The sequence below is a fragment of the Eurytemora carolleeae genome, unplaced genomic scaffold (genome assembly GCF_000591075.1).
Source record: "Eurytemora carolleeae unplaced genomic scaffold, Eaff_2.0 scaffold621, whole genome shotgun sequence".
NCBI classification, from domain to species: domain Eukaryota; kingdom Metazoa; phylum Arthropoda; class Copepoda; order Calanoida; family Temoridae; genus Eurytemora; species Eurytemora carolleeae.
Genome location: NW_019396520.1, coordinates 1 through 72089, shown reverse-complemented (window position 1 = coordinate 72089; position 72089 = coordinate 1). Strand labels below are relative to the sequence as shown.

At 32.8% G+C, this 72089-nt stretch overlaps 4 protein-coding genes and 1 long non-coding RNA gene across 6 annotated transcripts in view; 2 read left to right on the top strand and 3 right to left on the bottom strand.

The window, feature by feature from the left end:
• The window catches only part of LOC111704789 (uncharacterized), a 23148-nt gene extending 9713 nt beyond the window's left edge, over positions 1-13435 (bottom strand). Inside the window, exons 1-9 of the mRNA XM_023477134.1 lie at positions 13393-13435; positions 12708-12820; positions 12394-12445; positions 11376-11595; positions 9748-10834; positions 9609-9654; positions 9228-9336; positions 4758-4834; positions 653-765 (exon numbers count right to left, since the gene is read on the bottom strand). Of these exons, the coding sequence (XP_023332902.1) occupies positions 653-765; positions 4758-4834; positions 9228-9336; positions 9609-9654; positions 9748-10834; positions 11376-11595; positions 12394-12445; positions 12708-12820; positions 13393-13431 (1856 nt within the window). The 5' untranslated portion in view covers positions 13432-13435. The remainder of the gene's footprint in view (positions 1-652; positions 766-4757; positions 4835-9227; positions 9337-9608; positions 9655-9747; positions 10835-11375; positions 11596-12393; positions 12446-12707; positions 12821-13392) is intronic.
• Positions 13436-14724: 1289 nt separating this feature from the next.
• Positions 14725-19679, bottom strand: LOC111704785 (sporozoite surface protein 2). The gene is made up of 5 exons (XM_023477129.1): positions 18999-19679; positions 17583-18120; positions 15576-15862; positions 15202-15238; positions 14725-14783 (listed from the first exon to the last, which is right to left on the bottom strand). The coding sequence occupies exons 2-5, from the start codon at positions 18118-18120 to the stop codon at positions 14725-14727; spliced, it is 921 nt and encodes a 306-aa protein (XP_023332897.1). The 5' UTR covers positions 18999-19679.
• A 9511-nt stretch (positions 19680-29190) lies between these two features.
• LOC111704784 (uncharacterized) lies at positions 29191-31425 on the top strand. The gene is made up of 2 exons (XM_023477128.1): positions 29191-29196; positions 30886-31425. The coding sequence occupies exons 1-2, from the start codon at positions 29191-29193 to the stop codon at positions 31423-31425; spliced, it is 546 nt and encodes a 181-aa protein (XP_023332896.1).
• A 21866-nt stretch (positions 31426-53291) lies between these two features.
• LOC111704797 (calmodulin-1) lies at positions 53292-62945 on the top strand. Of its 2 annotated transcripts, XM_023477141.1 has the most exons (8): positions 53292-53345; positions 54172-54239; positions 56196-56232; positions 56797-56883; positions 57833-57913; positions 58981-59049; positions 62347-62459; positions 62628-62945. In XM_023477141.1, the coding sequence occupies exons 1-7, from the start codon at positions 53298-53300 to the stop codon at positions 62434-62436; spliced, it is 480 nt and encodes a 159-aa protein (XP_023332909.1). In that variant the 5' UTR covers positions 53292-53297; the 3' UTR covers positions 62437-62459; positions 62628-62945. The 2 variants fall into 2 exon arrangements, with proteins under 2 accessions (XP_023332909.1, XP_023332908.1); XM_023477140.1 differs by having other exon boundaries at positions 62347-62945.
• Positions 62946-63651: 706 nt separating this feature from the next.
• Positions 63652-70364, bottom strand: LOC111704796 (uncharacterized). The gene is made up of 7 exons (XR_002765883.1): positions 69922-70364; positions 67927-68014; positions 67102-67186; positions 65434-65570; positions 64843-64909; positions 63814-64129; positions 63652-63666 (listed from the first exon to the last, which is right to left on the bottom strand). It is a non-coding gene; the product is annotated as an uncharacterized LOC111704796 (long non-coding RNA).
• Positions 70365-72089: the final 1725 nt, after the last annotated feature.

Genomic DNA, 72089 nt, shown 5'->3' with positions numbered 1-72089 from the left:
TGATGCAAAACTTAGCTTGTTTAGTTTAAAGGCTGTAAAAATCCATTATTTTTTCTACATAATTTTCTAATTTAAAGTTTAAAAGAAATTTGTTTTACTCAAATTATAATGTTATGATAATAGAAAAAAGATCGTCTTCGTTTTTTTATTTTTATTGCTCAATGCCGTGTTGAATGTTATGTATGTTGTATGAAGGTTTATTTCAAATGATTTCAAATTTGTTTAATCATTAAAACTGAGAAAGTCAAAAAAACCATTTTTAAAGGGACTGTACGCATAATTTCAGGGGATTCTCCGTGCAAAGATGGCAATGCCTGATTAACAATGGTACCCTTTATCTGGTCAAACGTTTGGAAGATGTTGTTGTCTTTCTATACAGGGTTAAAAGTGTTTAAAGTGTTTAATATAGGCTTTTTTGTGGTGAAAATGCGCAAGTCACAATTATGCCGGGAAACCATAACTCTAAATTTAAACCATAATTGAAAATAATCAGTTTTTTCAAATTATAAACATTGATATCTAATTCATAAACACTTTTAAGGATACCATTGTAAATCGGGCATTGTCATCTCTACTTGAAAGTTCACATGAAATTACGCTTACAGTCTCTAATACAATTGCGCCTTTGATGTGAAGAAGATTAGATTCTTACCTATTATCAGGAATATATCTAGCTAATGTAGATATCAATATCTCTTCGTACATTTCCTCTGTAGTTGCTGCGTTAAATGCGTCACTTTCAATAGTAGACGCCATCGTCTTCACCTGAAGACAAGGTTATTTGTAGTTCGTATTTATTTGCGGCATTCGAGCTTTCAAAAAGTAAATATTTTCTGTTTGTAGCTAGTATAAAAAACCGGGTCGTTTTTACGTTGTCGTCCGGATAATTTAGACTTTCCAGGAACAGGGGCGGATACAGGAGATAAAATTACCCTTACAGTCTCTAAAAAAGCCTATTCCCCCCCCCCCCTAGCAATGCAACCATCGTCAATTTTCTGTGTAAAAGCTTTTTTGGAATGAGAGCTTTTTGATGATAAGTATCAATTATTGAATTATATTCTATTTACTCCATTAACAAGATCATTTGGACTAAATTTACTTCATCCAGGAATTTCTAGTGTTTAACCTGTCTGAGCTGGGAACTTTTGTTTTGAATACTTTTAATACTGAACGCTTGATCTCAATATCCACTGTGGGCATTTTTGAATTGAGTATAACTTCTACAAAAAGCTTTACCTTTCCAAATCTTCCTTTCTGCAGTTATTCTGCCCCTTATCAAAGCCCCCTTTAACCCCTGACTGGGTACGATTACCGCGCGGGATATCAAATTAAGATTAAATCAACCTTCAGAGATTAATAAAGTCCACAGATAAGTGTTCCCAACTCTCACCATGCTCAAAGATCAGAATGTTCTTTCGTTAAAAATGTAAAATGCTTTGCCTGAAAACCCCAGTCAACTTTTAAATCATGCAATTGTTTAAACACAATTAAATATTTTATATTTTCTCAAATAAGCAAAAAATTTTCGTCTTTTACGATAAAAAAGAAACAGCAAAATAATATTGGAAAATTTACCAGAAAAAAACGTACTAGATACCAAGCTTATTAAGCATAGTATTGAGATTTTGTAAAGTCTTTATGCTTGATATAGAAAACAATTATTTAGTTTTTATTACAAAATTCAACACCTTTTTGATGAATTCACAAAGCAGTGTTCTGTTTAGTTGTATTATAATTAATTTACAGAACAATGTTCCATTTTTTTCTAAAAACAGAATTTAAAAAGTATTATTTTGAATCGCTAGTTAAAAATTAAGAGTTCCTTGACAACGCCTTTTTCAAAATTACAGTTCCTTTACGCTCAGTTTGACCAAAGAGAATAGAATATATATTAGAGTGGAATTTAGACAATCCCGCGGTATGAACTTTGCCAGTCCCTTTCAGCCTGAAAGGGAGTTCAAAGTGTACAAATCATGTAAATGTTCACAAATTATATGCAGTAGAGTACATTAATACAGTATGTTTCCTAGACTATCCATTTCAATTTCGAATTTTTTAAAGCTGTTAAAAAAACTTTATAAAATGAATTAGGTGAATAAAAAACATCATTTGATTCATAGTTATAACGTAAAATCATCTTTTGTAAAGTGAAAGGCATAGAGTCTATGTGAAATTATCATTGGTCAATTATGAAACCAGCCTATTTCATAATTTGGTTTTCTTTTAACATTAATTTTAGATTTTCTATAAAATGATGCTCCAGGGCCCAAAAGGTTATATTGCACAAATATGTGAAGTACACCTGCAGTATGGAAACAGTACAACAAAATGGCCGTTTTACACTTTTTTTCTAGTAAATTCCACTCTAATATATATTCTACTCTCTTTGGTGTTGACTCTTTCTAATTGCACGCTCTGGCTCAAAATTTATAGATTTTCATAAGTATACATAAATCTTTCCATACTTTTCCATTGCCTTTAGTCGTCAAGGGTAAATCATTTTTTAGAATAATTTTGTTCACCACAGCTGTTTATTGTGTTAAAATGCTAAAGGAATTGAGACACGAACACAAATTTTCTAATCCCTAAATCTTTGCAGCCTGATTAGACCTAATATATTTCAGAATTCATAGTCTAACATATTTTAGGATTACTACATTGGGGTTTAAAGATTTAGTGATTAGAAAATCAGAGTTTGTGGAAAAAGACTGTATTCCTTTTCGAAGGAAACTATTTAGGAATCGATATAATTTGACGTCAAGGATAGGAATTAAGTTTTGTAGATACCCAACTTAATTAAACCTTTTCACCTAGTTCTCAAATTAAGTTTTGTTGATACCCAACTTAATTAAACCTTTTCATTGAGTTCTTAAATTAAGTTTTGTTGATACCCAACTTAATTAAACCTTTTCATTGAGTTCTTAAATTAAGTTTTGTTGATACTTAATTAAACCTTTTCAACGAGTTCTCAAATTAATAGATTCATAAAAATTTGACGTCAACACTTTCCATAGGCCTAAAGCCCGCCAGACATAAGTGGAAGTGAACATAGAATTTTTAAGATGTCATTCAGAAAATTGATCAAGCATTTATTCTATCACAAAACAACAAATATATCCTCCCCCCCTCACTTAAATCCTGTATCCGCCCCTGCCAGGAAATCTTTTGTATTCCTGGAAATGAAGATTTCCAAGTGTTTTGGTAAATACAGTCTAGAAAGAGTGATAATAAAGTTCTCTGCAAAGAAATAAAAAATGTTGAGATTCAAGTCACCGGCTTCCCCTCTAATAACCAATTTTCATCGATCTGATTTTTTCCATATTATAAAATTTTGTTTTAACCATAACTGTTAAGTTCAAGTAGATAATTTTAATTTTATAGCTAAAAATAATCTTCTTAAGATTACTTGAAATTCTTATTAAAATTAAATATTTTAATATAAAAATCAAGAACAAATTCTGAACTTAAAAATATTTGAATATAATTTAGAAGCTGAAATATCTTACTTAATATGGTTTTAATATAAGTTTAGACTTTGATAAGCAGGAAACTTTAGAAAAGGAAGACGACATCACGGCCATAATTAATTGTATTTGATGTTGTTACAAAGCAGAAAGATATACTAGTAACTTAGTTAATCACTTATTAAGTAAAATGAGTCAATGGGTGTGTATCATGATCATTAAAATATCTATAGTCATAACTTGAGTCTAAAGTCGTCTTCCGTATATAGAACAACGAACAATGATGATTTACAACGAAAGTCTGAGCTAAATTTTAGTATTTTTTTATGGACAGAGATGGAATTTAAAGAATTTGAGCCGCGGTTTAAATCCGCCAAAATCCGCCAAAACCCGGTTTAAATTTTGCGCCGGCTTAAATCTTGAAACATTTGATACAATTTTAAGTGGAAACAACCATATATAAACCACGGCTTAAATTTAAACCGCCGCTCAAATTCTTTAAATTCGGCCACTGGTTTAAAAGTAGGCAGGGAACCTTATAGAAGATAAAAATGAATAAGTTAGTTTTGTAAAATTTTGTAACAAGTTCTGAGCCTATGTCGGCCATTATTTTGTACAAAATTTCTTAGGGATAAAGTTCCAAATATTTTCTTCAAACATAAAAAATTCGATCTTTTTTTAACCTTTCATTTATCTCTTTCTTACTCACTGCACTTAACAGATTTGACCCAGGCTTATTCAATTAATCATTTCACATTTTTTTTCAGGATTTTTTAAAGTTTTTTTGCCACGACAGTAAAATTTTTTTTAATTTTGCCAAAAAAGGCCTTAATTTCCGGGCAATTTTTTTCTTTATTTAAAGTCCTTCGCATCATTTCCTGAAGCCAAAAAATCATCAAAACATTAAACTTTAAATGCATTTTCATGGGTTCCACTTTGGTTTCCAATTTTTGCAAAATTGTATTATGATTATGTTTCGCACCACACAGTCAACTAAACAGAAGGAGAACATACCAGTACCCCTTATGACCTCGTAGCTCCCCTAGTTTAGATTTTACTCAAAAGTATGAAGAAAAAAACAATCTGGTTGAATATTAGAAATTCAAAACGTTTTCGTTCATCTCAATAGCTCTTCAATGAAAGGACTTATGATTAAATATTTCAATATAATTTATTATTTATTATATTATTTATTATATTATTTATTTTATTTATTTTAGTTTGACATGACAAACCAGATATGGTGTGCATTTACTTAAGTTTGACATGAAAAAACATGAAAAAATATTCTACCTCTGATTGCTGACCTACGCCAGCTAGCTCAAGGCTCTTCTCCAGCCTATCCAGGTAGGTCAACCTTTTCTCAGTCACTAAACAAACAGATTTTAAAGGAGAATTTTATCACAAAGGAATTGAGTCTTTGCCACAAACTCTGGTTTTCTAATCCTTATATCTTAGTAACCCAATGTCATAAGCCTTATATTTTATTAAATCTGTTAAATCAAATAGTGTTAGTTAGAATACCAAAGGTTAACACCATCATGTTGAAAAGAAAAAGAAATTAGAAAAATTGAGTTTGTGACAAAAACTCAGTTCCTTTAAATAGAAACACGAAAGCGTTCTTCTAAGATTAATTTTTTCAATTTTCTGCACGCTTTTTAATAACAAATTTGACACTGAAAAAAATGGTATTGTGAAGTTAATTATAGTTGTATGTATATCAGAAAAGTATAATATTCATGATAAGAGATTTTTCCGCCAACTAAAATTTTATTTAACTCGAGATGTGCAAATTAATCAAAACAAAAAACTAAAAATTAAACTATTCAAATAAAAAAGTAAAACTGAAGTAAAAATAAAACAAAAGATTTAAATAAGATAATCATGTATTTGCTTGACAAAATAAACAGATAGGATTTCTAAATTGATTTGATAATTGTTTAATAACTGGAGAATAGCATCAATATTCAAAAAGATTTTGTTCTTAATTGGTCCAAACAAATATTTGAATTTTCTAGTTAAAAATGGAATAGTTCAGGGCGTCTCAATTAACTTGAAAATTTAGAAGAAAATTGAGTATCATTTTTCATCGTTCTAATAACAAATAAGTATGCAAAAAGTCTAAATCATTTTCTATTTTTCGGAAAATCGATTATTTTCAAATGCGGGTACTTGCTTGTAGCTTATGAATTTATGTTATAAAAACGATGAAGGATTTAGTCAGAATTCAATACTTTTAAAGCTAGATAATGTTTACTCAGAGTACCATTATGAAAGGGACTCATTAATTGAATTAGATTTTAAATACTTTAAAAACGCTTTCTTTTTTAACATTTCTTTATTTTCAAAGGAATACACCAGCTTAATGTCTTTTTGTTCCTACTGTAATAATTCTTTTTTATCATCATGCAATCATAGATTAATTAACAATAACAGATAGGACACTAGATGTCGTCTTTTAAAGATTAAGGGGGTTTTCGTTACGCGTCTTGTCATTCAACGCGTAACTCTTTTGGGCTTCTGCCGCAGAGTTATTGTGAACAAAAACCCCTAAATCTTGAAAAGACGACATCTACAGTTCTATCTGTATATTTGTTAATTAATCTACAGGGTGTCCCATATCATATTAGATCGTCTAAACTCTAAATTACAATTTCCGGGAATATTCAGAAAATTTAAGAAGAATAAATCATTGTGAAAAATTTAAAAAGGCTAAAATAAAAATGTTCTTGCAGGAAATGCTATGTTTTTCGAATATTATATGTTTATTTTGGCTTTTAAACTTGGAGATAATGTAATATGATATGGGACCGTGGGACGCTCTGTATGTAAACAAGAATCTCAGGCAGGAGATGAATTTATACTGTACAACTTGCCCCAGCTGCCTAGAAGTCGGTACGGCACGGTACGGTACGGTACGGTACGGTACGGTACGGTATTTCAAGTACACCTCAGTTTTCAGTGTGTAATGTTTCTTTGTGTAAATAAAGACCGACCGACCCTCACTAGTCAGGGAGAGGAACAGTTCTATTTTTAGAGTTTAACAATAAATGTATTTTCCGAGAAATAGTAAACTAAGTTTAACTTAAAATATCTTCAAAATGAAGACCTGAGAAAGAGCTTTCTAAGGGTTTTGTCAATCTTATGTCAAACCAAAAATAAGAGACATTTTTTTAATACCAAATCCTCTTTTTCAATCGTTGGTAAAAAACTTTATTATCCAATTTATCAAGAGGGGATAAAAACAGTCGTATTTATGTTCTAAAAATAATAAAAAACTGGTAACCAAGGAGTTTTATAATAATATCAAAATTGTATATTAGGTTTTTCTTATAATACACTTTATATAATGATTTGAATTAAAATCTCATAAAATTTAGATATTTTTGTCTGAATAGAGAAGATGTAAAAGCTTCCTTGGAACTAAGACTGAGCAAAGTTCCGAACGGAGGTTTTTGAAAATTAACGAAAGAATTCTTTAACCAACGGCAAAAACCGTTAATTTTAAAATCTTTAACAAACGGAAATAGCCGTTTGTTAAAACAGACATGGTTTAAAAAAACCAAAAAGAATGTCTTTTAAAATTGCACAAAGGTCGCTAAAAGTAAAAGATAATTCTTTAATGTATTTTAATGTTTTAAATATAGTATAAAACTCATTGAAAAATTGTCAAGACGACATTTGATAAATTCTTCCGATGTATTCGTTATTAAGGGTTTCACTGTACCAGGGATAAAAATATTATTATTCCTGAAACATTTTCGTTCGTCTGCTATATTTTAATTTTACAATTTTACTGAGAAATTTTTACAAAAGATTTAAAAATTTTAATTAAAAAATTTATTACATTTTTATGATCAGATGTAATGCAAAATTCAATACTTGTTTATAATTCACTGCAAAATTTCAGAAAATCATGGAAAGTTTAATGCTTTATAATCTTTTATGATTTTAGACAATGTCAGCAATTAGATTGGACAGTTGCAGAAATAGAAATAATCCTGCAGGGTTTCAACTTTATGTTTAAACGTTAACTTATTTAACAAAATTAGGTTGTTAACGGTTTTAATCCCAATTAGGATATTTTTGTCTAATACAGATGGGGGGGGGGGAGTCTCCCCATGATTTTAATGTCCTTAGAGTTGAGATAGAGGAGTGTGGTACATGTCAATAGTCTAACTTTTCAAGGCCTGCTCATTAAAATAATTAGACCTCTAACTTTCAAAAAGTTCAAAAAGTACGTTGGAAAAATGTTCAAAATAAATATTTTTACGTTTGATAAATCTGACATCTATTTTTCAAGGGCCTTATTAGCACTTTTTTGGATAAAAGTTTTTTTTTTGCAAAATTTGTTCACAACTATGATTTTGAAAAAGCGAAGAAGTTTTAGCGTTCTAATGTATGCCATTTTTAAGTTATTCAGAATAAACCCCCCAACCTTGAAAGGGTTAAGAATTGAACATTTTTCTATATCTGAACTTTGATAGTTCTTATTTTTCATTCATAATCACAATCTATTAATTGTATTTTGAAGGGTGCCTTAGAGATCGTTGCTAAATTTGAGATCTTTTATTTCTTTAATTTTTATTAAGAACTAAAAGAACGAAAAAGGCTTGAAGGTGGTAAAAATACCATTTTCGTTTTTCTAATTCCATTTTTTTAATTCCAGCATTGCACAGCGGTTTAATGTTTTTCATTGTATTCCTATGATTATAAATGCACCACAAAATGACAAATTAATGTTTAAAATTTAATAGTCTTTTCAAACATTTGAAAACGAGATAATAAAATGGAATTTGCAAGAACATTTTGATCATGGGGCAAGTTTTCAAACAACCTCGATATTTTACAGAACGTGCGCATAAGAATCGTTTTAACATTTTAGCAAAATCAATTGGAAATCTAAAAAATATTGTGAGTTCTCAGCTCCTTCATTTTTTGGTTCTTTTCCTTATGTAGATTTGTTAGAACATGTTCCCAGAAATTGCAAAAATTAAGAACTATTTCTTAATAAAGATTAATCATGAAGTTATAAAATGTTCAATTATTCCATTCATAAAATCGTTATGGAAATTAAAAAATAGAATATGTTTTTATTGACAAATTATTTCTCCAAAAAAAATTAGCTTAGGCTGTATTTGTTTTGATTTGTTTTATCTAAAAGCTGCAGTAAACTTTTTATTTCTTAATCTATTTTTTGTTTTCCTTTTGTATCTGTGGTTTTCTGTTGTGCATGTTGTTTCCTATTGTAAATGTTGTTTCCTGTTGTACCTGTGGTTTCCTGTGGTACATGTGGTTTCCTGTTGTACCTGTGGTTTCCTGTTTTACCCGGGGTTTCCTTTGGTACATGTGGTTTGATTGTGTACCTGTGGTTTCCTGTTGTACCTATAGTTTCCTGTTGTAACTGTGGTTTCCTGTTGCACCTGTAGTTTCCTGTTGTACCTGTGGTGTCCTGTTGTACCTTTGGTTTCCTGTTTCATGTGGTAATCTATTGTACCTGTGGTCTACTGTTCTACCAGTGGTTTCATGTTGTACATGTGATTTCCTGTTGTACTTGTAGTTTCCTCTTGTACATGTGTTATTCTGTTGTACCTGTGATTTCCTGTTGTGCATGTGTTATTCTGTTGTACATGTGGCTTCCTGTTGTACCTGTGGTATTCTGTTGTACATGTGGCTTCCTGTTGTACCTGTGGTATTCTGTTGTACATGTGGTTTCCTGCTGTACCTGTGGTATTTTGTTGTACATGTGGTTTGATTATGTACCTGTGGTCTTCCAAGAATCTTCTACAGGTCCAGCACAAAAGAGTTCGTTGTTAAAGTCCTCAGATCCGAAATCTTCAGGTGTTTCACTGAAGGGAAACTTTTCGAGCTCCTGAAATTATTTTTAGATATGTTACAAAACAGCACTTTTTTGGATCATATGAACCCTTAGGTGAACCCTTAAATATCCGAAAATGGTTAATATCTTGTCTATTCTCTAACTCAGGAATAAAAATTTACTGATTTTTCTCTGTGTAAAAATGACCATGTTTTCCACCGGGCCGAAATTAAAAATTCAATGCATATTCTTGAAGGTAATGTAACTTGAAATCAGGTTTAGAGTTCCGTTAGAATTAGATCATAGAAATCATAAAAATGTATTACCTGAAATAAGTTGTCGGCCTGGGTATCATTTGGATCACTTTGAGTCCTAAACACCAATAATTCAAGCAATCAATCAAATATTCGATGAAAAATTTATGATTTAGTTAAAATCTAAAAAAAAAGAAATTTAATTGCTAACCTGGAAAATGTCTCGATAAATGGCGGTTTGATTTGAAATGGTTGACCAGAAGGAAAACTTGTTCTTTGTTCTGATTCTGTTCTCTCAACAGGAATACTAGATCTGTCCAGACCCAGGCTTGGCCGGTCAAAGCTGTTCCTGTCTTGACCTCCATGCGGTATGTCCGAGGGGAATCCAGGAAAACTGGTTCTTGGCGCCCCCGTATAGCTAGGCCTGTTCTGCATGTAGTCAGGCAACGTTCGTCCGCTCAGTCGAGCACGCAGTTGAGGGGATTCATTGACTGGGGTGCTGGTTGGGATCTCTTTCTCCAGATTTGGATTGTAATATGGTTGTCCTCCTCCTCCTCCTCTAAACCCACGACTGTTTACAGGTACTCCAGTCCCGCAGTGGCTCATGCTCACGGGGCTTCCTAACCCTGGTCCCATCATTGCACCAGGAACTCCTGGTCCCATCCCTGTGCCCCCTGGTCCATTAAGTCCCATCCTAGATCCTGGATGTCCCATTCCTGGACCCGATGGGCTTCCTGGTCCAATGCCAGGTCCAAAATGTCCTTGATTCATGTAACCAGGTCCTGATGGGATAAAACCATGCTGAATACCTGGTCCAATCGGACCACCTGGATGGTCCATGTACATACCAGTCTGTCTGTGTACATACATGCTTCTGGGATGATCATGAACAGGCAGTCCCCGCATATCCTGATATTTATCTATATGATAGGGTGCCCGGGGTGAATTCATTCCATACCCCATCCCCATATGAAGCCCATGGGGACCAACCCTTCCCCGACTTGAATCCAATCTAGCCTGTATTGGGTCCAACATTTCAGGCCCCTGGACCACCATAGTGTCCGCCATAAACGGCCCACGCCCGGCCCAGGGAGTTTGTGAGACGGGTAAATGATATGTAGGGGTATAGCGATTGTAGGTTTTACGTATATCTGTCATACCTCCACCATCAATCATATTTGGTTGTTGATGCTGCTGTTGTTGCTGTTGCTGCTGCTGCTGCTGAGCATGGTGCTGCTGCTCTTGCTGCTGATATTGTAGATTCCAAGAGCTGTTTGTTTCGTTGGATTGAAAGTTGCCTAAGTGAAAGATGGATTAAATTTAGAAATGATAGATATTGTTAAATCAGTACCTTGAGATAATTATGTTCGGTTAATTTGCAGAATTAAATTGAAAAGTTTAAAAGTGCAATCTTTTGATAAAGAAGTTTTGGTTTAATAGTTTTTACTTAGATGTTTCACAAGGGAATTTATTTTGAAAAATTACTTCCGCTCATATTAGGTTTGCAGCAAAAAGGAAAAATCGTTTTGCGAAAAATCTTTTTTCGAAAATTTCGCTTCAATCTATTTTCCGTAAAAAACAAATTTTTCGCAAAATAAGAAATGCGAAAATTTAGCGGAAAAATGGGAAAAATTTCGCAAAAAATTCGGAATTACAAAGTTAAAGACAAAAGTTTTAGACATAAAAGAGAAAAAACCTATGGTTTTCACCAACATATTTCAGCGAAATGCAAAACTTTTGCGAACATTTTTTTTCTCGTATTTTTTGCTTCGTTTTCGCATTTTTCGCTATATTCATTTTCACAAAAAAAAGAGAAATTTCACGAAAGAGTTTGCTTACCATTGGAATACGGAGGAGAATTCATTCTCTGGGGATTTAATCCCCCAGGATTTTGTTCGTCCTGTAGTACGCTATTCCTTTGATCCTGTAATCCACTGGTTCTCTGGTCTTGTAGTCCGCTAGCCCTCTGATAGTCCGAACGATTTGCAATTCGCTCTGATTTAAGTTTGACCAAAAGACGTCCAACATTTGGGTTGGATTGGATCAAAGAACTCACCGCCTTAATAATATTCAATATTTTATTATTTTATGTTCATGTTCAATTTTCATGGTTCATGTTCTCGTTCTATTTTCATGGTTCATGTTCATTTTCATGGTTTAAGTTCATATCTATATTTATAGTTTTGTTAATGATCTTTACATATTCATGATCATGTTTGTTATTTTGTTTATGCATTCTATGTATCTCATTATGATGTTGTTGTTCAAGTATGCTCATGTATAATTGTTCAAGTTGTTGTTTAATTGTTTAAGTTCATGTATTATTGTTCAAGTTAATGTATAATTGTTCAAGTTTATGTAAAACTGTTCAAGTTAATATATATAATTGTTTAAGTATTGTACGTTCATTTACAATTGATCATGTATAACTGTGCTAAATCTTGTTCTTAATTGTATTAATGTATTCATTGTTGATGCATAATTGTAAATGTTATTGTATAATGATTCATGTTCATTGTTTATGTATAATTTTGCTATGTACAGATTTATTTATAATTTCCAGTGCAGTTTATAAACAGGTTCATGTACAGGTTCATGTACAGGTTAATGTACAGGTTCATGTAAAGGTTTATGTTCAGGTTCGTGTACAGGTTAATGAACAGGTTCATGTAGAGGTTAATGTACAGGTTCATATTCAAATTCATGTACAGGTTTATGTACAGGTTCATGTAAAATGTACAGGTTCATTTACATGGTGCAGGTTCATGTACAGGTTAAAGTACAGGTTCATGTAAAGGTACATGCACTTTATTAAGGTTGAGGTTAGTACAGGTTGTTGAATTAGAAATTGAAATACCTGAGATTTTTGCTGTTGAGAGAGAACCCGAGATTTTGCAATTTCACTCAGCCTACGTAGATAGACAGATAGATAGATAGATATAGATAGATATAGACAGATAGATAGATAGAGAGATAGAAATATAGATAGATGGATAGATAGATAGATAGATAGATAGATAGATAGATAGATAGATAGATAGATAGATAGATAGATAGATATATATATAGATAGATAGATAGATAGATAGATAGATAGATAGATAGATAGATAGATAGATAGATAGATAGATAGATAGATAGATAAAAGAATTAAGTGAGTTAAAAATTTACTTTTTTAATGTTTGAATATCATCTGGAGTCAGGTTTCCGGCCATCCCGGATGCTTCCAGAGCTCCCCGGATCCTTGCTTTCTTAGTCTCCGCTGAACCCGGAGTTTCTCCGTTCTGAAAACAAATTAAGTTAATTTTATCAGTTGATGCGTAAATGTAATGTTTAAGTGGTTCTCCTATAAAAAAGAATGTCAGAATCCCAACAGAACCCTTAAATGCTTTGTCTAATAAAAAATGAATAAGATAATCATTTTTTTCTGTGGGAAAATTATATATTTTCAAATTTGGTTTATCTAGAAAATTTTGTTTTGAATTGATGAGATTAAGTTTTGAAATGTATCGGAGGAAAACTTTAAATTACAAGTATAGCTGCCTCATAAGAGTTGAAACCTCTCCTAAAACTCTAATATTATAACCTTAGAAGAGTTCTGTTCAATTCATAGTGCGTTCATGTTGTAAAATTATTGATAGGGTTTCTTTATATTGCTTCATGAATATACAGAAGAATAGAGTCTGGACTACGTGGGAAACATGTTTTTTTTTAAACTTAAGAAAAAATTAGAAAATTGTAAACATCTTCTCAAACTTGTATTGAATTTAATGTAATATAAGTAACATTTTTTATCACACAAATCATAATAAGATTATAAATAATAATCATATTTAATTGTTTTAATAAACCTCACCTCCATCATACTCTCGTTTTTAAACTCGTCTGGCTCCATTTTACCTCTGTATTAAATTATAGAATTTTATGCATTTTGATGGTTTTTACTTGTTTTGATGTTTTTGAATGCTGTCTTAAATTTTTTTCTAGCTATTAGGTTAAATAATAACACGAACGTACCGTCGTCAGCTAAAATACGAACGGCTACCTGCTGGGGATAAAATATTATTATTCCTTAAATGTTTTCGTTAAATTATCGTTAACGGCTGGCACCGTTAACGATTTCTGAAATATCTGCTGTTAACAGCAGTTAACGCCGTTAATATTAATAATATTGATATTGTTAATGAAGGGTAGATTTTTAAATAACGGGAAATACTGTTAACGAAACGTACGTTTCGTTTTTAGCTTGAACGTAAGGCTACCTTTTCTACAGTGAAACCCTTAATAACGAATACATCGAAAGAATTCATCAAATGTCGTATTCTTCACTTTCTGATAATGGAATGTTACAGATATTTAGTTTTTTAATTAAATGATTATATGAAACTCTTTTAAACTGTTCCCGCATATTCATGGCTATTTATTTATTTTCGCAAATACTGAAATTTACCAAATATAGTATAAAACTCATTGAAAAATTGTCAAGACGACATTTTATCCATATATATATTCAATATGTAGATAGTAAAGATATACAACTAATAAACACTAGAAAATGTATATGCACAACTAGCTGAAGTTTCCACCGCTGTTTTCCAGAAAGAAAAGTAAAGCATAGTTACTTAGATATATGATATACTAGCTTGAGAACCCAGCGTTGCCCAGGGTACTCATAGTTACTCCCGCAGTTTACCCGCGCTTGGTCGTATATTACAATATTAACTATTTTTTCTTGTAAAAGTGAACCCACTCAACTAAGAATCTCAAAACCAAGATCATTCCCTTATACAAACAGAGATTACAACTTTACATAGCACGGGTAGCCGTAGCACATTTGAATTTCCGAACCGGGTCAACCTTTCCGGTGCCAGTTTGTACTGTATCGCCCAGACACTGATAGAACTAGCCGGTGCAACAAGGTTGACGCGGTGAGACTTTAGGTTGAATTAACTTTTACTAAAGTGTCAGGGGTGGGTGATAGTTATATGACTGATTTACAGTATATTTTTATATATATTAACGAAATAAAGTTTGAATACAATATTACATATTAACATATTACATTTTAAAAATATAGAGATATATTGGAAACCCAATCTTTACCAGGACACTAAACTATCCTCCTAAAAGTAAATCTAAGTCCATTCCCGTGGTTCTACCAAGTTACTTAATCAATATTTAAGCCAAATCAGTCCAGGGGATCAAGAGTTGTGATTGGACATTTAAACAAGCAAACAGAGATCACAACTTTACATTAAAGATTCTCGTGATTTTATGTGCTCGTAAGTAACATAAAGTAAATGTAGCAGTATCTATATATAAAGTAGTAATCTCTGTTTCTCTGTTTGATTGTTTGGATGTCAGATCATAACTCAGGAACCCTTCGACTGATTTTCCTCAAACTGTGATTGGAGAACTTGGGAGAACCACAGAAATGTTCTTAGCTTGGTTTTGAGATTCTAAGTTGAGTGCTAAGATCGTGGTTTAAGACCGACCAAGTGCGGGTAAACGGTGGGAGTAACTATGAGACCTCTGCGCAACGCTGGTTCCCAAACTTTATATGCATTTTATATTATACATAGATTATACTTCCATATAAATAATTTATATCATAATAATAAATAAATATATATATATATATATATATATATACATGTTTTTATACCTGTATGTTCGATTGGTTCTTCTACTTCCTCTTTACACTAAATTTTTAAAATTCAAATATTTACCGGGCACTGCACTCAGTTCTGCGTACTTCAATGTAATAATAAAGTGTATTTGGTTACAAAGCTAATAGTTTACTTGTAACATATAACAAGTATTAAGTGAAATGGGTCTGTTTACACTGCAAAATTGCTGTGTCGCATGCTCACTGAATATTTTCGTTTATCTCTGTATACTTTATAGTTGACTTGCAGCAAAAACACACAACAAAACCAGGAAAACACACAACAAAACCAGGAAAAACCCACCAAAAAAAGACAGCAGATAACCAAACTAATAAAAAGAACAAATAATATGACAGAGTTTGAATTTTTCCTTCAGTATTTTGCTTGCTCCGACATCAGAAAACCCAGATTCGAGTTTCCGTTTTGCTCCGCCTCCATTTCCACCCTCCGGCCCCCCTACCGCCCCACCATCCGCCTCGCCTTCTATCACTCCCTGGAGCATACTAGAACTGGAGTAAATGGAACTTGATGTTGAGAGACTGGTTTTTGGACTGGCTGATGTTGTATAATAAGGTTGTTGCGGACTCCTCGAGATATAGTTTAGCGGGTTCGAACTGGAGTTCACAAGTTTAGAGTACTCCGGGTTGGAATTTAGGCCTAAAAGCAAGTCATATTTAAAAGAAAAACAAGGACCTCGAGCTCTTTAATCATTGTGCAAAGACGGTATCGATCCTTTGAACTATTACTCTGTATTTTTTTATTTTATGAATTAAACTGAATTAGTGTGTTCAAATTTGTTCCCGTAAAATAACAATGTGTTCTCTCACTGTGTTCTCTCAATGTTCTCTCACTGCAGTTCTCTCACTGTGTTCTCTCAATGTTCTCCAACTGCAATTCTCTCTCTGTGTTCTCTCACTGTGTTCTCTCACAGCAGTTCTCTCACTGTGTTCTCTCACAGCAGTTCTCTCACTGCAGTTCTCTCACTGTGTTCTCTCACTGCATATCTCTCACTGTGTTCTCTCACAGCAGTTCTCTCACTGCAGTTCTCTCACTGTGTTCTCTCACTGCAGTTCTCTCACTGTGTTCTCTCACAGCAGTTCTCTCACTGCAGTTCTCTCACTGTGTTCTCTCACTGCAGTTCTCTCACTGTGTTCTCTCACAGCAGTTCTCTCACTGCAGTTCTCTCACTGTGTTCTCTCACTGCAGTTCTCTCATTGTGTTCTCTCACTGCAGTTATCTCACTGTGTTCTCTCACAGCAGTTCTCTCACTGTGTTCTTTAACCAATTAGAAGCGAGTAGTCATATATCACAGAGATATAGACAAATCTGAAACCTTTAGACAACCTAAACTTTAAAGTGTCGCCATGCCTTGGTCTTTGGTTTTATCTCACCAACTCACTTAAACTTTTTTGTAGTCCTTTTGTATTTATTCTTATAATGTAAGGGGGAGTTAGGGAAAAATAAAAGGGGGTTTAGGCTGAAGCCTAAACAGTTTAGGAGTTGATCGCGACCAAAATTATTTCTATCTAATGTACCTGTTTCGAGAAAATGTTATAAAAGTTTTACCAAAACTCATTTAAATGATATTTTGTCTATGAATCAAAGAAGACGACAATTCTCGCAGATTTCTAGATAGGTCGAACTTACTTCGATTTATTTAGATTTATCGAACATGTATCGAATATTTAGATATTTTGAACACAATGTTATAGATTTTCTAAAAGTATAGTCAAAATACAATTGACGTTGAATGATTATCACAGATCCACGTCAGCAGAAATAATCTGTAATTTGTTTAATTGTGCTTCATCGTTAAATATATATATACTAACAGATCCTTAAATAAACTCAGTCCTTGCCACATAAATTTGTATTTTCTAATCCCTATCTGGAAGTGTAAACCCTTTATACTTCAAACTTAGACTATTTTATCCAAAATAATTTATAGTATGAAATAGCTATGGCTTACAACATCAGAATGTAAAGATATAGGGATAAGAAAATAAGAGTTTGTGGCAAAGATATAGGGAACAGAGAATAAGAGTTTGTGGCAAAGATATAGGGAACAGAGAGTAAGCTTTTGTGGCAAAGATATAGGGATCAGAAAATAAGCTTTAGTGGCAAAGATATAGGATTCATAAAATAAGAGTTTGTGGCAAAGATATAGGGAACAGAAAATAAGAGTTTGTGGCAAAGACTTGTTTTCTTTCCTTTAAAGTTTAAAGCTAACCCAACAATTTAAAAGGGAATATTTTAAGGGTTTTTATTTTATATTTATTTCATACAAAACCGCCCAGAAAATTCTGATGGAACGATTACATATATAAAAAAAATCCAAAAAATTAAATGTTTTTTGGGGGTGGGGGGGGGAGCGTACCTTCATTAAATCCTAGTCTAAGTCCAGGAATATCAAGGGAACCACGTGGCCTCAAATCATTAACAAGAGCTGTTCTGGGAGCAAAAGAGGAATGCCGGGGACTAACAGGTGATCGTCCTTCAGTACTGTACAGGGACTGACTGGACGAGGGCCGAAGGACGAATGGTGGACTATTTGAAGGATTTCGTTTTGGTGAGGAGGAATAGTTTCCATTATTTAGTCCAGGTGGTAAGTTGTTTGATAGATCTTGATATTGTTTAGCAGGGTTTAAACCAGGGGGGTTGACAGAACTAGGAGTATTTGGAGTTTTAGGTTCCGAAAACTGCTGAGGGGGTTCTGACGAGTTTCTAGGGCTCCCTAAGGGATGGTTGGAGGGTTCTGGGGGTTGGTTAGGGATCCCTGAAGGGTTGTTAGAGGTCCTTGAAGGGTTGTTGGGGGTCCCTGAAGTAGGGTTTAGTGTAGATGTAGGAGTAGAGGGGGTCTGGGGACTGTTCAGATAAGCATATAACTCCCCAATTAAGTCCTCAGTGTTCATCATCTGAAAATATAGACAATATAAGATTTTCAGTAAAAAGTTATGATAATAATTGTAATAATATTAACAATAATAATAATAATTTCTTAATTTAATGAAAATTAAATATAAATACAAGCCATGAATGATTAATTTCAAGAATAGCAAAGATAAAAATCTGTTTCATAACAATTCTTGATAAAACCTAATTTTACAGCGTGATTTATTAAGAGAATAGGAACAGTAATTAACAAGGAACTGGAACACTGAATACCCAAAACAGGAACACTAAATAACTTGGAACAGGAACACTGAATAACCTGAAACAGGAACACTAAATAACCAGGAACAGGAACTCTAACTAACCTCGAACAAAAACACTAAATAACCTGGAACAGGAACACTAAAAAACCTGGAAGAGGAATACTAAATAACCTGGAACAGGAACACTAAATAACCAGGAACAGGAACACAAAATAACCTGAACAGGAACACTAAAAAACATGGAACAGGAACACTAAATAACGTGGAACAGGAACACTAAAAACCTGGAAGAGGAATACTAAATAACCTGGAACAGGAACACTAAATAACCTGGAACAGGAACACAAAATAACCTGAACAGGAACACTAAAAAACATGGAACAGGAACACTAAATAACGTGGAACAGGAACACTAAAAACCTGGAAGAGGAATACTAAATAACCTGGAACAGGAACACTAAATAACCTGGAACAGGAACACAAAATAACCTGAACAGGAACACTAAAAAACATGGAATAGGAACACTAAATAACGTGGAACAGGAACACTAAATAACCTGGAACAGAAACACTGAATAACCTGGAACCGGAACACTAAATTATCAATAAGATCCCACGTTAATGAGTAAAAGACAAACCGTTGTAAATGGTCTTCTCTGGTTCCATTCTCGTTCTTCAGTTTAGTTCTTCTCTTCCATTTTATTACTAGAGCTGGAGTCAAATCCGTTCCGCTATACTGCTTAGAGGTGCTATGCTATCCGTCCCCCTTTACTGCTGAGTGGTGCTATGCTATCCGTCCCACTTTAATATGTTGTGTGGTGCTATACTATCCCACTTTACACTGTCGGGTGGTGCTATGCTAACCGTCCCGCTTTACAATAACAACTGTAGTTATAGTATTTGTCACACTTGACACTATTGAGTGGTACTATGCTAACCGTCCCACTGTACTATTCAGTTAAAATTTAAGTTATTGGTGAATCGTCCAACTTTACATGGTCTCTGAAAATATGTATTATCTGTCCCACTTCTAACTGTTAACAGGAGCTATGTTAACCTTAGCACTGACGCTATATTATCCGACCAACTGTCTTGATAATTATAGCAATGTTATCCGTCCCACTGTTCTTCTTCTGAAAAGATGTTTTGCCACTTAAAACTGGTCATGTTTAAGCGTATCACTGTTGCAATGGTATCTGTCCCAATGCATTGAAGTTTTTTCTCCCCAAATCTACATTCATTCTGCTTTCCTTTCTTCTCCTTCTCCTCGTTACTTCCTTTCTTCTCCTTCTCTTCTTTCCTTTCTTCTCTTTCTCCTCGTTACTTCCTTTCTTCTCCTTCTCTTCTTTCCTTTCTTCTCCTTCTCCTCTTTACTTCCTTTCTTCTCCTTCTCTTCTTTCCTTTCTTTACCTTCTCCTCGTTACTTCCTTTCTTCTCCTTCTCTTCTTTCCTTTCTTCTCCTTCTCCTCGTTACTTCCTTTCTTCTCCTTCTCTTCTTTCCTTTCTTCTCCTTATCCTGTTTACTTCCTTTTTTCTCTTGACGTTTCTTCAGAAACCAGTCTGAAAAAATAAATATTAAAAAATCAATTAAAATTTACAATTTTATAAATGTTTTTAATTGCTTTGCACTCCTAGAAACATTATTCCTAGTCGACTTTAATCACACCAATAATGAAGCGAAAAATAATGAATATAAAAGTGAAATATTATTAGAAAAACTTAAATATATGATTAATATATAGTTGTGTAAGGCCGGGCAAGAGAGATAAAGAATAAATTGAGGAAATCTCTCTCTCATGCAATAATATTGAGCAACATTGTCAGCTGTTCAATGGACTGTCTACTTAATTTCAAGCTGTTAAAGGGACTGTCCACGCAATTTCAAGCTGTTAAAGGGACTGTCTACGTAATTTCAAGCTGTTAAAGAGACTGTCCACGTAATTTCAAGCTGTTAAAAGGACTGTCCACGTAATTTTAAGCTGTTAAAGAGGCTGTACACGTAATTTCAAGCTGTTAAAGGGACTGTCTACGTAATTTCAAGCTGTTAAAGGGACTTCCCACGTAATTTTAAGCTGTTAAAGAGGCTGTACACGTATTTTCAAGCTGTTAAAGGGACTGTCTACGATATTTCTAGTGATCCTTAAGCATGCCTATTTTTAAGATGTCCCCCACTCTAAATTAAGTGCACAGTCCCTTTGAGAAACAGCTGTAATTCAAAAGCTGTCAAAAACAGCTTTATTGTGTGTCCTTTGCGGAAGGCTAATTAAAACAAATTAAAAATGTAGTTCAGCTTGTTTTATACTCCTACTCCTACTCCTACTCCTACTCCTACTCCTACTCCTACTCCTACTCCTACTCCTACTCCTACTCCTACTCCTACTCCTTCTCCTACTCCTACTCCTACTCCTACTCCTACTCCTACTACTTCACCTACTCCGACTCTTACTCCTACTCCTACTCCTACTTCTACTCCTACTCCTACTCCTTCACCTACTCATACTCCTACTCCTACTACTACACTATATTAGTATAAAAATATGCATGTTAGGTTCTAGGAAGGTAGAAATTTGAAACCATAAACAATTTTGAATATTTATTTTAAATCTCAAGAAATATTTATTTCTTTTCGGTAAATTTTTTCATTTTGAATTTTTCTGTCTGATGTATTTGTGCTGCCATTGTTTGATAATCGACTACTATGGGAAAAAGTACGTTTTCGAATAGAATTTTGCAACCCAACATAGTGCATTAAACTTGCAATCTTGGGACCCGATCATACGAAATATAAATGCATTTTTATTTATCAGCACAATACACGGCGGATGAACCTCGCATTTGAAATTACAATGATTTAACAATGCTGTTTTGAAAAGTATTCGTTAAAAGGAACTTTAAGTGATTCTCCAAACAAAAATGTCGATGTCCGATTTACGACAGTACCCTAGAAACCTTAACCTGGATATAAATTGTGGAATCGTTTTTCGGAAATCGGAGACCAGAGCTGAAAACTTTAGAATGGTGGATATCGAGATTAATGCTTGATCTCCTCTTTTTCTTAATTTCCAGATTAAATAATGCTTGTTCTCCTCTTTTTAATAATCTCCAGATTAATTAAACGATCGGGATTAAGAATATCCCATTCTAAAGTTTTCAGCTCAGAGCTGGGAACTTTAGAATGGATAACCTTTAAACTCAACTATTTAATCCGAATATCCACTGTGGAAACTTTTAATTTTAGTCCTAAATTCACTCTTTTTCTCTCTCTTTGGATACCCGTACATTGTTTTTTTCCAATGAGAGTGCGGGAATATAGTTCGTAAATTGCATTGACCAATGACAGCCTTGAAAATAAATTCTATCCTATGAGAGAAATCCGCAATTTCTAACGAATTGAGAATATGTTGTCGGCCATTTTTTTTAAATTAATCGGTGAAGAAAATTATTTAATAATACGTTTGAGATCCTTTTTTGACCAATTTTAACTAATGTATTAATAAATAAATGGGTGAGAAATTAAGTGAGGGCCCTTTCAGTCAAGAAAAAAAACAAATCTGGCGTTCCTAGAATCAAATTTGTTGATCTAAATATTTAATCTGAGCTGGGAACTTTTAAATGGTGGATATCGGGATTAATGCTTGATCCACTCTTTTTCTTAATCTTAAGATTAATTAATGCTTGTTCTCTTCTTGTAATTAATCTCCAGATTAATTAACCGATCAGGATTAAGGATATCCCATTCTAAAGTTTTCAGCTCTGAATATTTTTTTCTCCATTGTTTCTTAAAATGCGCAAGCTACTTTTTCAGAGAAACCGCAAATGAAAACAAACCGTTCAAAGAAACAAAAACATAAATATCTAATACATACTTTAGAAGACAAAGCTTTCAAGTGTACCATTGTAAATCGGACATTGTCTTTATGGCATTGAAGGTTATTGATCAGTTCCCCTATTGATCCATTCCGCTCCTTTTTAAGGTTCTTTAAGATAAGATAAGATATAGTTTATTGCTAAAAATACAAGTTATAATGTTACAGGCAAAAAATCTGCAACTATTTTTATATTGTTTACTTTATGTATATATTATAGCAATTAGGTGGAGATTAGCTATTTGCTAATTAATATTAAAACGTTTACAATATGATGAATATTACTAGGCTATGAAAGTTTACAATAAGCCAGGGATTACTAGTTAAATTTAGAGAGACCGAGGTGCAGCATAACAAAATAATTGATTTTCTAGTTTTAAAGTTTAGTACATAACAGAATAAGATTAAGAAAGTACAAAAATCTATATTCATTTTTTGCAAGAATAACAAAGGTTTATTGCACTTTGAGATGTAGGCGTCAGATAACATTTCAAATAAACTTTTTAAAAATATACCTAACGTTTTTTTAATCAATTCTGGGTTCTGAGCCCCTTGATTACCCCCTTGATTGATCGGAGTGACCCTTTGATCAGATTTACCCCTTGATCACTTGATTTTGCCTTCTGATTAATTGATTTTTCCCTGCATTTACTTTTTATAAATATTAGTATGCACGGAGTAGCGTCTGACAAAGCTAGATGATTTATATCAAACAATGTAACATTCAATCATTCGACATTAGGTTTCAATTATCTACGGAAATAATAGTTTGTCGTCGTTAATCTGATAGATTTCAGTACAACCAGTACGCTCTCCGCTGCCATTTTTTCTACATTATAGTTTTAATTTCAGCTGAGAATGAAAGAGAGAGAGTATATGTCGAAACCACTTTCGAAAATACTGAACCGTCCCATAGCCTATAAAACTGTGGAATAATAAGACTCAAATTTTGATTTAAAATAGCCTTGGTTACTGTAACTGTGCCCATGGTATTGCTAAACTTATTGATATATCATACCTAATTGTATATGTATAGATATCAATAAAATACTTATCTTAAAATTATTTTTAAAATAAAAGTTTAAAACCTTCTTATAAAAATAAAACCACACTGATAATTTTGGATGCTTTACTAAAGCGAATACATAAAGTTGACGCACAAAATTAGCTGTTTTTTCAGTTTTTTTTGTGGATACTCAAATGATAAAGCAGGCACAATAATGACGCACATTTAGGGTACACATTTATAATCCATATTGAGAACGTGGACGTACATTAAGGACACATATTTAAAATATAAGGATAAAGAGGCATATTGAAAATATAAGGATAAGGACGCATATTGAAAATATAAGGATAAGGACGCATATTGAAAACATAAGGATAAGGACGCACAACAGAGAGCGTCATTTAATATATGAATAAATTCACCATTTCACAGTTAAAGCTTCATATGAAACACTACAATAAATATATGACAATGTGCAGGGTGTCTCACGAAACATGACAGTTGGTGAATAGTTTGAAATTTATTTTTCCATATTGTTTTGTTTGATACCGAAGATAATAATAAATAATATTATATGTCTGTCATTTTATAGTACAATTGATTTCAAAGCAAAATATATTAAAGTAAAAGGTATTTTTTAACGAAATAAACTGTTAATAACAATAACAGTGCAAGAAAACATTCAAAACTATTCACCAACTTTCATGTTTTTCATGTTTTGTGGAACACCCTGTATGTAAACAGAATTATATTTTGAATTGCGTTGTACGGATTTCACTCTATTCAGAGATAGTGTAATATCACAGAAACTCGCCCCAAAGGAATATATTTGTAAGATCGAATGAAAGCAATATTAAGTTATGCTCTCAATACCAGAAATTTTTCTAAAAATTCTAGGGAAAAAAATTAGAAAATATCTTAGGGGGCGGGGGGTATGGAAGGGAAGAGTAGGGATGGAGTTGGGGAAGGAAGAGTGGGGGAGAGGGGAAGTAAAGGGGAGGGATTGGGAAGTGGTTTATGAGAGACAATGAGATTATTCATGCAAAACATGAAAAGAGAAAAGAGAGAAATGTCAGGTTAAAGGGATACAGTACATAGATAGATAGATAGATAAATAGATAGATAGATATATAGAAAGATAGATAGATAGATATATAGATAGATAGATAGATAGATAGATATATAGATAGATTGATAGAAAGATAGATAGATAGCTTGGAAAGATAGATATATAGATAGATTGATAGAAAGATAGATAGATAGCTTGGAAAGATAGATAGATAATAGATTTATAGAAGGATAGATAGATAGATAGATAGATGAATGTGCATTGAAAATTAATTTTGAGACACAGTGCACTAATCTTATTCTTGGAGGAATTACTGGCTGTGACAGCTTGTGACAGCTAGAGAGGAAGGCCTAGGCCTAGGCCTAACAGCTGACACAAGCTGTTAAGTTACCAGCTGTCACTCTAAATATTAGCTGTCTTGTAGCTGGAACTTAGGATAGAAAAACTTTTTTTTATAATTGTTTACATTAATATTTATTTTAAATTTTTATATTTCAGATTTAAAACGTATCTATAGATTGTAAAATCAAAATTATTTAAAATTAATAGCCTTCGACCTCTAGTGAAAACAAATTTTACAAATCTTTTTTTCAAGAAATCCTCAATTTAGTTTTTAGAAACACCTGATTTTAACTATTATAAAGATTAGCATTAGATGCTTGATTTAACAAATCATCAAATGAAAATTTTAGATCAGGCAAAACTATTTTTTAAGACTTTTTAAAACTGTTGCATTGCTTGTAGCTAATTATAAAAGACTAGCTAAAGTGACTGGCGTTGCCTGTGAAAATTAAAAAATTCGTCCCACCCTTGGCAGAAATCTAATCTTTCGTGAAATAAATGATTTACATTTTAATATTTTCCGCATCTTGGCTTTTTAAAAAAAGAATACACGCACCTCTGACCCTTTAGTAAAAGTAATATCAACCTAAAGTCTCACCGCGTCAACCTTGTTGCACCGGCTAGTTCTACCTGCCTGCTTTATTTAACCAATGTCCGGGCGATGCAGTACAAACTGGGACCGGAAAGGTTGACCCGGCTCGGAAATTCAAATGTACTACGGCTGCCCGTGACTATGGAATATAGATGCTCTTGCACACAGATTCAGACTAGTTAAAAAAGTTGCATTCACTTTTAATACTTGTTTTTAGTATTAAGAAGTCATTGGCAAAACTTTCATAGATTTTTACTTCAGAGATTTGAACATTTGTATGTTGTGGGCTGTGGCATATCTTCGTATGGAAGCTTTTTAAAGATGTAATCGTGAATCTTTGATATTTTTACTAGTAATTGAAAGTTACTTGTTTCAATGTCCTTGATGTTAAAATCTAATTAATTCTGGAAGTGAATATTTGAATAGAGCGTTATATGCTAAATCCAGAAATATCTAGATTATCTTTAAAGTTAATCTTTTAACACTGATTGGTTTATTTTTATTCTCTACAAGCTGAAGTTCCCGCCATTGTCATGCTAGGACATATAATCTAAGTTTGAAATATCAAAGGTTGCAAAGATTTAGAAATAAGAAAATTTGAATTTGTGGCAAGTACTTAATTTATTAAATTCATTTGTTTTGTTTATCATTTTATAGTAATATATTTTTAAAACTTGGTTTTGATTTCTTAAAATGGTTCTGAAGAAGCCATAAAATCATTTTGTGGCTTTTAATATCAATTCTATAGTTACACAATTCTTCAAGAATGATTTTTTAGATTTAGAAATAGCGCAAGGCTTAGTAAGGTAACTTCTATCATGGTTATAATGCAAGGAAAGTTATTTCAGAGGTGCGCGCATCTTTTGCACTGCGGTGTACTGCAATCTGGGCGGTAATGTAAACACAAAACGGATGTCAAAGCCTGACATGGGAGCCATATTTCACATAATCTATTATGGAAACTATTCTTGTTTACAAATTCCGCCCAGGGAGAACTGGTTTCAATATGTACGCAGAGTATACGCAACTGCAATTAACTTTCCTTGCATTTTACCTTGACTTCAAGGGACTCATTATTTATAGAGTTGCTGGCCCAGTTCACAACTTCAAACCTTTATTGACGCTGGTCCAGTTCACAACAGTACCAACTTCAAACATTTATCAACGCTGGTCCAGTTCACAACAATACAAACTTCAAACCTTCATCAACGGCTGGTCCAGTTCACAACAGTACCAACTTCAAACCTTTATCAACGGCTGGTCCAGTTCACACCAGTACCAACTTCAAACCTTTATCAACGGCTGGTCCAGCTCACACCAGTACCAACTTCAAACCTTTATCAACGGCTGGTCCAGTTCAAAACAGTACCAACTTCAAACCGTTATCAACAGCTGGCTCAGATCATAACATTACCAACTACAAACCTTTATCAACGGCTGGCCCGGTTCACAACAATACCAACTTCAAACCTTTATCAACGGCTGGCCCAGTTCACAACAGTACCAACTTCAAACCTTTATCAACGGCTGGTCCAGTTCACAACAGTACCAACTTCAAAATTTTATCAACGGCTGGTCCAGTTCACAACAGTACCAACTTCAAACCTTTATCAACGCTGGTCCAGTTCAAAACAGTACCAACTTCAAACCTTTATCAACGGCTGGTCAAGTTCACACCAGTACCAACTTCAAACCTTTATCAACGGCTAGCCCAGTTCACAACAGTACCAGCTTCAAACCTTTATCAACGGCTGGTCCAGTTCACACCAGTACCAACTTCAAACCTTTATCAACGGCTGGTCCAGTTCACAACAGTACCAACTTCAAACCTTTATCAACGGCTGGCCCAGTTCACAACAGTACCAACTTCAAAACTTTATCAACGGCTGGTCCAGTTCACAACAGTACCAACTTCAAAATTTTATCAACGGCTGGTCCAGTTCACAACAGTACCAACTTCAAACCTTTATCAACGGCTAGCCCAGTTCACAATAATACAAACTTCAAACCTTTATCAACGCTGGCCCAGTTCACAACAGTACCAACTTCAAACCTTTATCAACAGCTGGTCCAGTTCACAACAATACAAACTTCAAACCTGTATCAACGGCTGGTCCAGTTAACAACAATACAAACTTCAAACCTTTATCAACGGCTGGTCCAGTTCACAACAGTACCAACTTCAAACCTTTATCAACAGCTGGCTCAGTTCACAACATTACCAACTACAAACCTTTATCAACGGCTGGCCCAGTTCACAACAATACCAACTTCAAACCTTTATCAACGGTTGGCCCAGTTCACAACAATACCAAATTCAAACCTTTATCAACGCTGGCCCAGTTCACAACAATACAAACTTCAAACCTTTATCAACGGCTGGCCCAGTTTACAACAGTGCCAACTTCAAACCTTTATCAACGGCTGGTCCAATTCACAACAGTGCCAACTTCAAACCCTTAAAAGTGTTGAATTCTGTTTATTTAATCTAACTTTATATCTAATTGCCAATTATATCAATTTTCATATAAAAAGCAGGGATATCTTAATCATTTTAAATCAAACTATAGTTTTATGCTAATCTTTTTTCGTGCGATGGATCATATAAAAGAATTGAATCCTTGCCACAAACTCAAAATTTCTAATCTCTACATCTTCGCAACCTTTAGTGTAAACCTTTGATATATTTAAACTTTTACTTTTTTATGTAACAGAACTAAAAGTTTGTAATATCTAAAGTCTGCGACATTGGGTTGAAAAGATTTAGGAATTATAAAAAATTCAAGTTTGTTTCGGATCACTTCTATGTTAAAAGTGAGAATATATATGTATCAGGATGTGCTACTATCATGTTTTTTTTGTGGTTTAAAAGAAGCTGGGTTACATAATTATTCTGCTCTTTTATCTTTATAAATTTCAAACTCGGGTTTACTTATCTCTATTCATAAAACCTGAGATAAAAAGGATGTTAACAACAAATGTGGTCGCTATGCTGTAATTTGACAAAAAAATATGGAATTTTTAAATTTGCATCTGAGAGTCACACCTGAAAACATACATAAATTTCCATAAATGGAACGTAGACATAGACTCCATTGTACAGTGACATGTGAGATTCACAACGGTACCCTTTAACATTATTTATGATTAAAGCTAAATAACCTATTCTTTTTTGTGGTTTCTCTGTAAAAGTAAATATTGCTTTGAAATTATCGTTTCACTTGAAATTATGTCTACAGTTCCTTTTTGCTATTATTGTTAAATATTTATATTTATATTTAAAGTTTATCCCAGGACCCATTCAAGTACAAATATTTTCATGATCTGAGTAAAGGTTTTCACAAACAAAAAATAAAAAATATTTTTGTTTTTTTCAACCAAGAGCTTTCGTAAAATCCCTGTACAGCAATAATAATCAAGGGAGGAAAAAAGGCTTCTGTAACTGTATCGGTGGGGTTACTAAGCAGGAAGAGGGAAGGGGAGGGGGCAATAATTATTTTTTCTTAATTCTAAAGATAAATGAAGATTGCAATTTTGAAGCAAATAAATTTCGAAATTTTTTCGAATCGTACATTTTTCTTGAGACGATGTGAACCCCCCCCCCCCCATCTACAAAATTATTGTTTTACCATAAACTTACTGCTTATGCATCTGAAATGTAGTAAGCATGATTGGGCTGAAATACATCATAATTTTTCGTTGTTTTTTTACATAACTACTAGCTTGGGAACCCAGCTTTGCCTGTGAAATCAACTTTCTTTATAAAGCCAACTGTTAAACTAAGCGAGGAACATTCCCGTGGTTCCTCCAAGTTCCCCAATCAAAATTTGAGGCAAATCAGACAAGGGGTTCCTAAGTTATGATCGGACATTCTAACAGACACACAAATTGTCGAATCACTACTTTAAATAAATCGATGGTCCATGTATGAAGACAGTGACCGTAAAACAAAATGGCGGTTTTACAATTTTTGAGTAAATTCCTCTCTATATGGTTTCTATTCTGTGATTCAATGTTTGCTAGGGTTTCAGTGTAGTTTCTCTTTCTGTACTCATGTGTGTGTAAATATATTTTCCATGTGTATATTCAAGGAATATAATTCAAGACTGTACGGTTGGATAAATCTTTTTATATTTTAAAGTTGCGACATCGTACGCATATAGGCCAAACAGAAGGAAGGATGCAAGGTACTAATGCAAGGAAAGTTATTTCAGAGGTGTACACGTTTTTTTGTACTGCAGTGTTCTGTCTTTAGGAGGAAAAGTAAATACAAGACGGATGTCAAAAAGCTGACATTGAATCCAGTTTCACAAAAATAATTTATAACATATTCTGGTTATAAGAAACTATAATTATGTGAATTTTCAAAATTATCAATATTAAATGCGTTTAACCTCCTCGGATACCAAGCAAACACTGAAGCATCTTTTCTTGATTACAAATTCCGTCCAGAGAGAACTGCGCAGAGTATACGCAACCGCAATTAACTCTCCTTGCATTAGTACCTTGGAAGGATGAAACAATCTTGAAGCAAATCTTGAGAAATGGAGAGCAACAAAAAAAAAGGAGATGAAAACGAACAGAGGAAAGGAATTAATATCAATAGAAAAAATTGCATCATTCAAGAAATAAGAAAACATGAAAACATGAAATAGTGTAAAATCACAAGTTTTTAGTTGATAATTTCACATTGGAAACAAACAAACTAATGCAATTTGTAAAGGTGGATCTGTTGCAACCAGTCATGGTGTATTTTGTAACCATCTGGAAGCAATCGAAATTTGATAAATATTGAGTTTCCGGGTGTTTCATGGCAAAGCACTGGCTCATTTATAGCTTAATTTTTACAAAACTGGTTTGTTTATTATTGTTTTTGTTTTTTGTTTTTTTGATATTTTATATTTTGAATTCTGGTTTTTCTCTGATTATATATTCCATGTGAAGTACGAACCACGTAAAACATAGGATTACCATTTTAAGAAAGTATTGAAAGTTTTTCTGAGTGTCTCTTTGATTGAGCCAGTTGTTAGCTATGATGAGCCGGGAGGTGCCGACCATAGCACTAACGATCGGGATGAATATTTCGATCAAACTCTGTCCTTTTTACAGGATTGAATCCGGGATACTTTTAATTTAAGAAAAAAAGGGCGAAAAAGAAACAAATACTCAAAGAATTTTAACTAAGATGAGAAAAAGAAAAAGCAAAGCTTAGAACAAAGAAAGAGTAAAGGCGGACATTCTTTAGATAAACTTTCTTATCAATATCTAGAGACTAGATTTTTGGGAATTTCACAGAGTTAAAGAAGAAAATGCAAACTTTAGAAAATTATTTTTTATTCAGATTTACAGTTGTTTCTACATATTTATTCCCCAGATTTTGAGATAGAAAATCTGGCTTTAATTACGATTAAATTGTTTGAACTTTTAAACTTCTATCTTTAATCTCTGCATCATAACTACAAAATAATTATTAAATCCTGATCCGGGCAGAAATAAGAAAATCAGCTTTCATGAAGCTTTTATATCAGCTCAAAGCCTTTCAGCAATAGCTTATCAACTTAAAGTTTATCAGCTTAAAGCGTATCAGCTTAAAGCTTATCAGCTAAGAGCTTATTAGCTAAAAGCTTATCAGCTAAAAGCTTATCAGCTTAAAGCTTATCAGCTAAAAGCTTATCAGCTAAAAGCTTATCAGCTAAAAGCTTATCAGTTTAAAGCCTATCAGCTTAAAGCTTATCAGCTTAAAGCTTATCAGCTTAAAGCTTATCAACCTAAAGCTTATCAGCTTAAAGCTTATCAGCTTAAAGCTTATCAGCCTAAAGCTTATCAGCTTAAAGCTTTTCAGCATAAAGCTTATTTGCTTAAGACTTATCAGCTTAAAGCTTATCAGCTTAAAGCTTATCAGCTTAAAGCATATCAGCTTAAAGCTTATCAGCTCAAAGCTTATCAGCTCAAAGCTTATCAGCTCAAAGCTTATCAGCAAAAAGCTTATCCGCTTAATGCTTATCACCTTAAAGCTTATCAGCTTAAAGCTTATCAGCTTAAAGCTTATCAGCTCAAAGCTTATCAGCAAAAAGCTTATCCGCTTAATGCTTATCACCTTAAAGCTTATCAGCTTAAAGCTTATCAGCTTAAAGCTTATAAAGCTTATCAGCTTAAAGCTTATCAGCTTAAAGCTTATCAGCTTTAAGCTTATCAGCTTTAGGCTTATCAGCTTTAAGCTTTTCAGCTTAAAGCTTATCAGCTAAAAACTGATCAGCTTAAAGCTTATCAGCTCGAAAGGTTCATGAGAACAAAAGCTATAAAGTTTTTTTTGAGCCGAAAAAAATACAAACATGATTGTAGAACCATTGTGAACATTAAAATTTTTATTTTTAAATCTTCCCTTTTTAAACTAAATTTATATTTATATATTATATATTGTATTTACACTTAAAACAAGCAATATACTAGAAACACATGTTCTCTGCTGTAATTTAGCGCCATCAAACATGTAATAATAGAAAACAGTTTAGGCTTCATCTACAAGAAAGAAAATTTACATTTTTGGGAGGGCAACACGCTCTTCGGACCCTTCAGTTAAAGTAAATTCAACCTAAAGTCTGACCGCGTCAACCCTGTTGCACCGGCCAGTCCTATTAAGTGTCTGCTTTATTAACCTAATGTCCAGGAGATACAGTACAAACTGGGACTGGAAAGGTTGACCCGGCTCGGAAATTCAAATACAACGGCTGCCCGTGGCAAAGTCATTTATTAGAGTCTCCTTAGAAGGAGAAGAGGTTCATTTGGTATGTACTGACCCGTGACAAGTCAGTACAGTACTGTACTGTACTGTACTGTACTGTACTGTACTGTAATATGTGAACACTTTCTCTTCGCAACTATGTTTTGTTCAAAGAAATAATAATATTCACTTTCTATAATTTGCAGAAAATACAAATTTACATTCGAATTTTGTAAAACTGTGTTGAACATAGAATATTCGGGATTTTCAAATAAAATGTGCAACGTCAGCTGCGTTTTCCAGCAATTTAAACACCATTTTACAGATAAACACATGGAGTTCTTTGCCGTCCTTAATCAGTCAAAGGTTTAAACAGTACCATTGTGAATCGGGTAGATGGATCGTCGCTTGAGAAACGGTCGATCCATGTTCTGTTTAAAATCTATTATAACCCATTTTCATCCGTCATCAAATGTAGGGTTTTCCTTTTTTCTATTTTATACTTTTTTCTTGAACTTTGTGTTTTAAATAATATAGTTTTAGAACGTCGCTTACGCTAGTTTTGACGAATTTTGAATAAGAAATCATATTATGAATAATGCACTTGATTGTAAAGTAGTTTACGTGTATACAGGCCCTTAAAGACGTCGAGTCCTAAAGATGTATGTTTGTGCAGTGTTATATTGGATCTTGTGTGAGTTTTTAATCTAATCTAATCTTAGAGAAAACCACAATATAAACAGAAGATACCGAGACAGGCTAAAACGGAAACTAAAAACATTGCACAACAACGAAACCCAGTATTCAGAACCCAGTTTAAAGGCTTGAATTGGTAAATTTAACCTTTATACATATTTCAAACTATAAACTCTGTTACATCAAGCAAGCTAAGTTTAAATTCAATTTTAAACTCACTTAAAACCCAGTTTCACAATTTCACTCGATCTCAAAAGTTTTCGACCCTCTGCAAGCCTGAGTAACATAGCACACTTTAAATTCAGAGAAAAAATAAGAAGGATATGGACCTTATTGTTATTAGACCAAGGTGAGTCAGCAGTTAATTCTCCGCTGAGACTACTGTAAGAAAATTAGAAAATTAGAAGATTTGAAGATTTGAAAATTTATAAATTTGAAAATTTTCCTCAAAAACTGAAGCTATTTTATGAATATCTGACCTAGAAAATTTACATAAAACAGTAAAAACCCAATTTATCAGAAAGGGGGGGGGGAAGGTATAATTAAAAAATTAAAAATTAAGTTTATCATAGTTTTGCCGTTTTAATAAAGGACACAACTTCTTCTATAGGCCAAGTCAGGTACCTTACAAAACTTGTATTCATTAAGATCAGCGGTCACGGGCAGCCGTAGTACATTTGAATTTCCGAGCCAGGTGAACCTTTCCGGTCCCAGTTTGTACTGTATCGCCCGGAAATTGGGTAAATTTAAAGCAGACACTCAATAGGACTAGCCGGTGCAACAAGGTTGACGCGGTCAGACTTTAGGTTGAATTTACTTTTACTGAAGGGTCAGAGGTGCGTGCGGTGTTAAAGCATTTGTTATCTACGTTCTCTGTATTTAATCATTTTCTTTTTACTCTATCTAAAACCGGAAATAGAAATTGAAATTAAATGGAGAAGCTTTTCTTTTTGTATCTCCTTGAAGATAAACGATATTTTAAAGCGTAAAATACGAGAAAAGGTCTTATTCTTTGTGGGTAACCCTGCATAAACATGACTGCTTTCAGTTTTATTTTGTTCAAAGCTCAGAGGTCTTGTGATTTTTAGACAGATTTTAAGATTGATTTTTAGATAGATTTTTAGATAGATTTTTTTCTAGTTTTTTAAGGACGGAGATTCAAAGAAGTTTAGAACGTTTAAATTGAACAATGTTTATGCAGATTAAAATATTTTTTTCTAGTTTAAAGGGAGTGTTTGCGATATAAAGGAGGGTTTTAAATATTTAAATATCCAATGTTTAACAGATGGGCATCGCTTTTGTCAGCGAACGAAATTTTTAAAAAACGAACGATATTGATTGTGAACGATGATGTCGTTCAGAAAGAAACGGACACGATTTGGCTCGTTAAATTTAAAGAAATGAAAAAGAAAGTTTTTAAAAAAGAAAGTAAAAACAACAAAAACGAAAAATTTAAGATCTTTCGAATGATGTTGATAAAAACATTTTTTCAACTGAACTAACGATTTTTCGAACAAACTTTTTTAGAAACGAAATTGTTCGTTTACGTAATTGATGAACGACGTAATGAAACCTACCATCTCTACAACTCACTTTCATATTGCTTCGTTAATAAATTCAAAATATCCGGATGTTCTCTACTACAGGGCTTGGCTAGCCTAGGCTAAAATTCCAGTAAAAAAAATCAGATTTCTCGAAGTGAAATATTCAAGACATTAACTTTTTCAAATTCCAAAAAATTACTTTGTTAAAGATTGATTTTATGTTAAAGTTGCATTAAGTGCTAATGAACAATGTTTTGTTTCATTAGTTATCTTTTTTAAAGCTTTCTGTTTATAATTTAAATTTAAAATTTTTAATTTGAATTTCCTATTTGATTTCATGTATTCTTAAAAGCAGAATAATTTCTATTTATTCCTTAATGTTAAAATCTTAAAGTTTAATCTTATCAATTTAGAACTAGTAAGCTGAAATCTGAACCTACACAATACTCATGTTCTAAATATGAACTGAAAATAAGCAGCATGGGCAAGTTTTCTAGCTTTAGTCATATTCTTAAAGGAACTGTAGACGTAAACTTTAGTGACTCTCACTTTATTAAATACTTTAGTGACTCTCACTTTATTAAAGGAACTGTAGACGTAATCTTTAGTGACTCTCACTTTATTAAAGGAACTGTAGACGTAATCTTTAGTGACTCTCACTTTATTAAAGGAACTGTAGACGTAATCTTTAGTGACTCTCACTTTATTAAAGGAACTGTAGACGTAAACTTTAGTGGCTCTCACTTTATTAAAGGAGCTGTAGACGTAATCTTTAGTGACTCTCACTTTATTAAAGGAACTGTAGACTGACTCTCACTTTATTAAAGGAACTGTAAACGTAATCTTTAGTGACTCTCACTTTATTAAAGGAACTGTAGACGTAAACTTTAGTGACTCTCACTTTATTAAAAAATATTTAGACATAAACTTTAGTGACTCTCACTTTATTAAAGGAACTGTAGACGTAAACTTTAGTGACTCTCACTTTATTAAAGGAACTGTAGACGTAAACTTTAGTGGCTCTCACTTTATTAAAGGAGCTGTAGACGTAATCTTTAGTGACTCTCACTTTATTAAAGGAATTGTAGACGTAAACTTTAGTGACTCTCACTTTATTAAAGGACCTGTAGACGTAAACTTTAGTGACTCTCACTTTATTAAAGGAACTGTAGACGTAATCTTTAGTGACTCTCACTTTATTAAGTGACATTTACAATTCACAACGGGTACATTGAAAAGGCTGCAGAAAGTATTTGTATATCCCTATACTATATATATATATATTAATATATGTAATGTATATATATCTTGGTTATGTTGAATTATATGAATTGTAGAGTCCAAAAACAAAATTAATTAGCTCTGCATTCCTCTTGCTGTAGCAGAACAAGAAAAAAATACCATTTGAAATAATCATAGTCATCCAAACACTAGAAATAAATTAAATTGCCGAGCTTTAATTTTCTGAGGCTCAATTTTTTTCAGTCTGATGTCTTAGACCTGTTCTGTTTTAAAGATTAGAATTTTGATCATAAATTCAAAGTGGTAAACATCAAAGGTTTACACCATCAGGTTTTGAAGATAATCAAACCACTTAAAATTCTAATAATCATCCAATTACTGGAAGTAAAAGTAAACTTCTTACTTCATTCGAACTATGACTTTTTACCGCTCATCTCTTTGCAGACTGAAATCGCAGATCTGTTCTATTTGAAACTAATCAGAAATCCAAAATGGAATATCAATAACTCAGTCATGTTTGTCATTCAAAATTCATCCAACAAAGTGGCATGAATCCCACAGTAAAAATGACACAAAAGTTCTTTAATTAATGTTCATAAACAAGTCTATCAAGACAATTTAATGTTTTAATGTTGATAATTGATAAACCTAAGGTGTCTCCAAAAGAAAAAAAGAAAATAAAAGATGAAGAAAATAAATTAAGAAAATAAGTTTGAATAAAAAATAATAAAAATGCTTTTTAAAATCTTTTTTTATCTATTAACAGTAAAAAACGCAGGTTTTCCACTTTTACTAGTAGATATTTACACACTTTTTAAACAAAATATCTTTTTAGACTTTTAGACTTATATTCCTTCCCACTGGGGTCTGGTGAGTTGAACCATTATGATCTGATCTTTTCAGTCGTTTTGACGTTTATTGGATGCAATCACCCAACCAAACAAAGAAACACACGGCCAAGCAAAATCTATTTAATTATGGTGCAAGCCAGCCCATAGTAATCTCTCCAAAATGGAATGATTTATTTTGTGTACTGTCCTGATTTGAGTTTATACTGTACGGACAATGTACATACTATACTACTTTCTCCATAGCTCTGCCTTATACGTCGGTACGGTACTTCAATGACCCAGAGTGTTCAGTGAACCTTTTAGAACCTTGATAGCAAAGTCCTAGATTTAAGAAAATCGTTATGCTACAAAACGTCGATGATACAAAAAGTCGACTTTTTGTGATTTCGACGTTTTGTAGCAGTAGCCATTTTGTATCATCGACGTTTTGTTACGCGACGTTTTGTATCCCCTTCATTGTTGTATTTGGTAGTAGTAGTTCAAGATTGATAGTTTGGATTTGCTGAATGTAAATTTGATCCATCATTAAAATCCTTCAAAATTTATAACAGGTTATTCAAAAAATATTTTCAAACAATAAAAAAAATTTAGTTTTTTTTCTCGGAATGACAACATTTAATTCCAAAAAATATTTTGAAAAAAATTGACAATTTTTGCTTCTTTTTTCTCGGACAACCAGCATAGATTGAGCAACACATAGTTCCTGGAAATCTTAAATGTGCCTGGTCTAGTGTATAGCTAACTGAGTCCAACAAATAATGTTAAAAACATCTGTAAAAATACATAAACAAACTAAAATCAGCATTAAGATGGGTGTACATATATAGATATGTAAAAAACATTACCTATCTTGCAACTTACAAGCTAACATACCTAGAGATTTGAATGGTTTTATGACAAACGAAATTTTTTAACGAACGAAATTTATTAACGAACGAAATTTTTCGAACGCACTTGAAAAATGTTTTTACTGAAAGAACGATTCTTTTGACTAAACTTTTGAAAAAAAAAACGATAGTTTTTACAAAACAAAGTATTTTTCTGAAGGCTCGATTTAATTGAACGGTCGTTGAGTTAGAATACGAAAAAACGAACAAAATTGGTCTTTACCGAACGATGATCGAACTAATTGAGAAATGTCGAATGTGCCCATCAAGACACACCTCGAGTTTTAATCAAAGGAATTAAAGGAATCTAATTTGATAATCCGTTTATCTCTATAAACTTTTAATATTTCAAACTTTGGCTTTATATACCTAGCTGACGTCATAGTTTGAAATATCAAAGGTTTTAAAAAAATCAGATTGAAAAGATGTAAGGATTTGAAAATTAGAATTTAAGTAAATTGCGTTCTTTATTATTAAAGGTTTAGGAGCGAATCCCTTTACTGAAAGGTATTTTTAAAATTTGTCAAAAGTTTTATGTTTAGAGAAATTATCACGTAAAATTTCAATCTATTATTCTATTAAAACATATGAAGACGCATTATTACATATACAAATGTAATAGAAAACATATGTGAAGGTATCGATCTATTTCCATCTATGTAAAAAAAGTAAAATATTAAATTATAATTAAATAAACATTTTTAACAGTGTACTAGTTTTATATTTTTTTAACAGTGTACTATTTTTATATATTTTTAACAGTGTACTAGTTTTATATTTTTTTAACAGTGTACTATTTTTATATATTTTTAACAGTGTACTAGTTTTATATGTTTTTAACAGTGTACTAGTTATATATAAGTTGAACAGTGTACTAGTTTTATATATTTAAAGTAACAATTGTAGAAATCAAAATTTGGGAATTTTTTTAACTACTACATAAATGTATTTTTTAACTACTAATGAAACTGGACCGCGGTTTATTATTTAAGTAAGGGTAATTTTAACTCAAATTTCGATATATCGATTTCTTATTTAGATTTTAGGATCTAAATGCGTAATTTAAACTTTCAAGCAAGTATAAGTTAAAATATGAAAGCTTACAGGGACTGTAAGCGTAATTTCAAGCGGTCCTCCATGCAACGAGGGTAATGCCTTGCAACCTTTGAAATGTTCATCGAGTAGAGAGATCTTTCTGTTTAAACGTATCGAAACCCCGCTTGAATTCCTCTAAAATGGCACTGCATGCGCTCTATACAGTCTGAACTCAAACAGCTGATTTGTTACTTGCGTAACTCGAAAGCAGGTCACATCATCCAGATTGGACAAACACCAGGCTCGAATATATTTAGAAGACGACATTCTATAAGTCCATTGAAGCCAAGAGGATACATATTTGTACAATTAAGATACATTAGTACCCCTTGCAATACAAATTTGTGTCATTTTATAACGTAAATGTTTACAAAATTCTGGTTTGTTTACTATTACCATAAGTATAGTTGTACTATGTACATATAGCATACAATTACTTTCTTATTATTCTTTGTGATTATATATTTATATTAGGCTTTTAGGGCGTTTCGCTCCCATCTTCTATTTTCTAATTGTGAACATGTTCTCCTAGTGTACATTGTAAAACAAAACAAAAGAAGTTCACGGATAGGATTTCAACAACAAATTTCGTGGATTTTCAAAAAATTTATGAAAATAATGAAATAATAAATAATAAAGAAAATCAATTTTTAAATTTCGTCTTCATATTTCTGATATTCTCTCAGCCTAGTGTTTGTTCTGTCTGGATTATGTGAGGTCGACTGTTTTACCAGTTTTGCGTTAACAGCGTTTTCAAACGTCCGAAAGTGAATTATTTTTTTTGCCACTTTTAGAAAGTAACTATTGATATTTCTTAAATATTTCTTAACAGCTTGCAAAGTGTTTAGCATTTAAAAACGTTTCAGTAAATGAATAGGAATAAATAGGTTAACGTCCGGCATCCTTGATAAGTCAAAAGTTAAACGCTTTGAATAATGTTGATGATTTTAAAGCTTAATGGGACTGTTGAGCGTTACTCATGTAACCCTCAACGCTACTTTCCCGGTTTATAACCAATTATAACAATTTTTTAAATGTCGTTGTTTTCTGTCTTAAAAAATAAAATTTCTTTTAGTTTTCCTCCTACTTCTCGGGTGTAGAAATCCGCAAGTTACTTTTATAGAAACCGCAAATGGAAATAATCAATTTATAGAAAGACAAACAGGGATACATCTTTATTCATTCTTCTCAGGCAAAGGCTTAAAGGGTACCATCGCGAATCTGACAAGAAACCCTCATGAAATACAGGGTTACATTTAATCACGTTGATTTGAATTCAGTATCATGTAAATAAAACACAATAAGAAAGATTACAAGAACAGTATTGGAATTTAACACGGTATAATAATTAAATAAAAGGCCGGGCAAGAGGAAATTGAGAACATTTGGGCGGGCAGATGTTACTTTTAAGGATTTACTTTAATTGCGACAATGTTTTAGCAATTTCTCTACACTAAGATTTTCTTTTGAGAGTTAAAAACTTGATGATAATTATTAGTTATGTGTTATTCTTTTGATTTCTTTTAAACTTGTATAGGGGTGGGGGGTGGGGGGCTTGATTTTCAAAATTATTCCTCCCCCCCCCTCTCCCATCCCCTCCACAGACTTCACATTTCACTGGCTGACTAAACTATGGTCTTCAGATAATCCAAGAAACTCCTCTAAATACACGATACTGTATTTTATCAAAGTCAACATACAGGTCTGAAACCCACAAAGGATGATACTGTAGAGACGACTGTATGGAATTTACATAGTCTTTTCCTTTCTCTTACGATTCCTCTACATTCAAGACACCATATTTTTGCTAAGCTTGCCTTGGTATAAGAAGGATATTGGTTCATTCAGTTTTGATCTGAAAACTTTAAAGTTTTTCATCACATCTTCTTTTTCTGTCGAACTACTGATAGGACAAAATATAATTTTAAATTCTTTTATGTAAATAACATTTCATATGCTCACTCTCTATTGTGACAAATGAGAACTTTAGCAGACCGAATGCCAGGCAACCAAAGCATACTATTGATGACAAAACTGGAGAGCTTAAACACAAAATTATCTTTCTAGAAAGATTAATGTATTCTCGACGTTTGACAACCCTATAATTTACCATGCAACGCCTTATTTAAAATCATATTTTAAATGAAAAAATTATTATCTAAGTTATTAAAAGTTATTGTGAAAGGAATGCCAAAAACTCTGATTTTATAATCCTTATATATTTGCAACCAGATTTCGTTTCCCTTTGATATTTTCTATCTAAGTCTTACAAAATCAGGTTGCAAAGATAAAGGAACAATAAAATTTGAGTTTGTGACAAAAACTCAGTTTTTTTTAAATTTCTAAATCAGAGATACATTTCTTTTCAGTTTTTACCCTATCGCAAAATTGATAATAATTTCAAAACTTTAACCCTGAAAAGTCTGGAGGAGGGGGCTTAGTGAATTGATAAGCGTTTCGGAGAAGAGGGGTGAGGGGGGGCATCCGTTTGATCTAGAGGGTTCCTATAGAACCATATAGAACCAGATCGATTCAATTGAAAATATCACACTCTTCATTATCATTAGCATTACAATTCACATTCGTACTCTGAACCGAATATTTCGGACTGTAAAAATACTTCTAATAATCCAGAAACTTGATCTTATCAATCTCTATCTTCAGTTGATAACAAATAGTAATAGAATAATAAAATAATAAAATTCATTCTCTCCCTTCTCCACCACCCTACACACAATTTTTCAAGAGTATTATTATTAGTAGTATTATTATTATTGTTATTATTTTTATTATTATCCCCTCCCTCCCATAGGACTTCAGTGCAACAGTTGAGTCTCCAATGAATCAAGGAGTTTAAGTTTGGTGATTATCTGAATATAGATATGTTAAAGAGGTCTCCGATAATAATGATTTCATCCTACAGCATCAATATCATTTATGATTACAAACTATAGATTCTCTTTTTTTATTTTTCAACAGAACTAAAAAGAATCTACGAATTTATAAAAAAGGAGTAAATGGAAATATTTACTTCTACTGAAACTATAGTGAAGAGGTCTCCGATATTAATGATTTCATCCTGCAGCATCAATAATCATTTATGATTAAAAACTATAAATCACGCACCTCTGACCCTTTAGTAAAAGTAAATTCAACCTAAAGTCTGACCGCGTCAACCATATTGCACCGGCTATTCCTATTGAGTGTCTGCTTTATTTACCCAATGTCCGGGTGATACAGTACAAACTGGGACCGGAAAGGGTTGACCCGGCTCGGAAATTCAAATGTACTACAGCTGCCTGTGAAATTCTCCTTTTATATTTTTCAACAAAGCTAAAAAGAATCTACGATTTTATATAAAGGATGGAAAAATAATATTAAAAAATTCAATACACAGCATTGCACCCACGTATGTAAGTCAGGAGGAGACAAAATAAACTATATATGTACGTTTTCAATCATGACTACTTTTGATATATGATGAAGAGCCTTAGAGAAGAACATAATTGTGTTGAACGTCTAATATCTAACCAAAAAAAAATAGTTTTTCGCATACTTGTGTATAAATCAAAACCATGAGGTCACAGAGTACGACCAGTAATGTCACAGAAATTCTCCTTGTGCCATAATTTGCAATGAGAATGAAAAATATTGATAACTTACTAAATTTTAAACTGAAAATTGATTATTCTCTGTAAAAGTGACTTTTGGATTTATGGTGCAAAGACAATGATTTCAACTCTCCCTTCGTAAGATATAAAACCAAGATATGTATCAATGGTACCGTTGTGATAAGGACATGCCTCTCTACATTAATTAAGAGTCACTTGAAATAATTTTCAAGCGCAGTTCCGATAAATGACAAACAAACCGCGTTATAACAGGTTAATTAGTAAGGATGAGAAGTAACTTGGTCTTACGACAAACAGTTTCTACAATAGTATCAGAATCCTCAAATACAGTTTGGTCTTTTATTTTCAGAAGTTCTACGGGTCTGCAGTCGCGCGACATAAGTTAACCTCTATGTCCGGCAATTAAGACAGGTTCCTGAACAAATGTTTCTAAAAGAGTGGACTCCACTGAGAGGGTGAAAGAATGTCAAACTGTCCGAGAGTGCTCTACAGAGAAGGTAGAGAATGCAACTTGTAAACGATCCTGTCTGCAATGGTATCCATGGTGATGAAGTGCTCTCTATGTAGTGCAATGATGTACCCAAAGAAAAATGTTGGGATGAACCTAGACAGCTCCCTGTAAACAGGTTCCCAAGGAAAAGGTTGGGATTAACCTAGACAGCCCTGTAAACAGGTTCCAAAGAAACATGTTGGGATTAACCTAGACAGCCCTGTACACAGGTTCCCAAGGGAAAGGTTGGGATTAACCTAGACAGCCCTGTAAACAGGTTCCCAAGGAAAAGGTTGGGATTAACCTAGACAGCCCTGTAAACAGGTTCCAAAGAAACATGTTGGGATTAACCTAGACAGCGCTGTAGACAGGTTCCCAAGGAAAAGGTTGGGATTAACCTAGACAGCCCTGTAAACAGGATCCAAAGAAACATGTTGGGATTAACCTAGACAGCCCTGTACACAGGTTCCCAAGGAAAAGGTTGGGATGAACCTTGTCAATTATACCAGAATATTCCTAAGATGGTGTGCCATAATGTTCTAAAGAAAAAATATTGGGACAAACCTTGACAAGAATGCCATGATGTGCCAAGAGAAGAGTGACATGAGGTTCTCAGAGGGTAAACTGAATAGGGTATTCTTAACTGGTTCCCAGACAGAAATACTACAGTAAATCAAGAGAGGTCTGTCCTCAGGTTCCAAATGAGGTCTATAACTGTGTACCCAGGAGGTAATGTACTCAAGTTACAAAAGAAACCAAGAATGAAATATATGAAGATGTGCAGTTGCTGAGAATGATAAAAATAGGGATAGATAACGGTGGCTACAATATCTAGCCCTATTGTTCAGCACTTTCCTCCCCCCCCCCCCCATTTTTAGCAAATATCGTAGCAAACCCTATATTTCTAAGCCTGAACATACCTAGATATATTTTGGGGTAAATTGTCTGTAAATCTAAATGCGATTGTAAATAGCTACACAAAACTTGTACTGCAATTAACCTAAACTAGCTAAGTCTGTAAATAACTACGTCAATGTAATTAGGTTGATTAACTCAACTTGTAAGATAGAACCCAAAATACATTCAGTTGGAATAGACTCCGTTTTGATTATGATGAGAGAGTAATTGTTCCTTGTTTTGCAAATGAGACTTGTCATGAATTACCTTCTTGAAAGATAAACATAGATTGGGAATTGGTACAGATAGATCATGTCCGGATTGACAGTGATAGGAAAGCATTGGTACAGATAAATGGTGTCTGAATTGACATTGATAGTAAAGCATTGGTACAGATAAATTGTGTCCGAATTGACATTGATATTGAAGCATTGGTACAGATAAATCGTGTCACAATTGACATTGACATTTTAGCATTAGTACAGAACAATCGTGTCCAAATTGACATTGATATTTTAGCATTGGTACAGATAAATCGTGTCCGAATTGACATTGATATTGAAGCATTTGTACAGATAAATCGTGTCCCAATTGACATTGATATTTTAGCATTAGTACAGATAAATCGTGTCCGAATTGACATTGATATTTTAGCATTGGTACAGATAAATCGTGTCGGATTGACAATGGTAGTAAAGCATTGGTACATATAAATTGTGTCCGAATTGATATTGATAGTAAAGCATATGTACAGATAAATTGTGTCTGGATTGACAATGGTAGTAAAGCATTGTACAGATAAATCGTGTCCGAATTGGCATTGATAGTAAAGTGTTATTGAACTGATTAGTTCTTATGTACCGTAGACCAATGAGAGGGATTGAGTTCTACCTGGATTGATACGGGTCTAAACGGATGTATTGGAGTAGGGCAATTAATACAGAAATAAGGATTTCAGTGTGAAAAGATCAGAAAAAGATTACTTTGAATTACTTTGACATCACTGTCCTCAGGATTTTTTAATGATATTTAATTAGTTAAATGTTTTTTTATCTCTGTAAACAAACTGGAAACAGCTGAAAAATGAAATCTGACGATTCATCACAGAGCCTGAATTCAGATATTTATAGTTTTCTGCTTAAGCATTACAACTTACAAATACAGGGTGTCCCACTTCACTGCAAAGTACAGGGTGTCCATCTGTACATACAATTAAATACAGGGTGTCCCACTGTTTATGCTATTAAATACAGGGTGGCCAACTTCACTGTACAGTACAGGGTGTCCATCTGTACGTGCTATTAAATACATGGTGGCCAGCTTCACTGCAAAGTGCAGGGTGTCCCTCTGCACATACAATTAAACACATGGTGTCCCACTGTACATGCTATTAAATACAAGGTGTCCCACTTCACATACTATAGAATACAGGGTGTCTCACTGTTATTGCTATTAAATACAGGGTGGCCAACTTCACAGTACAGTACAGGGTGTCCATCTGTACGTGCTATTAAATACATGGTGGCCAGCTTCACTGCAAAGTGCAGGGTGTCCCTCTGCTCATACAATTAAACACAGGGTGTCCCACTGTACATGCTATTAAATACAAGGTGTCCCACTTCACATACTATAAAATACAGGGTGTCTCACTTTGCATTCCACTAAATACAGGGTGTCCCACTTTGCATACTACAAAATACAGGGTGTCCCACTGTACATGCTATTAAATGAAGTGGGCCACTTCACTGCAAAGGGCTGGGTGTCCCTCTGCACATACAATTAAATATAGGTTGTCCCACTTTACATATCATTAAATACAGGGTGACCCATTTTGCTTTTATAGTTACAGGGTGTCACCCAATGTTTTTGAATACAGGGTGTCCCATTTTACTTTTTAATATAGAATTTTCGACTTAAATTCTAACAAAAGGGAACTATTTTTATTTTAAACTAGCATGAGAACCCAGCTTTGCCTAGAAGTTAATTTAGAATGTTTAATCCTATTCCCGTGACATAAAGTTGAGAATTGAGTCTTCATCACAAACTAAGAATTCTGTTGTATCAAATAATATAATTTTGAAATATCAGAGGTTTGCACCACCAGGTTGCAAAAATATTGGAATTAGAAAACTTGAATTTGTTGCAAAGACTTAATTCCTTTACAGTAAAAAGGGGTAGGCCGGTAATCGAGATTTTTTTTTTATTTTTTAGTACAGTGAAAAGATACTTTTCCCTTCTAATATTTAATCTTACAGTGGGGGCTTGTACCAGTTGGAATACCCCCCCCCCCTCTAGATACGGCCCTGCAAGGTTATAATGTAAGGAAAGTTAATTGCAGTTTCGTATACTCTGCGTACATATTGAAACCAGTTCTGTCTGGGCGGAATTTGTAAACTAGAATATTTCATTGATTTTTTATAAGAAAGATGGATCCCAGAGACGGTACACTGCAGTACAAAAGATGCGTACACCTCTGAAATAACTTTCCTTGCACTATAACCTTGGTTGTATGTATCAATCAACACAATAAACACCATGCGTAGAAAGGTTAAAGTGAAATTTGTTGTGACTTTGAAAATAGTTTTTTTTTCTTAATTTGTATGATCTCTCATGTGAAAACATAGTCAATGCCTCATGCAAGATGGAATTTTTTAAGAAAGATTTCATAAGTTTTAACATGCAATGATAGAGCAATATATGTACTAAACTTGTTAGTACGCATAGTGCGCACTGAGCAGGGGTGAATGAAAGATATCAAAATATTAAAGGGAGTGTTCGCGAAAAATGAAAAGGGGTATAGGTTGACGTCGAATAGAATTCGATATCGATCGCAACTAATTTTACTTTAATCTGTTGCGTGAGAAAATGTTTGAAAATGTTTGAAAATGTTTGAAAATGTTTGAAAAAGTCTAATACCCAAGAGCGTAGATTATTACTTTTATATTTATAGATATATACTTAATTTAAGTATTTGGTCTCGCAAATCCCATGCTTTTTTCAATCCGATGTTAGTTTTAATCCAGATATTTTTAAAAATCCTATTTTTGCTTTTAATAATAAACCAGATTAAGAAATAATTCCTTCACTTAAATGAATGTTATATGATATTATATATAAATATATATATATATATATAGATACCGTAGATATGCAACCTAACTTTATCTACAGCTGTTACTAGTTTTCATGCTGTTTACTCATGAAACAGCAGCAGCTGTCGTGACTAGGATATTTAAACAGCTTTATTCAAGGAGTGTAATGTAAGAAACACGGTATCCAAGAAGTATAATGTAAGGAACACAGGTATCCAAGAAGTTTAATGAAAGGAACACGGTATCCAAGAAGTTTAATGTAAGGAGAGCAATAAACAAAAAGTTTAATGTAAGGAAAGCTGTAACCAAGATGTATAATGTAAGGAGAGCTGTAACCTAGAAGTATAATGTTAGGAGAGCTGTAAACAAGAAGTTTAATGTAAGGAGATCTGTATCCAAGGAGTGTAATGTAAGGAAAGCTGTAACCAAGGAGTGTAATGTAAGGAGACTGTAACCAAGGAGTGTAATGTAAGGAGAGCTTCAACCAATGAGTGTAATGTAAGTAGAGCTGTAAACAAGAAGTGTAATGTAAAGAGAGCTGTAACCAAGGAGTAAATGTTAGGAGAGCTGTAAACAAGAAATTTAATGTAAGGAGAGCTGTAAACAAGAAGTTTAATGTAAGGAGAGCTGTAACCAAGAAGTTTAATGTAAGGAGAGCTGTAAACAAGATGTTTAATGTAAGGAGAGCTGTAACCAAGAAGTTTAATGTAAGGAGAGCTGTAACCAAGGAGTTTAATGTAAGAGAGCTGTATCCAAGGAGTGTAATGTAAGGAGAGCTGTAACCAAGGAGTGTAATGTAAGGAGAGTTGTAACCAAGGAGTTTAATGTAAGGAAAGCTGTAACCAAGGAGTGTAATGTAAGGAGAGCTGTAAACAAGGAGTGTAATGTAAGGAGAGCTTTAACCAAGGAGTGTAATGTAAGGAGAGCTGTAACAAATAAGTGTAATGTAAGGAGAGCTGTAAACAAGAAGTTTAATGTAAGGCGAGCTGTAAACAAGAAGTTTAATGTAAGGAGAGCTGTAACCAAGCAGTGTTAAGTAAGCAGAGCTGTAAACAAGAAGTTTAATGTAAGGAGAGCTGTAACCAAGAAGTTTAATGTAAGGAGAGCTGTAAACAAGAAGTATAATGTAAGGAGAGCTGTAACCTAGAAATATAATGTTAGGAGAGCTGTAAACAAGAAGTTTAATGTAAGGAGAGCTGTAAACAAGAAATTCAATGTAAGGAGAGCTGTAACCATGAAGTTTAATGTAAGGAGAGCTGTAACCAAGAAGTTTAATGTAAGGAGAGCAGTAACCAAGGTAGGAGAGCTGTAAACAAGAAGTTTAATGTAAGGAGAGCTGTAAACAAGAAATTCAATGTAAGGAGAGCTGTAACCATGAAGTTTAATGTAAGGAGAGTTGTAACCAAGAAGTTTAATGTAAGGAGAGCTGAATCCAAGAAGTTTTATGAAGGAGAGCTGTAACTAAGGAGTGCAATGTAAGGAGAGCTGTAAACAAGGAGTGTAATGTAAGGAGAGCTGTAACCTAGAAGTAAATGTTAGGAGAGCTGTAAACAAGAAATTCAATGTAAGGAGAGCTGTAACCAAGAAGTTTAATGTAAGGAGAGCTGTAAACAAGAAGTTTAATGTAAGGAGAGCTGTAAACAAGAAGTTTAATGTAAGGAGAACTGTAACCAAGGTTTGTAATGTAAGGAGAGCTGTAAACAAGAAGTTTAATGTAAGGAGAGCTGTAAACAAGAAGTTTAATGTAAGGAGAGCAGTAACCAAGGTTTGTAATGTAAGGAGAGCTGTAACCAAGAAGTTTAATGTAAGGAGAGCTGTAACCAAGAAGCTTAATGTAAGGAGAGCTGTAACCAAGAAGTTTAATGTAAGGAGAGTTGTAACCAAGAAGTTTAATGTAAGGAGAGCTGTAACCAAGAAGTTTAAAGTAAGGAGAGCTGTAAACAAAAAGTTCCTGAGAAAATGTGACACCAAACCTGTTGAAAGTTTCACTAAATTAAAAAAAATGTTGTGCTACATAAAAAAATTAGGATTCGGATTAGAGAGAAAAAAACGCGTCCTTGAATCTGTAAACTGGGTTTCTTGGAAATCATTACTAAGAACACAAGAAGCCTTCAGCAATTTTTAATAAAGTTCAATAATAACATTAAAGATTGTTTGTATTTTATTTAAATCAAGAAACTAGCAATGATCTGACAAAACAAAAATACTTATTAACGACGCAAATAAAAAAATTGTTTTTGTTTTGTATTGCCGGAAAGAAATCCTGTAGATGTCTATTATTAGTATTTTATCAAACACAACCTTTAACAGGGACAAAAGAGGTTGTTTCAAGGAAATCAACTATACAGAGGAATATATTCGATTAGCAACTTTACCCTTGAAAGCTTTGTACAATTAATATCAACGAGATATCCATAATCTTTCTTTGTCGATCGATGATTGACAATTGTGGATTCTTTTTTTGAATCGACTTCTGCAAATCTGCTTCAAAAATGATAGAGAAATGTTAAAGCTCGCAAAATGACAATATCTTCCATATTATTGATTTAATAATAAAAATTGAAAAGTACCATTGTAATTTTTTAAACGGAAGATTAGTTAGCATTGTTAAAATTATTATAAAAGGCTTGTAAGTATCTATTCATAAAATGCTGATACAGCTTTTTATTAAAGCTATAATTCTAACGATATAATTCCATTCTTCTGAAAGATTGAAAAAATAAGTTGCAGAATGGTTAATTGACATCGAATCTATTCAAGTAGAAATATATTCACGCTGAATATTCAAAGCGTTTAATATTTGCATTGCAAAGCGTGAACAAATTGCATTCAACTTTAACAAAGAAGAATTCTAAGGGGACAATCGTAAATTTAGGTTTTATAACTTGAAAATTGCTCTAATTAATGATTTCTCCATTGTTTCTGAAGCAAGAAATGCACAAGTTACTTTTTAAGACAAGTGAAAATAAACAGTTTCCAAAAACAAAAACATGGATATCTATGGGTACGGGCGGTACCGTTGTGCATTGGACTTGCCACTCCAGAAATGGTGGATAACTTGAAATTCCGTGCACACTGTACAGTCCCTTTAAAGGAAAATTCAAAATTATAGTTTAAAATAGCGGTTTGCGAGCATAATCTTATAAATCAATCTGATAACTATGCGAAGGAAAGGGCCATGTTCGTGCTCGTCTATTCCGTAGAAATATCAACAAAGTTGTTTCTAAAAAATCAGCGGGATACTGTTTTTACATTTTACTGTCACATTGTGAATATTTTCTGTTGAGTCTTGCGGTAACAATCCATTCAAAGTATTATTAATTTATGCAATCAACTTTTTTGTTTGAATCAAGTCCCACGGGCAGCCTTAGTACATTTAAATTTCCGAACTGGGTCAACTTTTCCGGTTCTAGCTTGTACGATACCCAGAGCTCTATGGATAGGACTAGCCAGTGCAACAAGGTTGACGCGGTCAGACTTTATGCTTCATGTAGGTTGAATTTACTTTCACTACAGGGGCAATTATTTTGAAGTAGTAATAGCACAGCTACGAAATAGAGGTGAAGAAAATAAAAATTTAAAAAAAATGCAAAGGGACTGTGTACGCTATTTCAAGTTACCCTCCATTAATATGTGACATGTCCGTATAAAGAAGAGAAATATTGACCCTATAAAGGCTGGGGACTGAATCTGCCTGGGGGGACTTTTGTCGCCCCCCACCCCCTAAAAAAGGCCTTAGAGAATAGATAAAGGGTTGAAATGCATGTTCTTAGCCCAATTTTTCAAGGCCAGCTCATAGAACAAAAAAATTAGACTGATAACTCTAATTGTTTGGGCGCTAAGGAAGGTTGAAGAAAATGCCAAAGAAAGGGTAAAAAAATGAAGAAAATTTTTTTTAAAAACAAATATCAATCTGTGACACATGTTTCTACATGAATTTGTCAAGGGCTTTTTAAAAATATAGTTTTTAGATCTGTATCTTTCGTCACAAAAAGTTATGGGCTATTTTAGAGTTTTTTTCACAGGCCGGACTTTTTTCCGCCCTGTAAATTAAAAAAAAGATTTTACAAAAAATCCTTTAAATTACTATTCATTAAAAGTGACGGTGATAGTGTTAAGATGATAGTGCTAGGACAAAAAAAAACTGCAGAGGGGCGCCAAACGCCACCCCCCCACCCACAAGCCTGTTTAGGGTTAAAAACTTTTTATGATAAAGAATGAATAAAATATCCGTGTATTACCCTTAAAAATGATTATTTTCGAATGCGGTCTCTTTGAAAATCATGAGGGGATTTTTGTTAGAATTAAACCAAACTACCTATCTACCAACCTACCTACCTACTTACCTACCTACCTACTCACCTACCTACCTACCTACCTACCTAATAAACTATCCTCAAAACCATCAACCTACATACCTACCTAGCTATCTAGCTACCTACTTATTTAACTATCTACCTATCTACCTAACTACCCATCCACCCTAACTACCCACCAAAAATATTTGACTTTCTACAGTTTATTGATTTTAAAAGCCTAGTGTATGAGTATATTACAGTGGTAAACAGTTAAACTATTAATAAACATTGGGTTACATCAATCTAGTGAGAAGTTTTTTATCTCAAGGTTTAAACACCACTAGTATTCATTATTTACCCTTTACCTTTACCACAAACTATTGTGCATAAACATTCATTATCACCTTGAATTGCAGCTGTAATGATAGTTTAAAAATTATTTATTATTTACACAGGGTTACTCACAAAAGATGAGAGTTTAACGACGACGTTAAACTCTTGTAATTTGACATTAGCAGGTAAAAATAAAATGTTGTCTTAATGTCTAGTTTTAGGATTTGATAACATGAGGCAAAGAAAGCTTTAAGGAGCCAGAGGCCGAATTTAAAGAATTTGAGCCGCAGCTTTAATTTGACACGCGGCTCAAATATGGTTGGTTCCATTTAAAATTGTATTCAATTTTTCAAGATTTAAGCCTGCTCTCAATTGAACCCATTTTTTGGCGGACTTGAGATGCGGCTCAAATTCATTAAATTCTGACTCAGACATGTAAGAAATGAGATCGAGAAAATGTCTTAGTTTCTTCATTTGTGGGTTACACTATATTTTTAGATGTAAAAAGTGATAACCAGAAAATTGTAGAACAGGAGGACGACATGAAAGCAAAACTGAGGTGCATTTGATGTTGTTATAAGGCATATGTATTAAGTGAAATTGGTCTATTTACACTTTTGTTGTCGGAAAGGAACAAGATTCTGACGATGAACAGATAGACAACGGAATAACCCTCAAATCAAAATCGATAATGCAGAAAACTCTTCATTTCCTAAAAAAAATTAAATGAATAATGATAAATAATTATTACAATGGTTTACGAATTTATAATGAAAAGATTCTTACGATCTATTAGAGTATTTGTGGGTTAAACTGTCGGGGAGTCCTAAGACGCTTTTTTATACATTAAAACTTCTGAAAAGAGTGAAAATTAAATGTTAAGGAAAGTCACTAATTCTTTATATGAAAATATTCTTAACTTTGAAGTGGTTCACAATTAATAAAAGTGTTTATACTCCGTTGTCGGAGAACAAAGAGAAGCGGGCTGAAATAGTTTGGTTTGGTTTCTCGTCTCCGAGAGGAGCTTTTAGGTTGAAGACGACATTACATGGAGGGGGGGGGGGGGGTCTTAATGTTAATGGTTGACAACTTTACAATTGTTCTGCTTCATGAGTCTAAAAGTCAACTTCCTATTCCCGAGTTTCATGGTTATTACTCTCTAATATAAGTTTAGACTTTTAGATTTTTTGATTGATTAAGAATGGAGTCTTCTTGTATAAACAGAGTTAGACCAGTAATCGTCATTATTAACTAAACTTGGCCAAATAAAATAACAGAGAAAACTTAGAAACTTGGTCACACTTCTAAATCGTCGTTCCTAGGGAACGATCATTATTTCACTGGAACGAACGGAACGAACGATAAAAAAGTAGAAACACGCTCAGCTAGCTCAAGGGTTGGGCATCGTTCCTGGGGAACGATCAATATTTCACTGGAACGAATGGAACAAACGATAAAAAAGTAGGAACACGCTCAGCTAGCTCAAGGGTTGGGCATCGTTCCAGGTGAACGATCATTCATTTAAGGAAACAAACGGAACGAACGATTGAAAAAAGTAGAAATACGCCCATCCCTACACATTTCTTTAATTGCTGAAATGTAACCTGAACTGATCTGAAAACTTTAGAATCGTGGATATCGAGATCAATGCTTAATTCTCTCTTTTCTTAATCTCGAAACTAACCTGATCTTGTATACTTGTATCCTGAAACGTGTATGAAATTCAACCAATCAGAGTTGCGCATCAGCAGCCAGGAAATTAAAAATTTTTCGCGCCATTTAAGATAAATATACAGAAATGGGAGTGATAATATAATTTTAAAACCCCGGTTTTTTATTTTTCTGTACTATATCTAAAAAGAGTGGATTAAGCAAGAAATTAAAATTGTCCACATTGGATATTCGGATCTGAATATCCAATAATGACACTTTCACTTTCCTGCTTAATCAACTCTTTTATATTATCATAAAATTCTACCAGATTCCGACCAATGAGAGTTCTCTCATGAAATGGCGGGCAAAATTTCAAATTTCCCGACTTCTGATTGGATGTTCGGTATTTCGCATTCGTTACTCCATTAATTGAATTTTACACATGTTTCAGAATACCAACTGCAGATTAAATAAATCTTGAGATTAATAAAAAGGAAGATTAAGCATTTTCTCAATATCCAAAATTCTACCGTTTTCTGCTTCATGATATATCAAATGCTGAAATACTAAAATTTACCAAATAATTTTAAAAATTTTAATTTTAAAAATAAAAACTTCAGATATAATAATGGGTTTAGCAGATCAGTTTTCAGACGAACAAATTGATGAGGTTAAGGTTAGAATAATTTCACTTAAAAACTTTTGGATGAGTAAGGGTGAGTATGAATGAGTATGGATGAGTTTGGATGAGTATGAATGAGTATGGATGAGAATGGGTGAGTATGAATGAGTATGGATGAGTATGGATGACCATGATATGTATGGATGAGTATAGATGAGTATGGATGAGTATGGATGAGTATGGATGAGTATGGGTGTGTAAGGATGAGTAAGGGTGAGTATGGATGAGTATGAATGAGTATGGATGAGTATGAAGAGTATGGATGAGTAAGAATAAGTATGGATCAGTATAAATGAGTTTGGATAAGTATGGGTGTGTATGGATGAGTAAGGGTGAGTATGGATGAGTATGAATGAGTATGGATGAGTATGGATGAGTATGAACGAGTATGGAAGAGTATGGATGAGTATGGATGAGTATGGATGAGTATGGATGAGTATGGATGAGTATGGAAGAGTATGGATGAGTATGGATGACTATGAATGCGTATGAAAGAGTATGGATGAGTAAGGAAGAGTATGGATGAGTATGGATGACTATGAATGAGTATGGAAGAGTATGGATGAGTATGGATAACTATGAATGCGTATGAAAGAGTATGGATGAGTATGGAAGAGTATGGATGAGTATGGATGACTATGAATGAGTATGGATGACTATGAATGAGTATGGAAGAGTATGGATGAGTATGGATAACTATGAATGCGTATGAAAGAGTATGGATGAGTATGGAAGAGTATGGATGAGTATGGATGACTATGAATGCGTATGAAAGAGTATGAAAGAGTATAAAAGATTATGGATGAGTATGAATGTCTAGGAAGCGTTTAACCTGTTCAAGAATTCTGATGAAAATATAGCGGAAGGTCAGATCATCACAGTTCTTAGGTAGCAATCATTCATTCAATAATTCATCCTTCCTTGCATATATTCATCCTTCCTTTTATTCTTCCTTCCTTTCTTTTTATTAATCCTTTCATCATTTCACCTATTCATCCTACCTTTTATCAAACTTATAATTTGTTGTATCGATATGATACATTTTGTTCCTCATTTAAAGAGACTTTAATATAAAGCGTAATTTCAAGTGACACTCAATGCGATTCTAGACGTACCCTTTAACCCTTTGATTAATTATTTACGGCATGGAAGGAACCCGGTTTTCTTTTCTTCTCTACACTGGTGTTTAAATTGGTGCAAACCTGGAGTGTACATTAGCCTACAGTGTGACTCAACGCAGCTGAAATCCTCGCATGAATCGCTGTGAATCGTTCAAGGGTACTGCTGTGAATCGTTCAAGGGTACTGATGTGAATTGTTCAAGGGTACTCCTGTGAATCGTTCAAAGGTACTGCTGTTAATCGTTCAAGAGTATTGCTGCTAATCGTTCAAGGGTACTGCTGTGAATCGTTCAAGGGTACTGGTGTGAATCGTTCAAGGGTACTCCTGTGAATCGTTCAAGGGTACTCATGTGAATCGTTCAAGGGTACTGCTGTGAATCGTTCAAGTTTACTGCTGTGAATCGTTCAAGGGTACTGCTGTGAATCGTTCAAGGGTACTGCTGTGAATCGTTCAAGGGTACTGCTGTGAATCGTTCCAGGGTACTGCTGTGAATCGTTCAAGGGTACTGATGTGAATCGTTCAAGGGTACTGCTGTGCATCGTTCAAGAGTACTGATGTGAATCGTTCAAGAGTACTGCTGTGAATCATTCAAGGGTACTGCTGTGAATCGTTCAAGGGTACTGCTGTGAATCATTCAAGGATACTCAAGTAATTCTTTCAAGGGTACTGTTGTGAATCTTTCAAGGGTACTGCTGTGCATCGTTCAAGGGCACTGCTGTGAATCGTTCAAGGGTACTGCTGTGAATCGTTCAAGGGTACTGCTGTGAATCGTTCAAGGGTACTGCTGTGCATCGTTCAAGGGTACTGCTGTGCATCGTTCAAGGGTACTGCTGTGCATCTTTCAAGGGTACTGTTGTGAATCTTTCAAGGGTACTGCTGTGAATCGTTCAAGGGTACTGCTGTGTATCGGACAGTGCCCTCGTACAAACCACTGGCAACTCCGGATCATTTCAAGTACACAAAGATTCAGTAGCTGCTTATAAAAAGTCTAATTTTGTAAGACAGGGTCGACTTTGAAGTGTCGCAACGCCTTTGACATTTGATTTTACCGCTCTAACTCAATTATGCTTTTCTGTATCCATTTCCATGTTTATTTTGCCATTTTAAAGCACTTGTTGTTAGCTTTGGTTTTGAAGAAGTAATTGGTGAAATTATCATCGATTTTTGTTTGACTTTGCTTAAACTAGTGAAATTTATACGCATTAGAAGGTCACTTGAATTAGAGTATAGGTATGAAGGTGCAATCATGTTCATAGTAAGGCTAATAAGAGCGCCAGGAAGGATTCAAAAATGGCAAAACGTTAGGTCTTTAGCCCAATTAATAGAATAAAAAAGCCCACCCGGCCCCTCCTTCCCCAGCCGTTTTAGGGTTAATTCTTGTGAGTTACCAAAAAAAGTCCTGACATATTTAGCTATATGTCAACCATACACCAAGACAAGCCAAATATATAAATAAATTATCGTTAGCTATTTATTTTCCAATTATATTTCTTTATTATAATTTCCGGAACCATTCATGAATTCATTCTTTTCTATACATTCCATCCACCATTTTCTAGATAGTACAATACTAATTATACATTCCATCCACCATTTTCTAGATAGTATACAATACTAATTATACATTCCATCCACCATTTTCTAGATAGTACAATACTAATTTTTTTCCTCATTTTTCTAATGACATTGATGATTTTGAAAATAATAATAATATTAATCATAGAGCTCTGGGTATCCATGTTACAGAGGAACAATTACAAGTAAGAATTATTATTTCAAAATCAGAGCTTTTGCAACAAACTCTTCTTTTTTAAGTCCTATATCTTTGCAACCCGATGTAGGAGACCTTTGACATTTCAAACTTTGAATTGTGTAAGTTCAAATAGTCTAAGTTAGAAATATAAAAGGTCAGGTTGCAAAGATATAGGCATTCGAAAATTTGAGTTTGTGGCAATAACTTAATTCTAATTAACTCAATTTTGTAATTCAAGAACTAGAAGAAATTTATTTCCTGCGCTTGAATTGTTATTTCGTTTTATTTTCTAAATCAGCCGAAGTATGATTGATGAATGGACGATCATAAAAATGAAGAACAAGAAATATAGAAATCTTAAAATTATTTTACAGATAAAATATAAAAATTTTTAAAATATTGTAAATTAAAATTAAACTAGATTATTAAGTTAAAATTAAATTAATGAATCGCGAGAAAACGTTTAACTAAGAAAAGACGATTCTGATTTGAGCCAGTAAGCTTTTGAGTGATAGATGAACCGCCGTTAGGCAGTTCAGTGATCTCTGAATTCAATTGATAATGCTCCAAGGTTGTCCTAGCCGAAGCTGTGGAAGAGAATGGAGGAGTTGCAGGGGGGAATTTAGACTTTCCGGAGTTCCTTTCACTTCTTGGAAAGGTTTGTATAAGTATACAGAATCTCCTTTCACTTCTAGGAAAGGTTTGTATAAGTATACAGAATCTCCTTTCTCTTCTAGGAAAGGTTTTTATAAGTATACAGAATCTCCTTCCTCTTCTAGGAAAGGTTGGTATAGGTTTAAAGGCAACTACTCTCTTTTCTAGGAAAGGTTTGTATAGGTATACAGGCAGCTACTCTCTTTTCTAGGAAAGGAGGATATAAATTTATAAAAAATTCCTTTCTCTCTAATTATAAGAATAGGAACAATAGTTGTATCTTCTATGAAAATGTACAGTTTCTTTTACTTCTGGTAAAGTTAAATACAAGGATATGGAAAACCTCTTTCTATGATATAGAGAAGGTTATTCCAAGGATTTGAACAATTCTACCAGGAAAGTTTACTACAACGAATTTAAAACAATTTCTTTTTCTTCTAGGAAAGGTTAATACAAAAAAAAAAAATCTGCTCTCGATGTATCTGTATGGCTTCACGTGGGAGAGACACCTAGCGGACAAAAAATCGTCGTTTTAAGCGCATTGTATATCAAACAAATAAAAAATATTATGAAATAGCACTTATATAAGAATGCGTTGAATAAAATTCGATGATTATAGGTTGTAATATCTAAATGGTTTGTTTGGAATTAATTTGAATTATTTACGATCTGAGTCAAAAATTGCAATTTTCTAAATTTGTATGGACGCTACGTTCTTCGGTATGAGTCGAGTTAAACCATTTTCTCCTTATAGACGCAAAAGATAAAAGTAAGATTAGTAACGATCACCATCGAATTTTTTTCGACGTAAGCTATACCGCCTTTTATTTTTCGCGAACACTTTTTTTAAGTTGGAACAATTGTAAATAAAATTTCTTTATAAATTGAAGAATAAAGACGATATTCTTTCACAAATTTTGAGCTGTTGCTCTGGTTAAAATATTTTTACTTAGTTGGTGACTCACCAGGGAGGGGAGGATCATATCAAGGAGGCATTCAGGATATTTGATAAAGATGAAGACGGATACCTTACTGTGAGTATAAATCAATCAATCAAACAATTGATCAGTAGATCAATCATTTAGTTTATCAACTATCAATAATCAATTTATTAATCAGTTTCTGTTTAAAAAATTATTTTTAATCAATTCATTTTACTAATTAATTCGTATAGTTTTTAATTTTTGATTTGGTAAATTATGTGTTTGGTTTATTCACTCCTGTATGCCGAGTCCATTATCGCCTGATCCTATCAGGGTTCAACCATGTGTTTGGTGTCTATTCTGAACCAAAAGCAATTGCATGGCGGTAACATCTATCTTTCTATCTATCTCATTATCCAATTAGAGTTAAATCCTTATATCGACGCTATAACAGTAAATGGAAATATTTACTTCTACTGAAACTATATAGTGTATTGATCAATGGATTGTTTTATTAATTAATTACTTGATTAAATAGTTTGCCCTTGATTGGATATTGTCTTAATTGATTAATTTTTAAATTGGACTATTGCTTTTTTTGGTTAGTTGCTACAGTTAACAATTTCTTTATCAAAAGATAAATCGGTTAATTTATAGATATGTCCGATTCACAACGGTACCCTTAAAAGTTGTGTCTGGCGAAGCATGAATTAGATATCGATGTTTATAATTATTAAAAACTTATTTTCAAAAGTGGATTTTTTACAAAAGTGACTTGCATTTTTTACTGTAGAAAAATATAAATGAATTATAAGAATTGAACACTTTTAAAGCTAAAAACACGACCATATCTTCCGCCTCCATTGTCAGATAAAAATATCTCCAGGGTACCGTCGTGATTTCGACATTGCCATCTTTGAATTGGTCACTTGAAATTGCTAAAACAGTCCCTTTATATTGATTGATGAATTATTTGATTAGTTTGTTAAATAATAATAATTTACTGAGTTCTAGACTAATTGATTATAAAGTTAATTAATTGATCAATTAATTAATTAATTAATTGATCAATTGATTAATTGATCTATTGATTAATTGATTTATTGATTGTATTATCAATTAATTGATCTATTGATTAATTGACCTATTGATAAATATTTGATTGATTAATTGATTAGATTGCTGAGTTGACCAAGGTTATGACGACTATGGGGGAAAAGTTTACAGTAAAGGAAACCCAGGAGATGGTAAGTAAATAAATAAATAAATATAAATAAATATATAAATATCCAGATAAATAGGTAAATCAGTGATAATATAATAAAAAAACGTGATTAATTTATAAACAAAAAATGAATAAAAATTCAAAGGAATAAAGGAATAGAGAAATAAAGAAATAAGTGATTAATTAAAATATAAATTAATACATAAAGGAATAAATAATGAACAGAAATAAATAAATGAATAAACAAATAAATAAAGAAATGAATAATTAAAGAAATGAAAAAATATTTAGAAACAAACAAATAAATAGATATATGAATACGATAAGTAAAATATGAAAAACTGTGTAGATTTTTGGATGATAGGATAAGTTATTCTGGAAAGATTCTATGTCAAACTAAAATATCACAGGCAGCCGTAATGTAGTACATTTGAATTTCCAAGCCGGGTCAACCTTTCCGGTCCCAGTTTGTCTAGCTCTAAGGACAGAACTAGCCGGTGCAACAAGGTTGACGCAGTTAGACTTTATGCTTCATATAGGTTGAATTTACTTTTACCAAAGAAGCAGGGGTGCAGTTTGTACTGTTCCTAGCTCTAAGGACAGGACTAGCCGGTGCAACAAGGTTAACGCAGTCAGACTTTATGCTTTATATAGGTTGAATTTACTTTTACTAAAGGGGCAGATTTGAGTGATATTCTATAAATGCTAGAATTGTAAACATTAAACACATTTAAAGGAACAGTCACTGTAATTTCAAGGAACCCACCATTTAAACATGAACAGTCAATGTAATTTCAAGGAACCCACTATTTAAACAGGAACAGTCAATGTAATTTCAAGGAACCCACCATTTAAACAGGAACAGTCAACGTAATTTCAAGGAACCCACTATCTAAACAGGAACAGTCAATGTAATTTCAAGGAACCCACCATTTAAACAGGAACAGTCAATGTAATTTCAAGGAACCCACCATTAAAAATAATAACAGTCAATGTAATTTCAAGGAATCCACCATTTAAACAGGGACATGTCGGATTTACAACGCTTTAAATATTTATTTGACTAATACTGTGGAAGATATCGTCTTTTTTCTGGCTAGTGACTGATTCTTACATTGCTTCTTGATAATTATCGAGTTTTACTTTATCTTATTTTCTTGGACAAAGGTGCAGTACAGTTTACGATTGTCAATCCTGAAAATTACGTCTCTACACTCTACAGTTTCTTTAGTTGGATAAACAAAATTCTTTCTAAAAAGTGCACATTTATCAAAAAGAAATTGTGCAGAAAGACAGAATTGGAAATTAAATTAAATTTATAAAAATATAGATAAAAGTTGGAATAGAAATATAGATGAATACATAGAGATGGTTAAATAGATAGATAGAAGTATAGATAGATAAATAGAAGTATAGATAGATAGATAGATAGATGGAAAGATAGATAGACAGAGTTAGAGTTTAAATTACACCTTATGTCCAATATTGCTTTTTAGTTTCTACTATTCTTGCACTATAAGGATTTATTTATAACAATTTACTCGTAAAGGGTCTCATGTCGATTCACAACAGTATCCTTGTCTGATTCAGAATTCCTTTCAACTGTGGTTTATCTTTAATGTGATTTGCGAATTTCTACAATTCAGAAATTATTAGAATTAAACACTTTGACCAGAAATCTAGGTTTGTAACTGTTGTAAATTGGAAATGCCCCTCTTTAAAATATATATAGGTTCACTCAAGGTTCTAATGCAGGGAAAGTTAATTGCGGTCGCGTATACTCTGCGTACATATTGAAACCAGTTCTCTCTGGGCGGAATTTGTAAACAAGAATAGATAAAAACAATTAATTTTGATAATTTTGAAAATTCACATAATTATAGTTTCTTATAACCAGAATATGTTATAGATTATTTTTGTGAAAATGGATTCAATGTCAGCTTATTGACATCCGTCTTGTATTTACTTTTCCTCCTAAAGACAGTACACTGCAGTACAAAGAATGCGTACACCTCTGAAATAACTTTCCTTGCATTAGTACCTTGGGTTCACTTGCAGCTAATTCTACAGACAAAATGTTTGAGAACGAACAGAATTTCTCGTAAAAAAAGGGTGTTGTTCAGAAAAATACGAACGATGGATGAACGAATTATCGTTCAAAGAAATGAAAAAGTTATTGTTTTTTTATGAACGAACTATAAAAGCAAAAAATTAACAAATTAAAATTGTTCGAACGAACTTGAAAAAAACAATCGTTTTTTAACTAATTTTACAAAAGATTTTAGAAAACCTTTCGTTTTTTAACTGCACAAACGATTTTTAAACAAACTTTAGAAACAACGTTCGTTTGTTTTACGGAAAAAGAACAATACTTTTTTCAAAAAATTTTAGAAAAAACGATCGATGTTTAATTCTGAATGAACAATTTTATTGAACAAACGATTTCACAGAACGATCGTTCAGTGTAATGGATGGAAAACGACCGATAATTTTGAGAAAGAAAGAAATCAAATTTTTAAACGATTGAAAAAAAGGATGAAATGGGTCGTTCACAAACGATGAACAAACGAAATGAAAAAAGCCGAATGCGTCCATCTCTACACACTACACTCTCTTTAATATAAAATTATTTAGATAAAAGCAAATAATAAATATTCAGATAAAAGCTAATAATAAATATTTGACGTGGCTTTTGAGTTATCAATTAATCGTATTGCTCGTTTCTGTAAAATGTGAATTTGTTTCATTTCTGAACATTTGTTACATCCCCAGGCTGAAAAAGCTAATAATAAATATTAAGATAAAAGCTAATAATAAATATTCAGATAAAAGCTAATTATAAATATTCAGATAAAAGCTAATAATAAATATTCAGATAAAAGCTAATAATAAATATTCAGATAAAAGCTAATAATAAATATTCAGAAAAAGCTAATAATAAATATTCAGATAAAAGCTAATAACAAATATTCAGATAAAAGCTAATAATAAATATTCAGATAAAAGCTAATAATAAATATTCAGATAAAAGCTAACAATAAATATTTAGATAAAAGCTAATAATAAATATTCAGATAAAAGCTAATAAATATTCAGATAAAAGCTAATAATAAATATTCAGATAAAGCTAATAATAAATAATAAGATAAAGCTAATAATAAATATTCAGATCAAAGCTAATAATAGATATTCAGATAAAAGCTAATAATAAATATTAAGATAAAAGCTAATAATAAATATTCAGATAAAAGCTAATAATAAATATTCAGATACAAGCTAATAATAAATATTCAGATAAAAGCTAATAATAAATACTCAGATAAAAGCTAGTGCCGATGAGAACGGTTTGATTGATTACGCATCATTCTCTAAACTGCTGAGTGGTGGAGCTCCTTCAACATCACATTAATCTCACCAGAAGTCACAGATTAGGTAGACAAGGATGTATTGTTGACACGGACTGTCCTGTCCATGTAGCACGAACAAGATTTACTTATTATACAGCTGCATACAGCTGTATATTTCGAGTTAATCAATCAATCAAGGTGTATATTTTGAGGTTATTATATATGTTATACACATCATTGTTTGATTATATAGTGTTTATAATGACGCTGAGACGGGAGCGTGGCTAAAACTTGGTGTCAGTTATTATGGAAATATAACTATTTTTTATTTCCATTGTAATTTTGTTGCGGCATTGAGAATTTTCAAAAGACACGTACCAACTTGTCAGACGCCTGGTACGCGGCAGCCCCGCATCCTGTGTCTACCTGATACGTGCTATAAGAAGATTCAATTAGTGTACTCTCGGTTTTGCATCTATTGTCTGTACATGATCCGGTACTTCAAATGAATCGGAATGGAATCGAGTATTTGCCACAAAATCAAATGTACTAATTCCTATATCTTTGCAGTCTGATGGTGTAAACCTTTGATATTTCATAATATTTGATCCAACAAAACAATGGGGTGCAAAAACAATGGATTAGAAAATCAGAGTTTGTGGCAAAGACTCAAAAATACATTCTTCCTTTGATCCTAACAAGGCTTGAAAAATAAGGATGTTTTAATTGTTTTCTAAATATATAAAGTAAAAACTTAAAAGTATAAAAAATCAAGCAAAATGTCACATTTTTCAAAATGATTTTTAACACAACATAAATTTATTTTTGCCTCCAGTCGTTTTTAAAGTTAAAGAGAAATACAAAAACCGGATTTTCAGTTGATTGTATCGTCATTATCAATGTTAATTTTTGCTATTCTTCAAATCTTAAAGTAATTGACTGCAAATCTTTTAATTTGTTTGTAAAAAGAATGTATCTGTTTTTTGATCATAAATATATCTCTATTTATTAAAATTAATATCATCATTATTTATCGCCAACAAATACATGAAGAACTTAATTCAACAAAAGTTTTTTTTTCATTGGTTTTGAATTTCTGTAAAAAAGACAGTTAATTTTATAGTCTTTCTGATTTACAGTCGTCGTCAATGCAATTAAGACGACTTTATATTTTGATTTAGATTTCTACAAAGCTTGGACACACATAAACATGGATACAAATAGAAGCGTCTATTAACAGATTCGCTTAATGTTCACATGGTAGTTTGAACAAGGCATTGAGAAATCAAAACCTAAATAGAAGCGTCTATTAACAGATTCGCTTAATGTTCACATGGTAGTTTGAACAAGGCATTGAGAAATCAAAACATAAATAGAAGCGTCTATTATTCGCTTAATGTTCACATGGTAGTTTGAACAAGGCATTGAGAAATCAAAACATAAATAGAAGCGTCTATTAACACATTCGCTTAATGTTCAAATAATAGTTTGAACAAAGCATTGAGAAATCAAAACATAAATAGACAAATCGTCTTCATTGTTTTGATATTAACGCCAACCCATGTATTAAATATTGAATTTACCATTTAATAATACTAGAATTAATGGTGAAATTTCACGGATGTGCAATAGCTTCAAATCCAATGAAAGCATATTATAGGATTAAAAATTTATTTACGAATTTTGATTAATGCATAATTTGAACACAGAACTTTGACAGCATTGTGATGATTGGAAGCGCATACATTCAAGAATCTGGAAGAAAATTTATACAGTGAGACCCATAAAATCGTGGAATAGGTTGATGGCAGTTCAGCACCCTTGTAGTTAGATCCAATAAACTCTAGACGGCTTTAAGAGAAAAGCTTTAACAAAAAAAACAAGAATTGTTGAGTTACAGTTTTGAAATAAAATATTATTTTTAAATCTTTTTTTCACACAAAAGAATTAGGATTTAATGGACAAATATTATTCCTGGTACAATGCAGAGAGATTGCAGGGATCTCTTTTCAGATAAAAACAAATTTAAAAATTTGGATTCTATTTACATCGATTAATACCTCGTTTTTCCAGACAATTCAAAATCAAAAAGTGTTTTAGCACTTTATTCTAGGAATATTGAAATTGTGTCATAAGCAATTTAAAAATAACATGTTCAGAAACTGTCCCCGGAACTTATTCTTAAAATTGAAATGATAATTTATTTTAAACAGTATTAAAATCAAGAATTTCAATTTGACAACGACCTTTAACTCTCTAATTGTGAAATTGCTTAAACTGTATAATTATTTAATCTAAATTGAACAACAAACTTTGCACTTTTAACTATCATCCTTTATGGAGAAATTAAACCAAATAATTAATTAGGATTTCTTAGAATTAGCGTTCGTTCTAGGTATCTTTGTGTATAAAAATTGAACGATAAAATTGGGAAATAATGGCTTTTTAATGCTTTTATTTTTGTTTACCAAGATTTCAGTGCTTTAGTTTTTCACAGGTGATCTTGGGAACTTTCTGCTCCACGGGTTCACAAACCTGAAAAATGTAAAGAAATCTTAAATCTGACATCTTGTTTATAAATTTTACAGCTTCGGCTAATCAAGCTGATCAACCAACCAAATACATCAATTCATAAAATACATATACATCAATCAATCAAACACATCAACTGATCAAACACATCATCTAATCAAACACATCAAAAAATCAAACACATCAGCCAATCAAACAAATCAACTGATCAAATACATCAACTAATCAGCTGATCAAACACATCAACTAATCAAATAAATCAGCTGATCAAACACATTAACTGATAAAATACATCAACTGATCAAACACATCAACTGATCAAACACATCAACGAATCAAATAAATCAGCTGATCAAACACACCAACTGATCAAGCACATTAACTGATAAAATACATCAACTGATCAAACACATCAACTGATCAAACACATCAACTAATCAAATAAATAATCTGATCAAACAAATCAATTGAACGAATAAAACTACTGATCTTTCACATAATTCTACTAATTTTCTACTGATAAATACCTCAACTGGAGTGCTGACACATATCTCTACTTCCTTCTCTACAGGTGTGCTGACCGGAACCTGCTTACACACTTCCTTAGTCGCCTTCTCACATTCAGGGCTCTCATATCCGGATGCTTCGCGCTTCCGGTAGTGACCTTGAAACAAAATTCATAAGCATATCTGGGCCTTACTAGAAAATTATTGTTTAATATTTAGCTGGAATGTACTGCAGAATACAGCACTATGTTTACAATCCCGATTAAGTGCCTTTCTAACAATCTATACTATTATTCAAATATCTACATTTAATCACCCCAAGATATACGATTACGATTCTCTATAAACAAGATGTACAGTGTTAGATAAGTAAACATATCTTGATGTACACAATCGACCACCCTATTAATTTTTCTATGTGGTGGTTGGGGTCCGTTGTGTACATCTAAAGGGATTATGAGATAAGCTTTAACTCTTTATATGCTCTATTTTCATAAAAATCAAACTGTTGTGTATTCTTGAACTTCTACGGTAGGACTCATAAAACTATGGAGTTGGAAGACGACTTTTAGACTTAAATATGAACTGAAATAGTCCAATGAACAAGGAACACAGCAATTTTACAGTTTACCCACACCCAAATACACATAATATAGCTTAGATCGTCTTTCTATTACGGAGATTAATATGAGATTTCTTTTTACAAAAATAGTAATAAACAATATGACATTTCTCATCCCGGTGTTTTATAAATCATATTATTAAAATAACAAAAATAAATCTGTTTTTATGAACAATAATCACAAAATAGCCCTGGTCCGGCCATTTCCAAACTGTGGTCTGCCATTTTTCGAGTTTAAAAATACCTTGTTTAAATTTTAATTTATTAAATAAACCATGACAATTCTGAACGAAATCATTCATATCTCCGGTAATCGCAATTAAGAACGCAAAAAAAATGGCGAACACATAATGGAAATATATCCAAATTATTTTTTATTGTTTTTTGGTTTTTATTTATATATCTGCAGCTGCTTTTATGTTTACTTACCTTCATTTACACGAAAGCTAAATAAGCAAATTGCTTGATTAGTATTATTAATTCCTTTTAAGTTTCATATTAAAAGAAATATTTTAATTTTATTAATATTTAACAACGCTGAATAATGCCGAATTTACAGAAAAAGGGAGAGATTAAATTACATAGATAAATAAATAAACATGTTAAAATATCTCAAAATATGACAGAAGCAAAACGATTTAAACGTCGTCTTTATTTTTGATATGACTATCTGAATTTATTTGTCAACCTGATATTTTAGAAGTAAACTTACAGAGTTAATAATTACAAAATGCCCCTATAGTTTGGAATTTCCAAAATGTGATCCGCTTGGTTGTGCTTTTAATATTAACCGAGATATGAGGAATTTCGTTCAGATTTCGAAAATTTTTGGTTTCATTTAACAAAGTTGAAATCTGATCGATATTCTTAATATCTAGGGTAATATTGACAGCACAAAAAAGGCAGACCACATTTTGGAAATGCCAGGACTAGGAGAATTTTGTGGGTATTGTTTCAAGAATCATATATGTTAAAGTAGGTTGATGACTTAATGTCACAAATAAATTTCAAGATTAAAGACGACATTCAAGTCGTCTTACTACTGTCATGTTGATTGAGACACCTACCTAGTCTAGGAACAAAGTGTACTGGTGTACAAATCTCCACCTCTTCACATTCTCCCTTCTCGTACTTCACATGATCTCCAATGACCTAATTAAAAAAGACGACTTTTCATGTCTAATTCAGATTCTTTACAGTTACAAAGTCTAATGATTATTCAGTTACTGACACATTATACTAAATCCATCTTATAATCACTCATGAACCAACTTTGTGATATTTCAAGATGCAATACTCTGTCAAATTCGTCAAAAATTTTATTGTAAAACAGTTTAAGAATTCAACACTCAAAATATTAATCTTAAGTAGAATTGAAAAAAAAGGTTTGAGTTGTGCTTTTTTTCATGACGAGGCTGGATTTTTTAAAATCACACTTTAAAGGCCCTAACTATACCATTTAAAAAATTAGTTTTGCCCGAAAGAGTCAAATGTGGTGGCACGGAAGGGGAAATAGTGGTGGCTCATGGCCGCCTGCCTTCCCCCGCTCGTATAATAGATGGTAACGCACAATCTAAAGGGTGTCCCACGAATCATGACAGTTGGTGAATAGTTTTTATTGTCTTCTTCCATATCAAGTATAATATATCAAAGACTTTTTGCAGTTTATTTTGCTAAATAATCTTTTACTCAATTATATTTTGTTTTGAAATCAACTTTATTATAATAATACTACCAAGCGATGTTTTTTCTTATTCTCTTTGGTATTAAAGAACTTAAATAATTATGAAAGAAGACATTTAAAACTATTCACCAACTGTCATGTTTCCTGGGAGACCCTGTATTTGATCAAAAGGTTTTAAAAATAAATAAAATGTGACATTTAAACTCACTTTTGTTTCTGTTGTGCATTCCTTGTTGTAATCCAGTTTACATAGTGTAGCAGATATGGTCACCAATTCCTTGGTACAATGCGGGCCCCTAGAATGAGAAAAATTAATGATGTGTCCACTGCAACTTACAGGGTGTCCTAAATCGTCTTTGCAAAGGATTTGCGTTGCACTACATGCAGGGTTTCCCTCAAAAGATGAGACTATAAAGACAACCCAAAATATGACGGTTTTAAGCTTGAACTTTGGTTAATGCATTCAATTGAGTATTATGTTGGATTTCTAAATGACTACGCTGAGAAATTAGCTAGTTTTAACCTACAAGGAACCCCAAATGCAAGAAAGCGGATTAAACAAATTCCGTACAATCGTAAACGATAAAAGGCTGTTTTGTTATGTGTGTTTAATATTTCTGCAGGATAATCTCAATCTCTTGAATTAATTTTAGAGAGTTGATATTATGAACTTTATCTCTGAGATATTTAAATTTGGCGCCTTGCAAATTCAAGTAACCGCTAGGGGATCAGAAGGCGCTAGTATTGGCTTTGGCAGCAATTTTCAATTGCTAGTTGCCGAACAAACTGTACTGTGTTTAAGTAAACAGGAATTTTACTTAGCACTACTAAATGCAGACAAAACATAAATAAAGTCATAGCAGATTAAATATCTACAGCTTGCCTTTCCTAGTACAGGGTGTCCCCCGAAACATGACTGATGGTAAATAGTTTAAAATGTCTTCTTCCATAATAAGTTATTTGATACAAAAGAAAATGATAAACAAAATATTCAATGACAGTTATTGTACAGCTATAAAGTTGGATTTCAAAGTTAAACATATTTGTGTAAAAGATTTTTGCAACTAAATAAACTGAAAAAAAGTCTTTAATGTCTATAATACAGTATATGGAAGAAAACATTTAAAACTATTCACCAACTGTCATGATTCATGGGACAACCTGTATATCACCAATAAATCAAAGAAGGCAGTTACAAAGACGAATAAAAAATCGTCACATACGCATGCCACGTTGAATTACAAGACGGAGAGAGAGACCCAAGGAAGTTACGTACGCATGCCGCGTTGTATTACAGGACTGAGATAGATCCTGTTCTAGCCGCGGTTCTTCCAGGCTTCCTAGCCTGTCCTATCCGCGGCTCTCAGCCCCATAGAAGGTCCTAGCCGCAGCGCTCGGCCCCGAAAATGGCTTCCTAGCATAACACTAAAATGTATGCTATTCTCTCTCTTTCTTGTATATTCAACGCGGCTAGCGAAAATAACTTCCTTGGACAACTACCTGAATTCATTGGGACAACCGGTACATTTAAAAATAAACTGTTTAGAGCAGTATAGAGTATAGTCGTAATCTCAAGTGACTGTAAATTGTAATTAACTGATTCTCAATTGCTGAAATGTTCTCTGATTCACTGTTAAAATTTAATTTAATTTAAATAATCAATTCAAAGTATTAAAGCAAAAAATGCACTAGAGGAATTCTAAACTTTAAAATTACATCAAAGTTATTTCAACAATAATGAAATTTGTTTACTACAGTTTAACCAAGAACTTTGGAAATATCGGAAGAATTTATAAAATGTCGTCTTGACAATTTTTCAATAGGTTTAATACTAATATACCTAAACCTCAGTAATTAAAAGTAAATAAATAGCCATGAATTATGTGGGAGCAGTTTTAAAGAGCTCCATGTAATTATTCAATAAAACTAAATATCTGCAATATTCAGTTTTCAGTAGCTGTTAGACAACATTTTAAAAATTCTTCTGATGGCTCCGAAGTTCTCGGTTAAACTGTAGGACACCATTTATCGTTTTTTGCTGGATATTGAAAAATTCGAACTATCCATAAACCTTTCCTTGGGTCTTATGAGGTCCCACACAAAATTTGGGCCCGATCGGTTCAACAGTTTTGAAGTTTATTGGATACAAACAATCAGACAAACAGACAGACAAGCAAAGTATATATATATATATATAGATTACCCATGGTGTGGAATATACCCATAAGGTTCAGCTGCCACCAGGCCGATCAACACAAACAAACAAACAACAAAAACCTGAAATTATTTAATTTTATAAAATAATCCCTTGACCCACCATCCTCTCTCTTTTTCAGAAAAGTAGCAACCTACCGTGACTAGCTCCAGGGTTAATCACAAAGGATGAGACTTCAGAGACGACTGTACGGAATTTACATTGTCTGTTTCCTTATATTCATGATTCCCGTCAACTATAAAATAAACTTCTCTCTTTCTTTGGCAAATCATTAAATAAGCCATGTAAAAACGACATTCAAGGCTTAATACAAACTTGGGTCGTCATATTTAAAAAATCTCACATCGTCTTTACAGTCTCATCTTTTTGGGTAACCCTGTAAATTAATCTTACCTCACCTACAGGAATCAAATAATCAGGGGAGGTTGTTCTATTTCAGAATATATAGTTTTTACAATACAAAATATATGGTTTTTCAATACAAAATATATAGTTTTTACAATACAAAATATATAGTTTTTACAATACAAAATATATAGTTTTTACAATAAAAATATAAAGTTTTTACAATACAAAATATACAGTTTTTGCATTAAAAAATATATAGTTTTTGCAATACAAAATATATAGTTTTTACAATACAAAATATATAGTTTTTACAATACAAAATATATAGTTTTTACAATACAAAATATATAGTTTTTCAATACAAAATATATAGTATTTGCAATACAAAATATATAGTTTTTACAGGAAATAAATATTTCCTGATTTGACGGTAATATTAAAGTATATACAGGGAAACCCACGAAGATTTACGCTGTAATGACGACCTAAATATTTTAAAATACAGTGAGACCCATCAAATGGTGGAATATGAAGAGTACTCTAATTTGTGGTGTTAAATTAAGTCGAATGAACATTGAACACAACAATTGTATAGTGTAAACAGACTCATTTTCTGATTTCCAAGCTAAAACTGTTAATATTACTTCCTTTTTGTAACATTATATAGCATTTAAAGGGACTGTAAGCGCAATTTTAAGTGACCCTCCATGTAAAGAAGGCAGTGCCCGATTTACAACGGTACCCTTGAAACCTTTATTTGATCGAAAATGAGGAAAATATTGTCGTTTTCTGACTTAAAAGTGTTTATTTGTGATAATTTCTCCATTTTCCAGAAAACATTCAATTTCGCAAACAAACATGAAGATCTTAAAGAAATAAAAACATGGTTATCTTTTAATGCTTGATCAAACCAGACCAGACAATACTTTTAAGGCATAAAGTAAATAAACGTCATAAAAAAAATAATATGTTTTCAGACGCAGCCAACCATGAAGGATTTGAATCTTTGCCACAAACTTTAATCCCTTTATCTTTGCATCCCAATGTAGTAAACATTTGATATTTCAAACTATGGATTTTGTTAGATCAATAATCAAAGGTTGAAATATCAAAGGTTTACATAATCTGGTTGCAAAAATATAGGTAGTAGAAGTTTTGAGTTTGTGATAAAGTGTTGAAGAAATAAACAAGAAAACAGTAAATACATCCGGCCCTGTAGTTTAATCCCTTGTGGGTATTCCTGTAATCTAGTTGCTTGAAAATTACTCAACCAACTGCACCAGGAATTTGGATTTTATTGAATATTAGCTTAAGTGCCCGGCGTTGCCCGTGGAATTTAAAAAAGAAAAAAATTTCAATTTTTTTATATACCCCTGGGTTCTCTCAAAAAATGTCAGCCCATTCGGTCCAGCCGTTTGGCTGGCTATAGGGAACATGTTTATCAATGTCTTGAGTTAACATTTAAATATATAAAAGAAAAATAAGCACATTGATGACCTTTTACCTTCTAAGCCTGTCCATTGATGACCTTTTAGCTTCTAAGCCTGTTCATTGATGCAATATTTACACTTTTTTACGTCAAAGAGGAAAATCAGGTTTCTCTTAAATTCTTTTAAATGTTAAAATTCAAGAAAAATTTTCAACGTTTATAGTGAGACTCGTAAAACAATATTAAAGTGTATTCCATGTTGTAATAAAGCAATAACGTTTAACAGTAGCCAAAAATTAAACTTACAATAAAGTATAAAATGGGTCTACGTGTGTACTGAAAAATTACTTTGTTTCATAGTCCATGGATGTCAAACAAG

What these genes read in the sequence shown, in the direction of transcription:
- LOC111704797 (XM_023477141.1), top strand. Translation starts at nt 53,298, where the DNA reads ATGGGTTTAGCAGATCAGTTTTCAGACGAACAAATTGATGAGGTTAAG. An exon ending in AACAAATTGATGAGGTTAAG is followed by an intron (nt 53,346 to 54,171) that starts GTTAGAATAATT and finishes ATGAATGTCTAG; the next exon opens with GAAGCGTTTAACCTGTTCAA. An exon ending in TCCTTTCACTTCTTGGAAAG is followed by an intron (nt 56,884 to 57,832) that starts GTTTGTATAAGT and finishes ATTTTTACTTAG; the next exon opens with TTGGTGACTCACCAGGGAGG.
- LOC111704785 (XM_023477129.1), bottom strand. Translation starts at nt 18,120, where the DNA reads ATGATGAACACTGAGGACTTAATTGGGGAGTTATATGCTTATCTGAAC. An exon ending in TAGACTAGGATTTAATGAAG is followed by an intron (nt 15,863 to 17,582) that starts GTACGCTCCCCC and finishes ACTTGCTTTTAG; the next exon opens with GCCTAAATTCCAACCCGGAG. An exon ending in AGAACCAATCGAACATACAG is followed by an intron (nt 14,784 to 15,201) that starts GTATAAAAACAT and finishes TTTAATGTAAAG; the next exon opens with TTGTGATCTCTGTTTGCTTG.